This window comes from Ascaphus truei, chromosome 8 (assembly GCF_040206685.1).
Source record: "Ascaphus truei isolate aAscTru1 chromosome 8, aAscTru1.hap1, whole genome shotgun sequence".
NCBI classification, from domain to species: Eukaryota; Metazoa; Chordata; class Amphibia; order Anura; family Ascaphidae; genus Ascaphus; species Ascaphus truei.
This window is the reverse complement of record NC_134490.1, coordinates 7876345-7948433: the sequence shown is the minus strand read 5'-3', so window position 1 is coordinate 7948433 and position 72089 is coordinate 7876345. Positions and strand designations below refer to the sequence as shown.

Here is a 72089-nt window from a genome sequence, read left to right as displayed (position 1 = left end):
TTACCAATGGGAATCATATATTGACATGTGTAAATTAATTTCCAAACATTCACATCACATTTATATATACAAAGGGGCCCCAGCACACAAATAGATACGATAGACAATTGCCAATTTGAATAAGTCAATAAAGGTGTATTTGGCAAAATTTGTGGCAGCTGTACAATATACCCAAACGCAGGGTCTGGAGATCACATCTCGTGAAACAACAACTGCAATAATGTGGAGGGAAAGGAGTGGTTTGGGGTGAAAAAAAGGGAGATGGAGGATAACAACAATGCGACGACAAAAGGAGGGGAAAAAAACCCAGGAAAAACGTATAATACACGTAAAAAATGTAGGGTGAAAAAGTAGGGGGCAACGAACGTTCCGGGGCCTCTGATGCTCCTTCTTACAGGTCCCCCCTGCCTCTGTGCACCAATTTATCTACAGTTTATATTTATACATTTAGTTATTGCTGGAGCGCTAATTTACAAACATACTTTTTGTACTCACATCACATTCATTCACTACAATCATGATTAAATATAAATATATATATATATATACACTTCATGTCTTAAAAATAATCTAATTTTTTCACGTACATATATATACCGAGGAGGTGCAAAACTGTCCAAAAGGCATTCACAAAACTTTATGCAATTTTCCCCCCAATTTGATTCTATGCAAAACGTTTCACCAACCCTCAAAGGGTTAATAATGTTCCCAAATTAGTACGCTTTCAACGACATATCGCCAGGCAGTGATGGTAAGCCAGACATGGTATCAGCAGCACGAGAGACGGGCAAACCGGTCCAAATCCTTTTCCTGGATTTCCCCGCGTTTTCCATTAAAATTCCGTTCCGCGGTGTAAAATCCGCTGACGCATTGTTCCAGTTTCAATCCACGCGAATTCATCCAAAACCGCCATTGGATACACTCTATTGGTGGAAATAACAATCCAGCCTCGAATTCCTCGATCCTCTGAAGGGTTTTTAGAATCAAATCCGTGGATTCAGCAATCTGCGAATCCACGAATCCGCTCGCAGATTGCTGAATCCACGGATTGGATTCTTAAAATCCATCAAAGGATTGCGGCGTCCGAGGATAGATTGTTGGTGTTAAAAATAAAAAATAAAATCTGCAAATGGTGAATCGTCATTTATGAGACTGATCCGTGGAAATTCATGGACCAAAGGAACCGGGTTGCCAACTGCAGTCCTCAAAGGCCACAAACAGGGCAGATTTTCAGGATATCCCTGCTTCAGTACAGGTGGCTCAATCAGTGCCTCAGTCAAACACTGCCTCACCTGTGCTGAAGCAGGGATATCCTGAAAACCTGACCTGTTGGTAGATTTTGAGGACTGGAGTTGGCGCCACCTGGTATAGGGAGCTGCTCTAAAAATGAAATATGTCATACTTTATGCATTTAGTAGCTTTGGTGATCTTAACAATATTGTGGTTTTCTACCGACCCGTGTAAACCAGGATTGTCCCAGGGTAAATCAGGACATTTAATAGCTTTACCTGGATCAGATGCTATTCCAGCATTAAAAATGTAATTCTCTATTGCTTCAGTCAGGGACCAAACCATTAACATTATTACTGTATGTAGTCGCTATTGGTAAAGAGATGGGGAAACAGCCACATACAGTAAAATACATGTATTAACTCTAAGCTACTTAACAGACTTGGCCACATTTTGCAGATGAGTACTGCTATCAATGTAATCTCTAAATTAACCCTATAGCGGTGAGACCAAGGGGATATAAACAGGATTAGTTTATTTGCATTGTTCAAAGGATTTCACATTTCAGCTCATGAATATTTTGTCAATTCAAGCCGATGTTGACAGACTTATCTAAGGTAAATGAAGGATCAAAAGTTAGTTTTAGAAATCCCATCTTTGTCAAATTAGCATTATCCTCAACATGAAGCCTTTTCTCTGCCACCATATGTTTAGGATGCTTATGAACAAATGCTGGCTCAAAAATTAATCAGAGTTTTTACGGTCCAGTGTGCAAAGCAGCCATGGCATCTTTCTGTAGCCTTCTTCACAGACAAAAACATGACACTTTCCAGAGTAGGTCTTAATCTGACACTAATTAGAGCATCTATTTTTCTAGCAGCTGTGAAGAACCGTGTTTGGCAAGAGATGGAAAGGTAGCAGTCATTTGCTATCTACTTCTAAGTAGGCATGGGTCATGTATCAACATTTCTCAGGGGGAAATGCAGTAACCGACTTACTATATTGAAGAAGAATATTCCTCTGAAAGTAATACCAGGTGTTTACTTTGATACTGTATACAGATCTAGCACACGTTATTGCACCCACTGGCACATTCTAGCAGGTGTGATAGCGCGTACAGTATGCACTATGTCCGCAGCAATGCACCTACGAGAGTAATAATGTTTGATACTTATGCGTCATTGTTTTAGGCACCAAGAATACTCTGCTACACTCAAACCTCATAATAGCTGAGGGCACTGCAGTGCATTCAAATTGATGGGAATACAAAATTGTAATTAAAGTCCAAGGTTCAGAAAAATGGAAAGGCCAAATATTGTATTTAGCTTGTGCAGAAGAGCAGGTCCGCTCACATCTCGATCCGGGTCATGTTTTCAGATTCTTAGATTACTAATAGCAGGTACTGTACAGTAGCTGTTCAGCAAGCCCCATGTACCTACTGAGCTCTATTTATCAGCTATTGGTTGGGGTTTTAAAGTATACAAAACACACCTCAACTACACCTCTCATACCCAGGATGATACTTTCAGAGCTAGGGACTGGTGCACATCTATAACATCAAGTGCAAACAGCTATTTTTAGATAAACCATTTTTTGTTATCTGTTTACCTATGGACACGTACAGCATGAGCACCCTTTTTTTTTCCGTTCATATTTTGATGACTAAAAAGTTGAAGACTCTATAGTGGTTAAGTATGAAATTCTTCAAGCTAAAAAACCAAGGCTAAACTGAACAGATTTATCAGTGCAAAAGACTATTGATTTGAATTGCATTGTTTCCTTGATATATCTAGAGCAGTTTCATTACCCTAATTTATCTAAAGTTTTGCTAGCTTGATGGTCAAAGAATGTTCTGAATGTGGCTGGCTGAGATGTGCTAAAGCTGTAACCACCTTAACCACTTAGCCACACTTCTCATCAGATTACTAGGCATACAGTAGATGCCAATAGCTGTGGTTTCTAACCTTCCAGCTCCTTATTCTCAACTATACTATACTCATTGGTTGCCATGGAAAAGAACATTTGTGAAGTGAGAGTATACTGCGTTTATCCCCAATAGTAAACATAAAGCCTTGAAACCAAATGATCCTTGTTAGATCTCTACCTTTTCTAGTCTTATCCACAATTTCATATTTGAAAAGTGATTGAACAGTCCAACTAAAAGCTGATGTCCTGTATATTACATATCATATATGTTCATCCAGAAGAAAAGTGGTTAATTGTGATACTGATGATTTTTTAATTTAACTGATTAGCTTTGATTTTAGTGACTACAGTGGCATTTTGGTCCTACTGCAGGATTAATAACTGCCTGCTAAGTATCCCAAGCACCCGATGGGGATACTTCTTATAAACTTCAAGCAAATTGCGCCTTCAAGTAATTCTAAAACACAGCTGGACACTGTCAGGCCTGATTGGGGAATTCTTAAGTGAGGATGATTGAAACTGTTTTTACATTGATTATGCAGACTATGACATCTGTCCCATTAAAAAATAGGACCTAGATAAGTGCCAGTTTAGCCATTTTGAAGCACAAGTACTGTAACTCCTCGTATTACAATTCTTGCATAAGAAATGAACATGTTAAATACCAATGTAGCAACACCTGGGAGAGTCCTACTTATCTCACAAAGCACCTTTTTGTAAACAACATATCACTGCCATTGCATATTCCTACAACACATTGAAAGAATGAGCGACTCCGTGAGTAAAAGCACGGACTCTGGAAACAATGACAGACTCGGAAACAGGGGAGCAAAGTCACTTTCTCTCCCTGTGCGGCAGGCACCCACATGTAGTAAGTTTTGAGGGGCAAGCATTCCCTGTGCCTGCAAAATTCAATGATGCTGCATACACTGCCAGTGAATAATAGGAAAAACAAATATTACTGTTATTAAGAGGTGGCACGAGCACTCCAATCTGCACTCCAATCTGCACTCCAATCTGCACTCCAATCTGCACTCCAATCTGCACTCTAATCTGGGCTCTAAAACTAGAATTTAAAAATAAAAGTACAGTCAACAGAAAATAAAAAACACCGGTCAAAATCAACAACGTTTCAGGGCTCACATGGCTTTTGATCTGGTCCCAGATTGGAGAACTGTGGCCACTTCTTTCATACGAATAATTCTGGTGGGAGACAACTGGACCATGGGCACCTTGATGCAATAACATTATAGCTGCATTTACAGTGAGTTGTGTTTCTCTCTGAATGTCTCACTGGTTCTCATATCTCCATCCTTGGCTTCATTTTTCTTTACGACATAATCATGCTTATTCACGTCATCCCTTCTGTGGATCAAGCAGGAAAAGTGGAGGACATGTCCCCATGCGGATAGCAGGAGCTCAATGAAGAAACGCCAAACAAGTTTCGGATAACCATGTTTTATTTTAACTGATTGGAAAAATATTACAGAATGTTTTGTAGTTTTTTTCTATTTAGAAGGAGTCAAAAACAACAAGGATAAGCTTATTACTTATTACAATGGCGCTAAAACATGCCATTGACTTGTTAGTGCCACAATAGGAGGAAGGAATCACACCAATCAATGAGAACGACCACTTGCTTCAATAAAAAAACAAATATGTTATGTTTTTCAATAACACAGGTAGATAGTAAATATTTAAATATTTTAGATTAAAACCAAAACACCAGTGAATGTTCTCAATCTCACCATTAGTAGACATTTAGGAACCATTGTTACACGCCAAGGAGCTGATCTGGATTTCGCCCTTTAAAAGCAGAGTCATATTTTGTTAATCAATTTATTAATGGTCATTTTCTCTCAAGAGAAAATCAGGAGTACTTAGTCCAGAAGCACTTAGTCCAGAAGTACTTAGTCCACCGCCCTGGGTGAGTCAAAAATTTATAATCTGAAGATTTCATTGTGTCCTAATGGTGAATTGCCACATACTTTTAGTGGATTGAGTTTTTTTCTTTACACTTAATATACTTGACTTTGGCAGCATCAGTTATTTTGGGTTCACTCCCATATTTTTTAGTGCAACTATTGGTTTTCTGGTAGCTCGTTAGGTATATATATATATCCCTTTTATACATGGATCTATGACTATTCACAATATATATTTTTATCATTTTTCCTTTTTTTGATATATATGACCTTTTTACCCAATCCACTACTCTAAGTCCATTGCTCAGGATTTATCTTTTTTAGGTAAATTTTATCAATTTTATATTGTTCAAACACTATGGAAGAATCCAGTGGAGATGATAACATTATATCTGATGTGGAAAGCACTTCTTATGTTCACACATGTAGCGATAACACAAGAAGATCTAGAAAGGCAGCGCATTTATTTGACGGAATTTCTGACATTGTATGCGATGAACCATCAGACCTAACCCATTATTTTGTCAAATTGGAAAAACTTCTGGTTGAGAATTTAAGACTCTGGTGGGACATTACCTCACTAGAGAATTATATAAGATGCAACAGAATCCCTAGAGGATTAAGAATCAAAAAAGTACCATCATTTGGTTTTCTCAACAAACAATTTGAACAGGACTGGGTTAAAGCCTTGGATATGTGTTCATTCAAATTAATGGATTTAATAATACAGCAAAAAACTGCAGAGAAATCGCTATTAATGTCAGAGATTACCATACTACAGACTAAATTGCAGCCATTTTCTAAGATGGAACAGTTTGTCAAAAATGACAAAACTTTGTTGTCAAACATTGAGACAATTGAAGATGATATTAGCGACAAAAAACATGTCAAGTTTGAAAGAGACCGTGTTGACTATAGTAAAGGGCAAATATATTGTTGGCAGAAACCTGTGGTTATAAAAGAATTTACAGGCTCTAGTACACCTAAGGGCCAACGCCATACAAAAAGATGGACAAAAAATCCTCCAAATAAATCCATTCTAAAAAATCCTAGAACTGAGACCTCTAGTTTTGAATCTGATGTCTCCGATCAAGAATCTAGATCCCATATAGTCTCATTTGACAGGTCTGTAGATTATTCTAGAGAGAACCGCGGGGCCTCAAAATATGATAATCAAGCCTCTACATCATCCTTCCAAAACAAAATGTCTAAATCTTCTGGTCAACCATCATCAGCTTTTTTACAGGCAGGCCCCAAGGGGCGAGGAGAACCAGGAGATCCAAAAGGAAACGAGGGACGAGGCAAGGCCAAGCGGAAGAAATACGAATAAGTGACCCCGGTAATGTTATCAATTTATCCGGCATTGATCTCTCATTAGACCAATTGACACTCCTGAATAAGGGACTTGGGTTTGCACCTACACAAAACTTTCAACTTTTCCAGACGGTGATCGATCTCCAGAAATTTACCAGGAAATTGACGTTAAAGAAACTTTTTGGTTTAAAAACCAGTCCTGATAATTTGGACATGAGCAATAATCCATTATTGCCTTCCACAAATGTTACAGACGTAATGACTTTTCAAGAAAATTGCGCCCTTTCCGATTTAAATACACTACTTGAGTTACAAGATGATCCTTCATTAACATCTACTCAATCATTTTTTGGCCAGGAGGATTCGGGCTATCGCAAAAAATCATTATTTTGCCCAAACTATAACAGAGGGCCCTCCATCACTATGTTTGAACATTTAGTGGAACGGGACTTACGTTTATTAGCTCAAGGATATACTTGTTCAAATGTAAATTCTGGTAATCTGAGTCACACTGAGGTTAGACAGATTGATTGTATTAAAAAGAATAATGACATTGTGCTTAAACACGCTGATAAGGGGGGTGCACTTGTGATTATGTCTTCAACTAATTACAAAAAAGAAGCATTGAGACAATTACAGGATGCTACCTCTTATCGGCGTCTTATGGGCAATCCAACTTTGAAATATCATGGTGAACTATTAGAGTTGTTAGAATTTGGCAGAGTCCTTAATGTCATAAGCCATAAGGAGTTTGAATTCCTTAACTGCCCACATCCCGTGACTCCCATATTTCATCATCTCCCAAAGATCCATAAGACGCTCTTTGACCCTCCTGGTCGACCCATTGTAGCGAGTATTGGATCTTTGGGAGATGGGTTGTCACGGTATGTGGACAAGTTTTTACAACCCCTGGTGGTACAGTTGCCCTCATTTGTCAGAGACACGGCAGATTTGATTGTCAATCTACAGGACTTCACATGGCACAAGGACTACAGGTGGGTCACACTTGATGTGGCCTCCCTGTATTCTATCATAGAACACAAACAGGGACTTGCAGCTATTGAACACTATTTGGAACTTTCCACGCTATCTATATCACACTGCACTTTTCTATTGGAATCCATTTCCTTTCTACTCACGCACAATTATTTTATGTTTGATTCACTTTTTTATTTACAATTATTAGGCACTGCTATGGGCACGAGTTTTGCACCATCATATGCTAATTTATTTTTGGGTTTCTGGGAATCACGTTTTATTTTTCACAGCGACAATCTGTTTCGTCAACATATCGTCTTTTATAGGAGATATATTGACGATCTTATATTAATTTGGAAGGGTGATGAGCACACACTAATTTCGTTTATTGATGGTCTAAATTCAAATAATCTCAACATTAAACTCACTTTTGAACACAATCTCAATTATATACACTATTTAGATTTGGTCCTGTACATTGACAACAATATGCATATACAATCAGATATTTATCGCAAAGAGAACTCCAGGAATACACTTCTGAGTGCAAAGAGCTGCCACCCACGGTCACTCATTAGAAATATTCCTGGAGCTCAATTTATGAGGTTAAAAAGGCTGTGCTCTGACGATGAGGTCTTCTTGTCTCGATCAGAAGAGATGTCCAAAAGATTTCTAGCTAGGGGATACTCTGCCGAAGACATTTCAGTAGCTTTTAATAAAGCGAATGTTACAGATAGAAAAACTCTTATTTGTAAAAACAAAAGATCACTGCCCAGCAGAGGGTTGACCAATGCTTCGTATGAAAGGAAAAGTCCTTATTTTATCACAACATTTAGTCAACAGTCCAGACAGATTAGTAATATCATTCATAAGCATTGGCACACCCTGCTGCTGGATAGAGATATACGCCCAATTGTTGAAAGTGGACCAAGATTCACATATCGCAAAGCCAAAACATTGGCATTCCATCTGTCACCCAGTATGTATAATAGTAGGTCTGGTTTCTCAAATGTTAAAGGTATTCCAAATGGTTTTTTTAAATGTGGTAAATGTGCCATGTGCCAGCACGCGTCTCCAACGAATAGTATTGTGTTTAACAATAATTCAAGTAAATACAAAATTAAGACCTTTCTAAATTGTAACACCAGTTATGTTATATACGTTCTTAATTGCAAGTGCGGATCAAGATATGTAGGTCGCACAATAAGACCATTAAAAACCAGGATGGCAGAGCACGTGCGCCTTATCAGGAAGGGTGATTTACTTCATCCAGTATCAAAACATTTCACACAATGCCTTAAAGGCGGTATTGGAAACTTCGCCTTTTCTGCCATTGAGCAAGTGCCCTGTCACCCCAGGGGTGGCAACAGAGAGAATGCATTAAACAAAAGGGAGATGTACTGGATATACACTCTCAATACCCTCCATCCACACGGTATAAACACCGATTGGGAATTAAAACATTTTCTTTGACCCAGAAAATGGGGGGTAGAGAGAGTGTATGTCCATGCACTCCATTCAAAATGTTGCATAATACTGCCACTCATCTTTGCATCTCCCTATAAGTAGTCAGTATGCAGAGTGATATTTAAATTGTATTGAAGAAGTATATATATATATTCTATATTTAATTGCATCTAGTACCTTGTGATCCTACACATGTGTACCATATGGCTAGTATATATATACACATATGGATCGAGTTATGCAGTGAATTTAATCCTGAAAATTATTTTTCAGAACACTTATTGTTTAAAATATACTTAGCTTCCACTTGTATTTAAATAAATAATTACAATTTAAACTACTGAAGATATAATTTTTACCATATATGTATTTTTTCTTCACTTCCATATATATGTCTCCTTAAATTTATTAATACATGCTTCACACCACATTGTATAACATTGTGTTTTTCTTTTAAATATGTTTGTTGTTATATGTTACTATGTATTTTGTGTTATCAAACTGTATCACACAGACTCAATGAGAGGGTTGTTCCCAATTATGGCTTACCATTAACTTTATTGGATTCAATAGATCTCTGATTAAGACCAACCAATCATATTGGTTTGACACCTACTTAAGGAATCTGTGTGATAAGGGCAGTATACTCTTTGATAAAGTTCTGGAGAAGGACGAAACGCGTCAGAGTGCCCCTTCTGTGATGTACAGCATGTAATATTAAAGCTGATTTTAATTTCACTTGTTCCTGGGCTGGACTTCTTTTGCTGTGACCGCCTTCACCCCTTCTATACCAGAAGCATAAAAAAGTCAAATGTCTGATTTATTGCTAATGTGTTAAGAAGTATAACTCTAGGCCCAGGACATACTTGAAAACGAGAGGTAACTCTCAATGTATTTCTTCCTGGTAAAACATTTTTAAAATTAAAAAAATAAGAAAAGTAAATCAAATTACTTAGGTGTCATAAATTAGCGCCTACGGGCAAACCATTTACAATATGTTTTCTCCAAAATATCTGGCTTAAATAATATTTCACAATTATCTTAATGATGTTTACTTTTGTAGAGGTCACATTTTCGGTTGTGGAGGGTGCCAGCAATATTCCCTATATTACAAAAAAAATCCCTTTGCAGTAGCACTTGACATAAACTTGTTTTAAAAACCCTTGACAACATTAGAAAAATAAGCAATATATGCTGTGGATCTGACCTACCAACATCTCCTGAACTCTTATTTTCCAGGGACTACTCTGTGTAATAATTTGAGAGTTTTTCTGGCTTGGTAATGTCAGTAGCCTTGAAAGAGCCAATTGATGACCAGATATACAAAAGGGGCAAAACGTTAGAATGCTTCAGCTCCCATTCATACACATGTAGGTAAAGATGGGCTTTTGTGGATCTACGCCTTAGTTACTATTATTCGTACAGTCTTATGATAATACGGCTGCAAATTTGAACTGAGAATGTAGCATGTGTCTTTAGTAATTACATTTTTTGTTTGAAGCATTGTTCTCAGGAGAAACCAACCTGAAAATGTGCAGTGTTCCCTTGATTTCTTGTCTTACATTTGTGTATGTATAATCGTGACCAATTTGGGTTGTTATTGAGTGCAATTTCTCCTAACATTAGATTTCCTGCATAGATGTATACTGTAATCACAAAAACATTCCATTAGATATGCAATCTACATTAATATAGTAATGCCTGTACTTGTAGAGTACAAACTACCAGCTTCAACTGCTGTTCTTTTCTTGTCTCCATGAATAGCTCCTCCAAAAGTGCCAACACGATGATAACTGATATACTGTACATTTACCAGTTTGCATTAACTGGAGAGTCATGTTAATACATAATATTGTGCATCAGCATTTTTAGTATAATCTTCATGGTCTTGCCCATGAAAGCCCGAGAGGAGCGGTCAATGTTACATCAAATTCATCACTCAATTCAGTTAACAGTCAAGCAGGAAGTCTCCTATGAAAGGTTGTTGACAGGGTCAGTTGGAAGTGGTTCACAAAGACATTGCTTCGTACAGGGTGCACATTTTATATTTCTTGTGTACAAAGATGCAGGAGTCAAACAAGCCCAAATCAATGCTTCCTCCATCGGGGAAGCCAGGTTCAACTCTTTCACCCAAGAGGGGCATGCATACAAAGCAATGAGACGCGGTCATTTAAATCAACACGGTATGCCCGCCTCCGCCAGTGGGCCAGCAAAGCATGGCAGTGGATAGGTAGAATAAAGAGCTTTTCTCATGCTAAATGTTATTTAAATACAAAATATTCTTTCTATGGGAATTTCTGCTATGCAGATGGCAAAGGCCTGTCAGGGCATGGCCAACTCCTGTCTTCAAGGTCAGATTTTAAGAATAGCCCTGCTTCAGCACAGGTGACTCAATCAGTGGCTCAGTCGAAGACTGCACCACCTGTGCTGAAGCAGGGATAGCCTGAAAAGCTGACCTGTTAGTATCCCTGGGGGACTGGAGTTGGCCACCCCTGGGATATGCTTTCCTGTTCATAATCTTGCAGTTTATACTTGCCTTGAAATGTGCTCTTTTGAATATCTGCAGCTGATCAAGAGTATTAGAGAAGCAGAATTGGAAGACGAGGTCCTGATCGGAAAGTAGTAGAAATGACAAAGATCTTTCTGCTCACTCCTGGAACAGTTGCTGTGACAACCTTCTGAATCTTATTCTAATCCTTTAAGTGCTGAAGCTGCTTGATTATTTGGCCCAAAAAAATAAATACATGTAAACACTGAAATGAACAAAAGACATTACCGGCATTAAACAAGATTACTGACAGTAAGCTAATCTGGTGGGGAAGAATACTTTCATGACAGGGCTTTCTTATACAACATTTATTCAACCAGGGACACAAATTTATTCAGAAAATAAAAGGCTGACGTGACCGTCAGAGAGATAATTGCAGTTTTGTGCCAGAGTGATTCACTTGCAGGTTTAGTAACCATTTGTTTGGAGTATGTGTTTTAAACGTTAAAACGCAGCAGGGAGTGCTTCACCTGGTCCTTTCTGTGCTGCGAGTACTTCATTACACAAGACGGATGAGTTAGTTGCAGTATTTGCAGAGAAGTATATGGAGAGACTGGTTACCACCCAGATGTTTGTCGATTGCTGTAGAAAATGGGATCCTGCAGAATGGTGGGGAGGGGGGAATAATGACAGTGCTCTCTATTCATATTTATCTAGGTTACCATGCATTTAAAGCAGCAAAAAATGTGAAATCTTATAAAGTATGAACTAAAAAAAAAAAAAAAAAAAAAAAAAAAAAGTTTTGTAGTATTACATAATACTTACTGCATTTTTTTTTTAAAATTCAACTCTTATTGCCATTTTTAATGAGTTTTAAAGCATCCTTTGCTTCCTATAGCAGGTTTTAACATACCTCCAAAGCAGTGCAAGATATTTGCAACACTTTCCTGTTTGGGATCATTTGTTGCCAATATTCTGAATAGTTTCAGTTGTAAACTGTAATAATAGATAATGTCACCTTAGTAATATGAGGATACATTGTAGCTGCTGAGTTACACTGACTCAAGCGGCCATTATGTTAGGCACACATTCAGGATTTTTCCAGATTTATAACAGGATCACCAAACGATTGCCAGCTTAGGTAAGAGTGTAGAATTATACATTGTCACACGCTGTACATACTGTACTGTATAAAAATAAGAAAAAAAAGGGGGGGGGTGTAGTATTGCTGCTTAATGTGTCTGAATGTAAAATAGGACAATACTGATGAAATAAGGTTGAACAATTCTTTGTTCCCAATGTTCACAAAATTCATGTTTGAAAAAAAGAAACGGATGCTTTTTTTAAGTACTTGTACTTTAGTTTTGGAATGAGTAATAAATAAGGTAATAAGTAACAGTCCCCCATAGCATCCAGATAGTGAATTATAGCCTCTCCATTATTACATTGGACAGAATGCATGCAGTAAATATTCACATTGAAACATTTACAGCGGTTATTGCACCATACTCACTTGGGAGCTATTTGACAACATTTTTTTACTTTTTCAACAGAAAAAACCTGCAAAAGTGAAACAATCTGGTTTATTTTAAATTCCAGTTGCGTTCTTCCGTGATTGATCAGCAAAGATCTTGCTTTCCTGGGTTCACTTAATGGCCGCCATTCAGTTTCAAATCAATCCTTCAGTCAGTGTAACTCAACAACTACAATGTATCCTTGTAACATTGACTATTGCTACAGTTTACAGCTCAAACTGTGTGGAGTAACTCAAGGTTCGTACGGGAACCGCTGCGTTTTTAACTTATTTTATACTGACCTTTAGGTTGTTATAGAGAGCAAAGTCTCCATCTTTGCTGATGATACTACATTTTTTAAGGTACTAAAATCAGAGGAGGATGTAATTTCTATCCAGAAGTCTTGGATAGACTGGAAACTTGGGCAGGTAAATGGCAGGTGAGGTTTAATACAGATAAGTGTAAGGTTATGCATTTGGGAAACAAGAGTAAACAGTCGATTTACAAATTAAATGGGGATAAATTAGGGGAATCCTTGATGGAAAAGGATTTAGGAGTGCTTGTAGACAGCAGGCTTAGCAATAGTGCCCAATGTCATGTAGTAGCTGCAAAGACAAACAAATTCTTATCTGGCATTAAATGGGGATTGGATTGAACGTAAGTAAACATAATTATGCCCCTCTATAAAGCATTAGAAAGACCACACCTTAAATATAGAATACAGTTTTAGGCACCACTCCATAAAAAAGAGCCACCAAATTAATAAAGGGGATGAAAATCTGATTTATGAGGAGAGGCTCGCTAAATTAGATTTGTTTACATTAGAAAAGAGGCATCTAATAGGGGATATGATAACTACAGTATATAGAAATATATTTGGTAACACTAAAAGGAGCTTTTAAGCGACTATTCCTCCCAAGGGCAGTAGAAACGACACAGGGTCATACCTTAAGGTTAGAGGAAATGAAATTTCACCTGCAACAAAGGAAAGGGTTCTTTACAGCAAGGGCAGTTACACTGTGGAATTCATTACCCATGGAGACTGTGATAACAGATACAATAGATTTCTTCAAAAAAAGGTTGGACATCTTTTAAGAAAGGAAAGGTATACAGAGATATACCAAAAAAGTAAACATTGGAAGGATGTTGATCCAGGGGGTAATCTGAGCCAATATTTGGAGTCTGGAGGGAATTTATTTTTCCCATTATGCGACATCATTAGATGATATTTCACTGGGTTTTTTTTTTGTTTGCCTGCCTCTGGATCAATATACTGTATTGTAAATACAAATATAGGATAAGTATCTGTCGTCTAAAAATAGCATGGGTTGAACTTGATGGACATATGTTTTATTTTTCAATTTCATCTACTATGTAACTATAAAAAAGCTGGGAAAATTTGCAACAAATTATCACAACCTGTAAAGTGTGGCAAACATCCTGCACTTGTACTAAAGCCTGCTAAGACATGAAAGGATGCTCAGTATATTATACCTAATTAAAAATAGCATGAAGTTGAATAATAATAATTTAAAAAACAAATGCAGTAAATAGTATCTATAACTACAGAACTGATTTATTTAAAATAAAGCACACGTATAGAATAGTGCTTGGATTGCTCCTTTAGTTCCACTTACTCTTTCCAAAGAAGAAATCATATGACATGAGCTATCTCCTTTTTCTTCCCCCCCCCCCCCATCCATGCCCCCCCAGTCCATTTTCACATACTGTACTATTTTGAAATGCTAACGTTTTTGTAATGTGGGGAAATTGATGAAAATGCTTGTTAGATTAATTTTGTTCTAGTGTCCTCTACTCTGAAATTTCTTCTTTTATCGTTCCCCAATATGTATTGTATGCTGTGTTATATTTCTGAAAGTTCTTCTTCAGTTTGAAGTCCAAATCTGCTAAATTCCTAAAATTGTTCAACTATGCAACAACTGTGTCACGAACGGCTCATCTGTGAGCACGTGACTTGGCTATGTGACAAGGGCTAATATACACAGCTACCTAGCTAACCCACATTTCACCCGCGCAGGGTGCCTCAAATGAGTAATATGGCCCCTCAATCTGTCACAATATATATCTTAAATCGCTACCACCACCAAGTATACAAAAAAGGTATAACCGCTAGGGTTCTTAGTCCCCGTTTACTAAGCAAAGTATGTAATTAGCACACAAATCTACTGTAGCAAAATGTGTCTAAAAATGCAATTATTCATCAAAGGGTGTAGAGTTCAATAAGAGCCCAAAAGACAATACTTATTACATTTTAGATTTAATATACAAAAATAGTACAGTGCTTACAGTAGGTTACAGAAAAAAAGATGGCAAGAAACATAAAGTACAATAAATGCAAACAGTTCCATCAAAATAATGGGGAAAACAAAGAAAACCTTACATAACATTTATCAGATTCCTCAAAGGGTCTTTAAGTTTAAAATATGTCATTTCATATGTCATAGTATTGACACTCCCTTGGTTTAAAATCTGATTTCATATCTCAATTGTAAGTTTTTTTTTATCATAAAACCCTTTTACATTGAGCACAACATAAGCCCACATTGTTTGCATGTTCTTATCCCCCTCCTCCCAGCATCAAGCTGCAGTGACAACTTTATCACTTTAGGAGGGGAAATGGTTTATTTTGAATTAAAAAGGTGTCTGAATATAGGAAAAACCTCTTAATTCCTGTAATTCCTAGAATATTGTAATGGACAGGGAATAGTTCCGTGGGCGCCTATAAAATTTTACCACTATAAAGGATATACGAAAACCAAGCCTGTTGGTTGTGAAGATTGTTGATCCTCACGGTGGGCTTGAAAACAAAGAGAAAGCACAACACATAGCGTAATACTGTTGAAACATTAAACAAACAACATATAAGACAACATATAACAGCTGAATACTGAAATGGTATTTTTAGGACAATAAAATCATTTAATAACAATTAATATTTACTATAATGCACAATTTGCATGGACATATAGATTTAAGCAATTAAAAATCTGAATAGGTGGTTCAACTGCTCCGTAGCACCAATGTTGATGATAGCAATGCCTACTCACCAGATGGAATAGGTTTGCAGGCAGTGGATATTTTAGAGAGTATCCCCTCTCATCTGTGTGCTGCTCTCTGCTTAGCTGGCGTCTCTGTCGGCTCGTGGGTGCAGCTCATCAGCAGGGACTCCTGCAGCTCCAGGAAGCACGTCTGAGCAGATGGAACTCAGCTGCAGCTGATTCAGCACAATGTCAGCCACGGACCACCGTGAGCTAGTCTATCTGCTGCTCACTGCTAGCTGGCGTCTCTATCCGCTCGTGGACGCAACTTGTCAGCAGGTACTCCTGCAGGGCGCCAAGCAGGGCGCTTGAATAATGGGAAACCGCAACAGCTGGTTCAACTCGTCGGCGGCTATAAGAGATGGTTAGCTGGCAGCTCACGTTGATTCACCGATGTACGGGGGGTACTACACCAATGTGTGCGGGGCTTGAACCTCCACCCTACGCGTTTCAAGAGCGATCTGCTCTCTTCCTCAGGGGTATATGAATAAAAAAGTCCAAAATGTCCTTTAAATACTGACTTCACCATTTGGGTAAATAGTTCCACCTGTAGCTAATTGCACATGTGCTGTGCTTGTAATAAAGTTGCTCTTAGTGTGTTTGCAATCAGACACTGCACAGTGAGAATGTCTTTGAACAAAAAAGCTACTTACTATTTTGTACAGCTGTTATACATAATGACAACATTAAACATAACACAATATACAATGAACATATACTACTAACAACATATATATTTAAAGATGACACAATAAACAATGAACATATACTACTAACAACATATATATTTAAATATGACACAATAAACAATGAACATATACTACTAACAACATATATATATTTATGTATATAAACAAAACAAAAAATGAATAAAAAAAAAAAAAAATGCATAATTTTAAGGTAGGACATAAAAAAAAAAAAAAAAAAAATATTTAATATAATATGCGAATTATAATTAGATAAAATGTATTAAACCAGTGATAGTGTGCTTATTTATGTAGGAGGAACCTACTGCTATAAGCGAATTTAAACACTAATGTATATGACATGTCACCTTATGTGGATGTATTTGGTACTAACCCACCAAAAAGGATTTCAAATCGAATTCTACATTTAAGCCCATTGGGGACAGAGTACATAACTCATAAATCCAATAGGACTCTCTTCTCCCCAATAGGCTCAATGTGTTACCTCCTCTCCAGTGTGGTACAATGCGCTCTATTCCTACGCACCTCAAACCTTTTGGGTCTTTATTGTGCACCTGAAGAAAATGATTAGACACATTGTGTGTGACTAAACCAGTTTTAATATTGTATATATGTTCATACAAACGTCTTTTTATAGCTCGCGTTGTCATACCCACATACTGCAGACCACACGGACATTCAAGTAAATATCATTCGATTTGAAATCCTTTTTGGTGGGTTAGTACCAAATACATCCACATAAGGTGACATGTCATATACATTAGTGTTTAAATTCGCTTATAGCAGTAGGTTCCTCCTACATAAATAAGCACACTATCACTGGTTTAATACATTTTATCTAATCATAATTCGCATATTATATTAAATATTTTTTTTTTTTTTTTTTTATGTCCTACCTTAAAATTATGCATTTTTTTTTTTTTTTATTCATTTTTTTTTTGTTTATATACATAAATATATATATGTTGTTAGTAGTATATGTTCATTGTTTATTGTGTCATATTTAAATATATATGTTGTTAGTAGTATATGTTCATTGTTTATTGTGTCATCTTTAAATATATATGTTGTTAGTAGTATATGTTCATTGTATATTGTGTTATGTTTAATGTTGTCATTATGTATAACAGCTGTACAAAATAGTAAGTAGCTTTTTTGTTCAAAGACATTCTCACTGTGCAGTGTCTGATTGCAAACACACTAAGAGCAACTTTATTACAAGCACAGCACATGTGCAATTAGCTACAGGTGGAACTATTTACCCAAATGGTGAAGTCAGTATTTAAAGGACATTTTGGACTTTTTTATTCATATACCCCTGAGGAAGAGAGCAGATCGCTCTTGAAACGCGTAGGGTGGAGGTTCAAGCCCCGCACACATTGGTGTAGTACCCCCCGTACATCGGTGAATCAACGTGAGCTGCCAGCTAACCATCTCTTATAGCCGCCGACGAGTTGAACCAGCTGTTGCGGTTTCCCATTATTCAAGCGCCCTGCTTGGCGCCCTGCAGGAGTACCTGCTGACAAGTTGCGTCCACGAGCGGATAGAGACGCCAGCTAGCAGTGAGCAGCAGATAGACTAGCTCACGGTGGTCCGTGGCTGACATCGTGCTGAATCAGCTGCAGCTGAGTTCCATCTGCTCAGACGTGCTTCCTGGAGCTGCAGGAGTCCCTGCTGATGAGCTGCACCCACTAGCCGACAGAGACGCCAGCTAAGCAGAGAGCAGCACACAGATGAGAGGGGATACTCTTTAAAATATCCACTGCCTGCAAACCTATTCCATCTGGTGAGTAGGCATTGCTATCATCAACATTGGTGCTATGGAGCAGTTGAACCACCTATTCAGATTTTTAATTGCTTAAATCTATATGTCCATGCAAATTGTGCATTATAGTAAATATTAATTGTTATTAAATGATTTTATTGTCCTAAAAATACCATTTCAGTATTCAGCTGTTATATGTTGTCTTATATGTTGTTTGTTTAATGTTTCAACAGTATTACGCTATGTGTTGTGCTTTCTCTTTGTTTTCAAGCCCACCGTGAGGATCAACAATCTTCAAAACCAACAGGCTTGGTTTTCGTATATCCTTTATAGTGGTAAAATTTTATAGGCGCCCACGGAACTATTCCCTGTCCATACTGTTTTCCTGACCAGGGGGTCAGGCTTTGTGTCCTAGGCAGCCCCTTATGTATACTTTTAATTAATATATAAGGTAATAGTTACTACACCACACACATTGCGGTTAGCGCTACCTGTTTTGTTGTTTACTAGAATATTGTAATGCAACATTTCACGTTAGGGTGAAAATGCTGCATGTAAAGAAACTATTTTTGAGGGGATTCATTTAAGGTGTGAGAGACAAACGGATATCTAACATTTGCATCCTCACATCTTGGATTGTTTGCATAATTTAATTAGTGTGATTGCAAATGTTACAATTATATATTTGTCATTCTTGTGACTGTCAGACCCATGATATTTCATATTTAGTAAATTCACAGTCAGGTGGAATATCTTCCTGGCCACACCCTCTGGCATTTCCATAAAACCAGAGGAAACCCTTTCAAGTCACTTTAAAAATGTTTCTTTTTGCTTGTATCCACTTTTAGAAATGAGTTGTGACTCCCCAATTTCCTAAACCATGTTTTGGCCTCGGATAACCTCACTCCTAGACAAACACAGAAAACCAGATCAGCGCACTGGAATGATCCGCCATAAAAACGACTCCTTGTATTCTGAAGATGCAATTTGCAACTCAAATTAACCTCTGGTGTACCAGATTATTAAAATACTGAATATGTTCTGGCCTTATTATGACAAACCGTTTAAGAGAAGACCTAGTTGAGTGTGTTTCATTTGTTGCAGTTCTAGTGTATGTCAATAAATGGGACTGCAGCTTTAAATGGTGGCTCAATGCATTGTGTTTCGTATCTAGAAATACCATTTAAAACCACTTCTGTAAAACAATGCAAGAGATTGAGATTTGAACATAATTCAAACAGTAGTACATACAAATTGTTTTGAAGACCATAAATGAAGAAAAAGCTGCCCCCTTAAATTTAATTACCTACAGAAAACTGAGCTGGAAGGTTCCATCACATCCATTCCCTGAAGACAACTCTCCTTAATCTCTCTTTGCACAGGAAGTTATATTTGTTCTCTGGTGCCCTGTATCTCCTCTCACGGCTCCGACTCCCAAAAGACCTCAAGGTTCAATTACAGCTGCAGATATAATCAATACTGATTTAACTCTACAAACACAACAATAAATTCAGGAGCTTGTGTTTGCAGCCAGCACACACTTCACGGACCTTCTCAGCTCCATGAAGCTACTGTATATCTCTGATGTAACTGAGTGATACTGCGGCTTTGGTTCAAGTTCTTCAGATTAATGCAGAGAGAAATTGGAGCCGGTACAAAATATGAGATTAAATCTTTCAGGACAACCTCCACACAAAAATAAAATGAAAATAAGATTAAAGCAGAAATGTATGTATGTGTGAGAAAAAAAGATTGGAATATTTTTGCAAATAAATATACTGCACTGTACAATGCTGCTGAGCATCTCTATACATTTCCAGCTGTAAAATGCTTCTCCATAAAAATTTTTATCTATAAGTATCACCAAACTGTAGAACATCAATATGAAATATTGCTTCTATGTATTGCCCAACCCAATGCTGTTTAGGTTATATTACTAAACAACACAAGAGTCTTTCTTGTAACAGTAACAGTAGATATGAGGGAGTGGAAGTAGTTTTATTTAGAAAGGGATATGGCAGCATTGTAGATTAAAATGGAATGACTTTGTAGTGTGGGAGTTCTGCTGCAGTTTAGCGCTGCGGGAGCGTCTCTGGGGGTATCATGTTTGGCTGGTGTGCAATGGTTGAGGTTTCATGGGATAGTAGCAGCAAGTAAAGATTGGCGAATCTGCCCAAATCCATTTCCTGGATTTTCTCGCATTTTCCCCCCAAATCTGTTTCGCGGTGTAAAATCCACAAAGTGATTTGGGAGGTATTAATCCGTGCACATTCATCAAAAACCGCCATTGGATAACAACCCGTCGAATGATTTGTAGAATCCAATCTGTAGATTACAATCTGTAGATTCAGCAATCCGTTGGTGGATTGCTAAAAACACGCCAACAGATTCTACAAATCCGTCAATTAATTGTGGAATCCGCAGAGTGTATTGGCAATAATAATAATAATACAAATCCATAAACCGCAAATCCCTTTTTGAGATTGATCTGCTGAAATTCCACAGCCAAAGGAACTGACCGATCCGATTCGGATTCAACTTGGCCCCAAAAATTCACCTATCTCTAGTAGCAAGTTGTGGCAAGAGCAATCTAGTCAAGGGTACATAGAGGAGTAAACTATTGCTAGGGAGGTGGCCAAGTCAGGGCATTAGAGGGTGGTTAGAGGAGATAGGAGGGTTTACAAGGTAGAAAGCTGAGAAGCATCTACAGTATGTTAAGTAAGCTCAGGTTGGTGCGTGAGATGAGGTTAGGGAGGGGGGAGGCAGAAAGCAGAGTGAGGGAGAAACAGAGGAGGGGATGATCAGGAAAAGAGGGTACAGTGCATTTGAGAAATTAGAGAGGGAGCAGAGATGAGAAAACATAAGGTCAAGTAGGTGACAATCCCGATGTGTAGGAGCACTGGTCCACTGGGAGAGATTAAAAGGAACAGTTTAAGGAGACCAGGTTAAGGAGACCAGATACGAGGCAACTGGAGCATTAGGATTATCTATTGGAATAGTAAAGTCCCCTAGAATGAGAGTGGTGGAGTCACAAGAGTGGGAAGTGTGTAAGAGAGGCAGCAAAATTGTCTATGAGATGGAAGACAAGGGTGTATAGCTTTAAAGCAGAATGCCTACTCCTCCACCCTGTCATGCCTGTTTGACTAAAGGAGACACCACTGTAAAACAGTGCAGCAGGTGAGGAAGTATCAGAAGAGGTGATTACTTACAGTTGGTTGAAAGAGTTAGAGAGGAAAAGGGTCATGAACTGCGCTGTTTATTGCAGACAGAGTGGGGAATCCATAGTGAGCAGGAAATTTGAAGGGTAGAGGAGGGGATGTGAATAAAGTTACGGTGGTTGGCAAGGTATGGATGTGCTTCTGGGGCGGACAATGGAGCATCTAAGGGTAGGTATATGTTTGAGACCTGCGTTTGGTGATACTGTATGTCAACTAAACTGGAGATTTTAGGTTGGTAGGCAGGAGAGGAGAAAGTGGAGTTTAAGGCTGCACACAGAGTAACATTGCAGCTGGAAAGATGACGTGTCACTGGGACGTTTTGGAAGCAGTGGACTGATAGTTATTAGGAAGAATAAGGAGATTGTTAGGGAACGTAGAAAAAGAAGCAGAACAATTAGAGTACCGAGCTGAAGAGAAGAGATAGCCATGATGGGCTTTACATTCCAATTTCACGGGCAGCAACAAACCGCAGATGGCGACCACCCTATGGATGCTCTTTATCTGCTGTTAAGGGCAAGATCAGGGTGTGGTGAGGAGCAGCTGGGTAGAGATTTGTGGCTGGAAGCTGACGAATCCAGGAAGCATCACTTAACATCAGTGCACTCTGCTCTGCTGGTCCCGTGGAGGGGGAAACCCTCTCAAGACAACTTTTTGGGTAAGTTCAGGGTATGAAAAGGAGAGTCTCTTTATGTGGTTGTTTGATCTAGTCCAGGACATTGTCAGGTGCAGTGCAGGAACAGCAGCAAATGACATTTGCCCTGCGGTTGCTGCCTCAGGCAGCTTCATGTTGTCTTGGTTGTCTTGGGAAAGAGAGGCTTGAGATCCAATGAGCTGCAACTGTATAGGAATTTGGCTCTCACACCCAGAAGCAATAAAACTCTTGTCTAGAAGGATGACAATTCCCAGCTGTCTGTGGGGTCAATTCTGGTAGCTCCAAAGTTGTAAGTGCCAAACCACACAGTTTGGCACATACAGAAGGAGAGGCATGAAATGTGCGAAAAAACGGTATTCTCTATTGAAAAAAACGGTATTCTCTTATCTAAAAAAAAAGTAACAAACCGCATGGTTTAACAGCCAAAATGCCCGGATTGTACTTGCTTTAGAAGTGGAATGAGCAGAGGCGCTGCTAACTCCATCCACCGTCTGACTTTTGCTCTCTCCACCAAACCAATATTTTAGGCTCTGAATGTAACTCACAATACTGCAATGTCGTCATCCTTTAGGTGGTGTTAATTTTTTTTTGAGATTTTAGAAGCGGTTTGCATAACAGAGCTACGAGAGTAGGAGTTGGGGGGGGAAAAATGTGAATTGGAGGCTTTCTTGACAAACCGATCAGATTGTCAGAGCAAGAGTGAAACTGCTTCTAAAAATGCAGTTTAGACACGGATTGGATATGCGAGAAGTGCTTACAGAATATTGTATGTTTTTATTTTGTATTGTATGTCTTTATTTATATAGAGCCAAAAGTGTACTCAGCGTTTCACAAAGAACACAGTACAGGGAATTTTAAAAATACAATAAGTGCAGCAAAAACAGACAATGGGAAAGGAAATCCCTGCCCCGAAGAGCTTACAATCTAAGAGGTTTGAGGGGAAACTTACAGAGACAGCAGGTGAGGGAATAAGTGCTGTAGATGGGTGTGCTTGGCCACAATGGGTGGTACAAGTGACTGTGGGACAGTAGCCATGAGTGCAGGCTAATGGGATGCTTGATTTGTGGGGCACGTTTTAAGGTTAGTCAGTGCTAAATGAAAAGGCTAACACCATTTACAGGAGAAGAGATGGCAGAGGGGCATGGGTGAGAACAGGTGTGTATGTCTGGCTTCAGGCTTAGGGGAGATCCCCAGCAGCAGGAAGGAGTAGATAGAGGGTGTGAATAGATGATTTGTGTGGCTGTTTTTTATTGAGGGTTGTTGGGAGAGAGGTGTATAAATAATGGTGCAGTGGGGAGTGTGGAAGTTGGAGAGAACAGGGACATTCACCAAGGAGTGAGGAAACAGTAAACAGAAAAAGCAATAAGGAGGGCATAGTGAGATACAAGAGGAGAGACTTCCCAGTTATTGGAGGATAGCAAGAGTACAAATAATCACAGCTTTTAGAAAGTAAAGTTCTCACAGTTGTAAAGTTGTTGTTCAGAGTCCAGATCTTCCTCCAATCTTCACCTCCAATTTCAACTCCAAGATTAACTCTGCCACACACTTAAATGTTACACAGCCAAGGTATCCTGCCTTAAGTATTCTAAAACACAGCCTCATTGACTAAAAATTAAGGGAGGGGTCTGTCTAATCAACTCAGACACACCAAATTGTTAATTACATTTTAGGATCTTGCAAATTGATAGTAGAATCCAGCTCACACATACCAATATTAAAACATTTTAGAATAGCAAAGCATGCCAATCAGCTTGTAAAGTGCACCTTAGAAGCGGTTTGTCACACTTCAGAGCTACTAGAATATACATCCTGTGTGTCTTGGATGAACCTTTAACCCTTTTCACGCTGGTCCTACACAGAGAGGGTGCAGATCTTCTCCCAGGGTTTTAGGCAGCTCCACTCTGTAGTATGGTGGAAGTTTCTCCTGCAGTGAAAATAATAAAAGAGAATAACTGTTTCATATGCACTCATCATTGAACGTTTGCACTGTAATTGTCTATTTATGCTGTTTATGAATTAGATAACTGCCTTTCACGGAGAATACATTCAGTGCTTTTACATTTACAAAAAAACTCACCGTTCGGCAGAATTACACAGATTTCCAAGAACGTTTAGGTCGTGAATCTTTCAATGTCCATCGGATTTCTTAAAGCAGAACGACAAAATGCATTATACAGTAAGTCATTCAGAAGGCACTGTAAGACAAACAAGAATATCAACATGGCTCCATCAAGGTGTGACGTCAAATGCCTCAAGACCAGTAGCCTTTCCTCCACAATAACTTGTGTTCCCTTTGGCCTCCTGTTTTTTTTTTATGGTAAGTTATTTGTAACAGGTTTTTTTTTAACCTATTTTACCATGCAAACATGTAATTATTTTTTAAAAAATTGTTACGTTATTTTATCTTTTTAACCCATATTTCTATGCTGAAGAACATGCTGTTAACTTATAAATGATAATGCTTATTATAATCATAAACACAGTAGTAATCGTTTGTTCAATAATATTTATGTGGTATAGCAGAGGCTTGTTGTAACTTGAAAAAAGGACAGATACTGCATTATTTGTACAATATATAAAGACCATTGTATACTGTACCTTTCCAGGTTAAACCTTTGCCAAAGGTTACACAGCCTTTCTGTACAGTGTATATATATATATATATATATATATATATATATATATATATAGCAAATGGAAATATTACTGTATGCTCATTTGCATGTCAAGACAGGTCTGCAACCCCAACAAAAATAATACAAACCGGCGCCTAAAAAATGTCCAAAATCAGTCTGATAAAAGTCCAAGTGGTGAAAAACTTCAAAGTTATGCTTAAACATCTGTGCTTCCAAAATTGGATGAATCCACAGTCAATTGACTCGTGATATGTGAAATAAGAGAAAAATATATAATAGTGTAATACTGTTGATCAAACAAACATGTAACACAAACACAGGACAAACAACCACTTACAAAAATAAACAGTGAAAAGCAAGGCTGAAAAAGAAGAGCTAATTTATTACAAATAAAAGATGAATGACAAATATAAACAATAAGCAGGCAACTGGTCCAGTTTGTGTAAAACTGGAATCCTACTCACAAGAAGCTGTGAGTAAAATCACAGTGTACCTCAGTCTTAGGAACAGCTTGTCCTCTGTGGTGTCTGGCTGCTTTTCTGCAACTCTCAAACACTCCCACGCTCTCCTGGATCCTGAGGTCCTTTGCTGGAGGTGTGCCGGGGTCTTGTTCCTGCTTCTACCACACACTGCGCACTACTACGTCGCCTGCGACTGCTAATGATGACGAACTCTTGCACTCTGACCCTACGTGTTTCGTGCGCATGTGCATTTCATCAGGGAAACAATGATCACTGATCAATTCATCAACAATTTGTCATTTATCTTTTATTTGTAATAAATTAGCTCTTCTTTTTCAGCCTTGCTTTTCACTGTTTATTGTTGTAAGTGGTTGTTTGTCCTGTGTTTGTGTTACATGTTTGTTTGATCAACAGTATTACACTATTATATATTTTTCTCTTATTTCACATATCACGAGTCAATTGGCTGTGGATTCATCCAAATTTGGAAGCACAGAAGTTTAAGCATAACTTTGAAGTTTTTCACCACTTGGACTTTTATCAGACTGATTTTGGACATTTTTTAGGCGCCGGTTTGTATTGTTTTTGTTGTATTTCCTTTTGACTTTGTTTTGGATCATTTATTCCTGGCAGCCTTGCCTAGTAAGTGCTGGGTATATTTAAGTGTTTATTACCAGTTTGCACTTCACATATATTGTTTAGCTTGTAACGCTATTTGCACCATTATTTTTTTCCAAGGTCTGCAACCCGCCTTTCGCCATTATCACCCAGCACACAGCACTTCAACTGCAGCAAGGGATTCTGGGAAATGACAAGCAAATGAGCACACAGTGTCACCCTTTGCTACAAAACCATTTTAAACATGGTTCCCTATTGGCTTAAGCTTATATATATATATATATACATAGTTAAGTTATAGTGGGTAAACAAAGTGACAAAAATCCTCCACAGCAAAGCATATAGCAAATGGAAATATTCCTGTATGCTCATTTGCATGTCTTAGACAGGTCTGCAACCCCGCCTTTCACCATTATCACCCAGCACACAGCACTTCCACTGCAGCAAGGGATTCTGGGAAATGACATGCAAATGGGCACAGTATCACCTTTTGCTTCAAAACCATTTTTAACATGTTTCCCTATAGGCTTAAGCTTGCTGCATGGTCACAGCTTTAAGCACAGCCAGGGTTAAGATGTATAGCCCGAAAACCCACCCACAGATAGCTGTTTCGACCTTAATGGGTCTCATCAGTGCGGGGTTGGTTAACTGGCTATGTAATGAAGCATATATAGTATATATATAACTTTATTTATATAGCACACTTAATGTACATAGTGCATCACAGCAGTAATACACATGACAATCATAGGAATAACAAATAATACAAATACCACATAATGGGAATAAGTGCTTCAGACATAAAAGTAACATTTAGGAAAAGGAGTCCTTGCCCTGAATAGCTTACAATCTAATTGTAATTGTATTTCTGTAGTAATGGAAGAATGTTCTTGATAATTTTTACTTGATGGGAGCAATCTTGTCATTTTTATCTTGACCTTGTCATTTAGTCTGTGCCACTGTCCGGTGTCAAATGATCCAATGATGTATGTTAAAGTTTCATGGATCGACTGCTTCTCCATAGCTGTGAAAAATTACATAACAGAATAGCTTTGCATAATCCAATGCACCTGAACTTCAATTAAATATAAACTGAATGCATGTATATTCAAAGGTGTCTGTGCGCATGTGATTGGGAACACATCTTGGCTGTGTTTTTCATATTGCTTAAATAAATGAACACTTGATGCGGATACATAATTTCCCTTAAGAAGTTGCAACAAAATTATAAAAATAATAATAAAACTGAAGTGATAGAGCAGGGGTGGCCAACTCTTGTCCTCAAAGGCCACCAACCGATCAGGTATTCAGGATATCCCTGCTTCAGCACAATTGGCTCAGTCTTTGACTGAAGGAGAAAGAAGGCATCCAGGCACACAATCTAGAAAAAAAAATTGATTTAATGGCAATACCATAATGGTATTGCCATGAAATCAATTGTTTTGCAAGACTGTGTGACTGGATGCTTTCCTTTTGCTTTGGGATCTCTCTGGGGTAGTACAGCATGTTCCCCATCTCCAAGAGCACCGGCAATTTATTTATATTGCTGCCATTACAGTGTGCCTGTAACCCTCTTTGTGTTCTCAGTCTTTGACTGAGCAACTGATTGAGCCACCTGTGCTGAAGCAGGGATAGCCTTAAATCCTGATCTGTTGGTAGCTCTTGAGGACTGTTGGCCACCCCTGTGATAGAAGACAGGAGGCTTTTGAATTGTAGCTGCACTAAAATGCTGCTGCTTGCGATGACCATGTGAGCCCACAATGCTAATTACTAGTAGTTGTGAGATGTAATTAATTATTCAGAGAATGTGAGCTAGAAACTCCTTGAGGATGAGACCTAATCAAGTTAAGTACACTGACAGGTACAGTGAGACTTCTTCGCCAGGCTTAGCATTCTCTCAGTCTTTAAAGGAGCAGCAACCCTATATGGTTATTTTTTTACATTTTTTTTTTTTTTTATAACAATTTTTTTATTGGGCACATTCAGATATTGCAGTACATACAGGGGTGTCATGAGCCCATGACAGTGATGCTTATTACAATCTGTAAGTGACCAAATAACAGTTTCCATTTCCTTAGGTAGGGAGGGATAGAGGGAGGGGGGAGAGAGGGAGGGGGGTGGAAGACAAACAGGGGGAAAGGAGGGGATGGAGGGTCATGGGGGGGAGGGAGGGGCGTCCAGGTGACCCCCCTCCACCCTCCCCCTCCTGAGAACTGGGGGGGGGGGGGGGGCGCGCGTCCGCCACCGCAGCCCAGCTCGAATGGATCTATTTTGCTATCCAGGGATCCCAGGTATTCAGGAACTGGGGCATTTTCTTTTGGAGCATGGCAGTCAATTTCTCCATAGTCATAACTTCATTAATTCGCCTAGTAACGGTCGTTCTCAAGGGGGCTTTAACCTGCTTCCATGCGGCTGCTATAGAGCATCTGGCCGCCATCAATATGGCTGTTATTAGTCTGGACATTGGGGGGGGCAGGTCCTCGATTGGTTTGCTCAGCACCAGGGTCAGCGGATCCATGGGTAGAGATAGTCCCGAGACTTCATGTACAAGCTTCTGGATCATGGTCCAGTACCTCTGAATCTCCGGACATGACCACCAAATGTGGGCCATGTCCCCCTTTTGACCACATCCCCGCCAGCACAGGTCAACTGTGCCGGGGTAGATCTGGCTCAGTCTAGCGGGAGTCAGGTACCACTGAAATAGGATTTTATATATGTTTTCTTTTATTGTTGTGCAAATTGATGTTTTAGGGGCCAGCTCCCAGATCTCCTCCCAGTCTTCCAGGTCTATTGGTAGGCCTAGTTCCTCAGACCATTTTTGCATGTATCGATGGTTCGGTGGTGTGGAAGGAGACTCCAATCCTTTGTATATTTCGGAGATCAGTCCTTTTTGGTAAGTGCTTTTGGCACACAGAGTTTCGAATCTAGTTAGTTGGGGGAATTTGGAGGTTGGGGAAAAGGACAAAAGGAAGTGCCGAACTTGCAAGTACTTGAACAGGTGGAAGCCCTGGATCTCGAATTTGTCTCTAAGCGCCTGGTAAGTAGCGATCTCATCTTTTTGCAGCAGATCGGCCACCATCCTAATATTGTGACTCTGAAATTGACTTGGGGAACACCCTGGTGGGAATTTGGGGTTCCCGAAGATGGGGGTGAGCTGTGAGGGGGATGCTACCAGACCATACTTCCCTTTGCATTTAAGCCATACTTCCCACGTGCATCTCATTGCTCCCAGGGCAAACCTTGGCGGCTTGGCCCCGCTGCTGCCAGTAGACCACATTGCCACCTGGAAGGAGAGGGGGCGGGCGTAGTGAGACTCTATCTCTAGCCAAGAAGCTAAGGCCGGGTCGCAATTCCAAACTACAGCCTGCTTCAGCTGTGCTGCGATGTAGTATTTTGCTAGGTCGGGGACCCCCACACCTCCTCTCGCTCTAGACGAGAGCATCACCGACCGAGGGACTCTGGGCCTTTTATCGTTCCATATAAATTGGAGAATTAGTGACTGCATGTTTTTAAGCGATGTTTGTGGGACCGGGATTGGGAGGGTTTGAAAATTATACAACCGTCTTGGGAGGACGTTCATTTTTACTGCCGTCATTCTCCCAAACCATGAAATTTGGTGGTTTTTCCAAATTTCTATTTTTTAATCTGACTAAATAAGGGGGGGGGGGGGGTAGTTGTATTGGTATAGGGTATTGTAAGAATTAGAGATTTTGACCCCTAGGTATTTAATATGGGAGGAACTCCACCGGTATTTATAGTTGGCTTGAATGAGTTTCCAGTCCTGGGGTGGGAGGGATAAATTTAGGGCCTCAGACTTGTCCATGTTTACTTTGTAGTCAGATACTAGACCGAATTGGGACAGGTGCCATTGGAGGTTGGGGAGGGACGTGTGGGGGTCAGCGAGAGTCAAAATTACATCCTCAGCAAACAGTGAGATTTTTTGTTCTCTATCCCCAATTTGGATACCCTTTATATTGGGTTCTTCTCTGATCGTAGCTGCTAGAGGCTCTATGGTTAGGGCAAATAGTAGGGGGGAGAGTGGGCAGCCTTGTCTGGTCCCGTTCCTAATTTTTATTGGGTCTAAGAAACCAAGGTAAGGATAGAAAAATGGTGCTCAAAGTGCTGTGTGTGTTTCTGAAGGAAGGGCTGCGTCCCTCAATTTTATGCCTTGCTAAATAAAGATAGTTTTTGCCAGACCTGCTCTCGTTTGGATGCTGTGCGCTGCACATCTACACTACTGGGTCTGAAAAACCACCTGATAATTTGACATATGCTGTTGGGTTTTGATAGAGGGCTCTCACCCCTTCTAAAAATGGGCCAGAGAATCCAAACCTCAGCATGGTCTAGTCTAGGAAAGCCCACTTGATTCTGTCGAACGCCTTTTCAGCGTCTAGGCTCAGAATCATTGCCCTGGACTCAGAGAGATGCACATGGTCGATTATATCCACTATTTTGCGGGTGTTTTCGGAGGCCTGTCTTCCAGACACAAATCCTACTTGATCTACATGTATGAGTCTAGGGAGAATTGGATTTAGCCTGTTTGCCAGGATCTTGCTGTAGATTTTGAGATCGGTATTTAGCAGGGAGATGGGCCTATAATTTCCACAAAGGAGTGGGTCTCTGCACTCTTTGTGAATGATCGCTAGATTTGCTGCGGTGATGGAGGCGGGTATCGGTTCTCCCTGTAGGAAGGAGTTATACATTTCCAGAAGATAGGGGGAGAAAATTGGCATGAACATCTTGTAATAGATGTTCGAAAAGCCGTCTGGGCCCGGTGTTTTTGCTGTTTTAAGGGATTTTATAGCTTGGGAAAGTTCCTCTTGGGTTATAGGTTTATTCAAACTCTCTGTCTCTTCCGGGGCAAGGGTGGGAAGGTTGCATTGCTCTAGGTATTGGGTCATTTTATTAATGCTAACTGGGTCCTGATCTGGGGGGTGGAGGTTGTAAAGATCTGAATAAAACTTTGCAAATTCATGTGCTATCTCCCTCTCTAAGTATGTGACCTGTCCTTTAGCAGTCTGGATTTTGGCTATCTGGGACTTTACTCTGGCGCCTCTTAGTTTCGATGCCAGGAGCTTGTCAGCTTTGTTGCCCTTGTCAAAGTATTTTTGTTTTGACCATCGGAGGGCTTTTTCGACTTCTTCAAGCTGGGTATGTTTAAGGGCAGCTCTGGCTAAGGTTAATTGCTTCAGCGTCTTTTTAGACGCCGAGGTTTTATGTTGGTGTTCTAGCTGGGAGATCTTACATTTCTTTTTAAAGAAGTCTTCACAATACTGTACAGTAAGATGTCTGTTTTCACATCTCTATTTTTTGTCCTTGGCTTCTAAATAGTGTATTTTACAATTTGAAAATGAGCCCCATACCTAAATTATTATGGTTGCTAATCCCCTCTCCCGTAATGTTATTAGTAGGCTTCAAAGAACCTTTCCTGAGAAGAATAAAGCAGCATGAACTGTTTTTGTAAAGGGACGATGGCTAATCCCAGGACTGGAGAAGCCCGGTTCCCAAGATATTTACCTTTTTAAGTACAAGTGAAAGGAAAGTAAAATCAAAGATGGCTGCCAGGGTTGTCCAATAATCCCTAGTACTATTGACCTGCGGGGAAAGAGCTTGGATAGTAGGCTGGCAGCCATATTGAAATCCCAAAAGTGACCAGAAACACTGGCACATAAAAGGTAAAAATCCCAGAGACTGGGACTGACACACACACACACACACACACACACACACACACACACACACACACACACACACACACACACACACACACACACACACACACACACACACACACACACACACACACACACACACCAGCAAACCGCTAGGTTCAACTTTTGTTTTTCTTTTTAAGTAGGAAGGATTGCTGCTTTAGGTTAATACATTGGGGACCATGTTTAAAGACTTGTTTTTTTTTTAAAAATGAAGGAGTGCATTTGAAATTAATTTACTGTACTTAGCTCAAATCGTTAGCAACATATGTTGGCATGTCATTATTCATATCAATTGAAAATGACAAATTCGGAGTATATTGAGTTTTTTTCCTTCTTACCATTATCCTCTTAACTTACCAGTATTCAAATGCACAGTTGATTTATTACATAAATTGTTTACAGATGAAACTCAACAGAGCGACTGTGTGTTCATACATATGGATTAAATGTTTGTTGCTTATGCAATATGTGATAATTTTAATGCATATATGACTGTTCTGTCCCAGGCTCACTGTGGCTAATGATGTGAGACAGGCCGTTTACTCAATTCCTGTTCCTATACAAAATTGAGTCTTCTTAAATTCTGTATTTATTGTAATATACAAATAGAAATAAAAAGGGGAAAACTTTTTGGAGATGTATAAAAATAAGATATGGTTAAGAAACAAAGCTCTCTCACAGGGACAGCAGGTGGGAGAAACATTAGCAGGGGCAGCAATCTCTAAAAAGAAAGAACTGCAACACGGAGAAAGGAGCAGACAAAAACAGGAAGAGAACTAGACAGGAGACAAAACAATGACACTAAGGTTTGGATGACCAGACGTCCCAGTTTAGCCGGGACAGTCCCAGATTTTTTATGTTTGTCTCGGGTCATGACTTTTTAAAAATATTGTCCCGGTTTTTAATCGCTTGCTGGCCACGCATGCACCAATTGGCACTTGGCGGCAGCATATTTGCATACTCGGCCGGCAAGCGCCTATGGCACATGCGTATGAGCGGCTAGCCACTTGTGCGATGGGCACTTGCCATTCACGCATGCACAATTGATGCTTAAAGTTCACGCATGCGCGGTCGGTGATCCCCATTCACACATGTGCAAAATTTGTCCCGGTTTGTCCCAGGAAAAATATAGTCACCCAAACTAAAGTGTTGCATGCTTGTGGTTTAATATTACATATCATTTACATATGTACGCAGCAGACTTTATCCACACTCCGTTGCTAACTTCTCCCGCTAGGGCCATTTATTTGGGAAAATTATATTGACACACACACCGCACAACACACAGATGTTGCAGGTGTTACTATCCCCACACGCACACCGCACAACACACAGACGTTGCAGGCGTTACTGCTTCCCCCACACACACACACCGCACAACACAGAGACATTGCAGGTGCTACTGCTCCCATACACACACCGCACAACACACAGATGTTGCAGGTACTACTGCTTCCACACACCCGCGACACAACACACAGGCATTACTGCTCCCACAAACAAACACACCGCACAACACACAGACGTTGCAGGTGTTACTGCTGTCCCCCCACACACACACCGCACAACACACAGACGTTGCAGGTGTTACTGTTGTCCCCCCACACACACCGCACAACACAGATATTGCAGGCATTATTGCCCAACCCCCCCCCCCCCCCACACACACACACACACAAGCCACACAACACACGGACATTGCAGGCATTACTGCTCCCAAACACACACCACAAAACACACACTGTGCTAACACAGTGTTAACAGCAGTAATAACGCTTGCTACATGTGCAAGACAAATTTTATACATTGACACACGGCTACGCACAAGCTTGCTATTCTTCTGTGTGTCTTTTTTACAGTACAATCACTTCTAGCATAATGTTATAGACAGATACTATTGTTTCTGATAGGGACATGTGTAGTCTTTATGGAAAACAGCGTTGTTCTGCCTGGTAGAGTGGAGAATGTGAGAATAAACAGTAGGAATTGCCATGTGAACAATACACTGTGAGCGTGGTGTCTTTTTAAATAAAGAAAAAGGAAAAAATATAGGGTGCTCCACCCATTACAACTTCATCCAATTGAACCAATCTTGGTATAAAATAATTCCAATGGGAGTTTTAAGGAGTGGGTGTATACCAAATAGACCTGTGAGTCACTATGAACAATAAAAGCATCAAAGTACTCAGCTATGGTGGTCAGAAATAATGTCTCTTACCCACTCCTGCAGTCTCCAGGGAAAGGAGTAATGGCGTGCCAACCATGAAGGAGAATCCAGTACCAGCAGCAAACAACAGCAAATAGCGCACAGCCAGGGAGCCAGGTGGAATAAAAAGTTCTTTATTTCAGTACATGACTGATATCAGAACCCCCATGGGGACACAAACGCACCTCCTACGCGTTTCGGACCGGTAGGTCCTTTATCTTTTTAAATAAAACCTAAAATACAGTCAAAAACACCCAGTAAAACAAACATCGAAATAAGGTTAGGTAATCTGCTTTATAAGGCTTTACGTGGATCTTTCAAAATGCTCTAAATTATATGTGGGGACCTGAACCTTTAATTAGATATGAGCAGTTATTACAAAACTTCCCCTATATGGTAACTGGTGTGTCTATTTATAATGGTTAGGCTCATTACAAATAACACAATCAAAAATAGTGTAGCACATGTACCCCCACCCTCAAGGAGATACGTGTTGCGGCTACAGATGTTTGTGGTGCGCATACCTGTGAGGGTCAGGAGGGCTGAGTCGTCTGCGATGGTGAGGAGACAGGACCGGCTTTGGTGTCATATTAGGTTCGTTCTCTAGTGATCAGTGCCTCCAGCTTCATTAGGCTCTAGGGTGTCCTAGAGGCAGTCCCATCTGAAGCACATATCATACATCCCGGCCCACTGACTCAAATCAAGGCAGGTGTAAAAAGTAATAAGGGACTCTTTATTAAGCATTCTCTGTAGATCTTTCAATACAATGGTGCATTGGTCTCAGAGCATTCCATGTCTCTGGATGGTGCTTGCTGGTTGCTCTGGAGCATTCAGATCTTATATGGCCAGCCAGGAGGTCTGACTGGCCTCTCTCACTCCTAGCGGGGAGGAGAGGCTCTAACTCCAACTCATTAGGAAGGAGGGGAATAGACTGACTAACTTTTGGCACTGCCTCTCTGAGGAACCAGAAGGGGAGGGCACAAGGTCTGTACCTAGACCAGATAGGCTATACACAGGCCGTGAGTCACCACCACACTTCTGTCACTCAGAGAGGAGCATGGGGGGGTCGAAACCCCACAGGATGGCCTGTCACAGACTTGACTTCTTAGGGCTTATGTGAGAGGAGGAAGAGACAGACAGAGTAGACTAACTATGTTACAATAGTGTCACAGACAGTAAAGAGATCTGTGTATGGTATAGTCTGAGAACAAATAATGGCTATATCGCATGCTATCCAAAATCAATGTAGAAATAACGAGGAACAAATCTCAAACACTGTTGCTCCAACGATAGCAGACGACAGAGAAGCCCAATGCTACATCCAACATGTCTTTCTCCCTCCTAATAGAGGTAAATGAGAATTTTAATCCTAATAGAGGTATATTAGTATTTTATCTGGTAGTGTTAGGACTTGCGAACAGGTGTCTGCCTTGTCGTGGCTCGCAAGCTTACAACGCTTTGGCCAAAGGGTTAAGCTAAATGACTCTATTTCAAGAGAATATATAAGTATTTTACTGTGTATTTCTGTCATGTTGGATGTAGCATTGGGCTTCTCTGTCATCTGTTGTATATATATGCCACGCTCAATAGCACTTCATTTTGACACATATACATATATATATTTTGTGGGGGCTCAGGGGTTCCCAAAAAGAGCTTGCTGGGGTTCTGTGTTCTGTTAATCCAACGATAGCAGTAGAAAAGTAGAATCATTCTTATCTTCTTGGTTCGATTAGATTCAAACAACGTGTATATGGGCTACATAACCTGATTAGGCTTTTTACATTCCTAGTGTGTGAATGGAATCACTCAGGATGGGGGGATTACACGCAATGAGCGAGACCGAGGTACCGAAGAACACGCCGTAAAGCGTGTCACATGGTAAATCGCTTAGCCCCGCAACTGCTGCCCTCACTAACACCCTGTTTCCCACACTTTGAAAATCAGCTGGCAAGTACTCGCAACTCAATCCTGATGCCTGCCGAGGGATGCTAATAAAGATGAGCCGAATACCTGGGTACAACGATGAAACGGCGTGCTCCAGCCGGTGTGTTGGATAGAAAAATGCTGTTGCAAAGGCGGTCACTGCCCTCCGAACATTAGAACAAACCAAGCGCAATTAGTAAAAAATAAAAGGTAATTTATTGATCAAAAATAGACATACACAGAGCAGAAATACTCTGACGCGTTTCGTCCTGGAAAAGGGACTTTATCAAGGAGTACTTTTTAGTCCTTGATAAACTCCTTTTTCCAGGACCAAGTTCACAAAACAAATCCCAGTTCTAGAAATATGATGGCATGTCTGTTTGCTCTGAAATGTTTGAGTGCAGATAACACCCTCCATTGAAAAGCATTTCACCTTCTATACTGAAAAACAAACGTAGATATTACGAAAAATCAAAAGTAAATTGACCCTTTTTCATGCTCAAAGGGCTTGTTTTTTCTGGGTAGAAGGCGATCTAACAAGTGAGGAAATGGAGAAGGAAGATCCCTTTCCTCCAAAATGGCTGCCATGTCACGTGACGATTGTTGTAAGTGCTCACATGTCCGCACTGTGCCGGAGGTTCAGTGTCACTCAGGTACCGTGAACCCTCAGGCACTCAAAGGGTTAAATGCAGAAACATTGATCAAATGTCAGAATTGAAAAAAAAACACGGTCAGTTGGCAGCAGTGCCAGAAAGTCTAATAAAATGTTTAACTAATGCCATATTTTTCCGTGCTTGTTTTTTCCAACCGTTATTCTGTAAAAAGTCCTCCCCGCATTGGATGACCAGAGAGTACGTGTGGTGGCTGTTTGGTGAATTTGATCTGTAATACTAAAGTCACAACCTATTAATACTTTCCAGTCCCCAGCGCTTAGTGATAGGCAGAACGTATAAAAGGCACATTAATGGCTTAAGGTATTAATTTAAAAATGATATACTGATATCTTCCATGCCAGAGTACTGGAGCAAAGCTGAGGAATATTATCTTTCCCATGGCCCTAATGGGACTAAAATAGACAATAACACTAGAAGCTCCACTGCCTGCATTCTTCTGTTTCATAATACAACTAATGTAATACCACTTAGTAATATTTGTGGTCCTGTATGGCTGTTCTGTTGGTGGTGTTTCTTGTATCATATTGTTCTTTTTAATGGTATGCGAGTCTGGCTTTCACATGAATGGACTCCATACAGTTCTAGGCGTATGTAATGAATTGGTGAATTCATTCTCCTGCAGTGCAGTAATAGATTTTGTTTTTTGTTTTAATCATCCATAGGTAAATAAGATACCTAAGGGGTTAACAACCCATTTGTGAACACAAAAACTGGGTGTTTGTAGATCAAAGCTAAGGGCCACTAAACATGCTGTATATTGGATCCTGTCAGCACCCTTACTTGAAGTTATTTGAGTTATAATTTGTTGCCCTCTACTGGATGGCAGGGAATAATATTACTAATGGATGTGTTATACTGTACAACAGTTCAGGTGTAGTAATAGCAGTCATTGTCTTACAGCTGATCTTGTGGATAGTTGTTTACTATAATAGGAATATAACATTATGAATAATGTGCAGTCTTTATATTGAAAGCAGAAGATGCAAAAAGTAGTAGAGCACAGCCAAAACAGGAGCGAGGAGAGGATCCAATAGTACAAAAATCTTTAATGGAGTATCCAGAACATAAGGAAAAACCTCGTTATGTTCTGGATACTCCATTAAAGATTTTTGTACTATTGGATCCTCTCCTCACTCCTGTTTTGGCTGTGCTCTACTTCTTTTTGCATCTTCTGGATTTCGTCAGCAGTAGCACGTCTACCCTAACAAGGAGTGATCGCGATTGAGAGTGGTGGGTTATCCCATTCACCCCCAGTTTTATAGAGCACTATTCATGTAAGGCTATTTGGATACACTCACTGGCAAATGATACATTTTGATTCACCTACCTATGTCTTGGGACTCATTACTACATTGTGAATAGCCCGGTACTTGAGCACACTGGCCACGTTTCTTACCAGTATATTTTATATTGAAAGCATTAGGGATCCTATGGACGGCCAGGAAAGGATGCTACGATCAACTTTATTTTTATTAAGCTTGACACATACACTATCCCAGGTCAGATATGGCAGAAAAAGAAACCAATAATTGCCTCAGGGTGTTGGATACATTGTTGGCTTTGGTTGATTGTGGCAAATTAGATTAACACTAAAGAGTGAAACGGGCATTGCATGTAAAAATAATCTAAAAATATAAAATAGCGAACCGTGATTTTTTTTGAACTTCAGAAAAGTTTGATCGAAACCTCGGAAAGTTCGCCCAGCTCTGCTCCCAGTGTCACTTAAATGGGTTAACATAGCACAGAATGTATTTATCTAATACAGGAGTCACTAACTCCAGTCCTCAAGGGCCACCAACAGGTAGGTTTTCATGATATCCCTGCGTCAGCACAGATGGATCAATCAGTGGCTCAGACAAAGACTGAACCACCTGTGCTGAAGCAGAGATATCCTTAAAACAAGACCTGTTGGTGGCCCTTGAGGACTGGAGTTGGCCGCTCCTGGTATATTACATGTAAAAAGTTGACGCTTAAAATGATCTACTGATAATTACTTAAAGGTGCATTGCAAGTTGAATGCATACATTTTTTTTTACATGGTGGGGTGTGGGGGGGCTCTGGGGCTGAACCTCTTTGATTTCAGCTCCGGTGACTCCCTAGTTCCTGAGACTCTTACCGGAGAAGGTGCTGCTGGTAATTCCAAGTTGTTTCAAATCTTCCTCCCTCTCCCCTCTTTCTGGGCCTGAATTTCTCCTGGGGAACAAAGGCCAAACTCATTAAATTCAATAACTCAATGAAAACGTTTCGTGTCCTATAATTTTTGTGCACACGTTCCCTCTCCGTCGTTGTGGTGTCACCGATAATATATACTGTAATGACGCATATTCCATTGATCTCCTGTTATGATCACAGTGGTCGTCGCCCCAGGGAAGAGTAGATTAAATGTTTCATAGAACTGATCAGAACAAGCTGTAAATAAAATTATGATCTCAATCTCCCAAATGTGGTTTGTTATTTAAATTTCATAACGAAGCTACAGAGGCTTCGCGCGGCCCCCCGGCATATAATTTAAATGCCTTGGGGGAGAGCGCGGGACCTCTGTAACCACCACGCCCCCCCTGGAAAATCTCCCCCCAGTTTGCGCACCCCTGCTCTAGACCAAAGGTGGCCATTTCACGTTAACAAGATCCCCCCCTCCGCCCCCCAACAGGTCAGGTTTTAAGAATATCCCAGCTTCAGCACAGGTGCTCAATCAGAGCCTCAGTCGAAGACTGAACACCTGTGCTTAATTAAGCACAGATTGAGCCACCTATGCTGAAGCAGGCATATCCTTAAAACCTAAAGTGTTGTTGGCCTGTAAATCCTGGGGTTGAGCACCCTTGCTCTAGACTACAACGATAAGGATTCATGGCTTGCTATCAGTGCAGTCTGTAATGAGAAGACTACAAAAAGCAAACATCCAGTAACAAAGTACAAAAGACGCCCATACTCAACTAAAATCCCCAGCTGGGCAGCATGGCCAACTTTATAGAGAGCTCAGTCGCTGCTTAATCATGTTACAGTTCCAATGAATATACAATAAATGTAGATTTAATGAGGAGTGATGAGGATGAATAATCTTTTTAAAGTACACAGTTCCAAGGTGAACCACTTTCCTACAAATACGTGGATGCTTTTTGGTTTTCATCCAGACTTAATTATCTGACTGCTTCCTTATTCAGTCTACGGCCCATTACTGTCTCTTTCGTACAAGGCATAAGAAGCCGTTTATTTTGTAACGTAGGCTTTGCAAGGCTAATAGAACATTGCTTTGACACAAAGATAAAGCACACTCCTGTTGGTGAGCTTTTATTCCTTCTGCTGGTTGCATTAGAATTCAATGTGACCGGTGACAAAAGGGTGTTGGACTTCCTTAACACCTTCACTGCTGGAGATTAATATCGGATCCCATTCTACAATTAGGCGGACGGATTTTAACCTCCTTGAATTATGGTCCACATTGACTAAGCAGTGCTATGCCACACAACACTTTGCAGCATCAGTGAACTTATATAACACGTACCCTCTTTTGTGCTATCAGATCGGGGGTGGGCAACTCCAGTCCTCAAGGGCCACCAAAAGGTCAGGATTTCAGGATATCCCAGCTTCAGCACAGATGGATCAGTCAATGACCGGAGACATTAAGGTATGTGAGGGTCTGATCCCAGGTCGCGTCCGTGGCTACAGCGACCATACACAGCCCTTGTTGTAGTTTCTCATGCGCATGTCTTAGCGACCCTTGTGGGTGGCATTTTTATTTTGTTCACCATTAAACCTTTTTTATAGATTTACTCTATGGAGCCCGCACTTTCTATTTTTGTTATATATATATATATACACACAAACACACACACACACACACACACACACACACACAAAACAACAAGTTCAGGACACTAAAAAAGTTATATCAAAAAGAATAAGTTACTTATCTTTGCAGTCAGGGTGCTTGCAGAGCAGCTGGGATCACCATCCAGCAGTGGAAATAGCACAAAAATCAAAGAATTCTGTAGCACTCTCTCTTAGATATAAATCAGGTTTGCATCAGGCAAGCATAAGGGGTCAGTACAAGAAAGAGGGAGCAATATTTCGGACCTCCCGGTCCTTTATCTAGCTCAATATAGGACTGGAAGGTCCGAAACGGCACTCCCTCTTCCTTGTACTGACCTCTATGCTTGCCGGATGCATTAAAACTAGATTTATATCTAATAGAGAGTGCTACAGAATTTGTAGATTTTTGTGCTCTATATATATATATATATATACTGTATATATATATATATATATATATATATATATATATATCTTATACTATATAATTGAAAGCACTGTATGCCTGCCTGCCTGGATGTCCGGTGTCCCTAGGGGAAATCTCATTGGTCCCTTGGCCCGCCCCCGCACACCTCTCATTGGCCTGAGGCGGAGTGACGGGCCAAAGGACACACAGGGACACACACACACAGGGACATACACACACGGACACGGACGGGGACACACACACACAATCCCCTCCCGGTGCCCCTCACTCTCCCCCGTCAGCTGGACCGCACCTCAACTTCCACACCCCCCCCACCCTCCCTGTGCCCGAACTTACCCGGAGTCCTGTGTACACACACACACACACACACACATTCCCACCCCCCCCAAGCTCACACACACCTCACCCCCCCCCAAGCTCACCCCCCCCCCCCAAGCTCACACCCCCCCACCCCCCGAAGCTCACACCCCGGCGCCGCTACAGTCAGCGGGGGAGCGGACCGAGCGCCCGGGACACACGCGGGGGAGCGGCCACAACACGCGGCCTCCCGCCTCACATCCACGTGGGAGCGGCCGGATGAGTGAGGCAGCGGCCGGATGAGTGAGGCAGCGGCAGGACGGGTGAGCTCCCCCCCCCCCCTCCACATGCTACGTGCTGCTCTCCCCCCTCCACATGCCCCGTGCTGCTCTCCCTGCAGCTTCCCCCCCCTCCACATGCCCTCTGTCCGGCTCTGGTCTGATCCCAGCCCCTCCGTACCAGATGACTGCAGGGTCCGTCTCCCGGCCTGCACGAGGAAGATGCTGCCGACTGCAAGGTAAGCAGCTCCCCCCCCCCACACACACACACACACATACAATGTATACACACAAACATGTATACACACACACAAACATGTATACACACGTGTATACACACATGTGTATACACACATGTGTATACACACACACATGTATACACACACACACATGTATACACACACACAATGTAGACACACACACAATGTCTACACACACATGTGTATACACACATGTGTATACACGTGTATACACACACAAGTGTATACAAACACATGTGTATACACACATGTGTATACATACACATGTATACACACACATGTATACACACACACGTACACATGTATACACACACACACATACAATGTATACACACAAACGTATACACACACACACAAACATGTATACACACACACACGTGTATACACACACACACGTGTATACACACACGTGTATACACACACATGTGTATACACACACACACACACGTATCCCCAGCACCACCACATCAGCACACCGGTATCCCATGCCCCCCCAGCACACTGGCATTCTCGGCTCCCCGCCATTCCGAGCCCCCATCAACACCATCAGCACCCACACATCGGCACCTTTGCACCTCCCCCATCGGCACACCCACATCCGCACCCCCACATCAGCACCAAACCCTCCCAAATCAGCACCCCGATACAATCACCATCAGTACAGCCACAGCAGCACTACCACTGCACATGGGCCGCGTGGACCACTCCTCACCCAAATGCCACACCCACACCACAAACATCCCGGGCAACGCCGGGGCTCTCAGCTAGTAGTGAATAAATGAGAACAAAGGCACTCCGTCAGGTAAACAATGGTGGGTGCAAATCCTGTATGAACAAAATAGGCAATACGATACCGTGTGAACGAATATCAGAGGCAGCACTCCAGAAAGTAGTCAAAAAGAATTGTATTAGTGAGACATCATATCCAACGTTTCGGTCCTACAAGCGGGACCTTTCTCAAGGTGATGTGAATACAGAGTGCAATAGAACACATATAAATACCCTAACAAACCATAACAAACAGGTGCAACACATAATTAAATTCAAACAAAATCTTACATGCTAAATACGGGACACTGTAGTGCTAGAAAAGAGTGATAAAACAGGCGCTACTTCGTGAATGAAATTAGTGAAAATTAATTAAGAAAGGTGGTACAGATAGGATTAATAATCCAACCCCTTGCTCAAATACGGGACACTCCCATTGCTGTTAGACCGCCAAGTGTTATCTGAAACGCAGTGATACACCCGTCTTGTGAAACGCACTCACTGCGCATGCGCGGGAAAAGGGTTATAGGCAATAAGTCAAATAACCTCCGTTGCGTGTCTCGGGGCCAGAGGGGGCGGCTATAGTCAATGGAACGCATGTTGAACTGACAGGATGCCGTCTGCGCATGTGCGAACCGCGAGAAATAAATAAATAATAACCGCAACTGCAGGGGAGCTAGTCCTACACGATCTCTGTGTGTCTGCGCGTATGTGGTAATACTGATGTGCACTCTATGTTGAAATAGCCTGTGGCAAGTGAACAAGCTGTATGAAGCAGCTAGCCCCGTGAAGGAGCATAAAGTCAATGGAACGCATATGAAGCTGACAGGATGCCCTCTGCGCATGCGCAAACCGCGACAAATAAATAATGAGCGCAACTGAAGGGGAGCTAGTCCTTCACGAACTTAGTGTATCTGCATATGTGTATTGACACTGATGGGCGCTACATGGTGAGATAGCCCATTGGGAGTTGACAAGCTATATGAAGCAACTAGCCTAATTGAAGGACAATAAAAGGGGCGATACGCCTAAACAGGCTTAACAGAGGCATGTAAATATGCCTGATGATATCTATATTGGTCAAGTATAGTGTCAGTACCAACAACAGTGGCTAATAGCATCATAGGCTGGTCCTAGCAATTTAAAGATCATCAATCATAAGCATGAAAAAATGTGGCACTAACAGAAACACCCATGATAAAGTGCAGTACAGTGAAAAAAATACTAAAAATGTGAACATACAGGCATACCCCGCTTTAAGGACACTCACTTTAAGTACACTCGCGAGTAAGTACATTTTGCTCAATAGGCAAACAGCAGGTCACGCATGCGCCTGTCAGCACGTCCTGAACAGCAATACTGGCTCCCTACCTGTACCGAAGCTGTGCACAAGCGGGGAGACTATAGAGCCTGTTACACATGCATTATTTACATCAGTTATGCACGTATATGACAATTGCAGTACAGTACATGCATCGATAAGTGGGGAAAAGGTAGTGCTTCACTTTAAGTACATTTTCACTTTACATACATGCTCCGGTCCCATTGCGTACGTTAATGCGGGGTATGCCTGTATATACTGAGATGTTCTGGCATGATTGAAAAATATATCAATTATAAATTGATACTAATGACCTGACTGGTGTGGCCTCATTACTCAAGAGCCAGACCACGTATAACAGAGATGACACACATTGCAGATTGGTCGCTGTATAAAACTGAATTGACATATAACATAATTAATTGTGCCTTGGCGCAATTAGAACTGATAATAAATACATCAGATAAAGCTAAAGTGTGTCAGTCCAAACTAATTGCAGTGGTTCCATGTACCATGCTATACAAAGCAACACAAGATGTAATAATCCAAAGCAGATATCAAAATAGTAATTAACTTAATTGATCCATATTATGTAATAGTACATTGAAGAATAACTGCAAAAATCAAAGATCAAACGTCAAATGCAGTTGCTGAAAACATAGCACAACCGGTCATGAGTGCCTGCGAAGAAAGTATGTAATAACCATGCTGATTATATGAACATAATTATATTAACGTCACGAGGTGCAAAGGCAACATGTAAACCAGTGGTGATAAGAGTGCAGGGCATCTATACATGCAAGACAGGTGAGCAACAATACATGAAGAAATCCAGTCCATAATGTCTTTCCTGTGCTGGAGACAAAAAGAATCCTATGATGTACAGGAAAAACGTATAAAAGGACGTTGTACAAAGTATAATCCCGTCCATTTGTCTCAAATCTTGGGGACGAAAAGTCACCTAATATAGATGAGTCGTTGACTGGATGAATCGATCAAAGGAAGCAGCTCTTCCGTCCATTTGACTCAAATCCTGGGGACAAAAAGTCACCTGATGTTGATGAGTCACTGTCTTGATGAGTTGGTCAAAGGAAGCAGCTCAATGCCAGGTCTTCGTTTAGCCCACGTGGACTTAATGTGTCCAACTTGTAGATGGTTCTTGCCTCCAATTGAAGTAGAGCCTTGTTACGATCTCCTCCCCTGGGGGATAACAGGACCTGCGCAATTGGCATACACCGAAGGGTAGCAAGACTGTGCTGCTTTTCTTTAAAGTGACGAGCCACCGGTTGTTGAGTAAAATCTTCTTTATTGTCTGTATCCGCCAAAGCCTTTTTGATGGCAGACCGATGAAGAATGAGTCGTTCCTTCAGCATCCTGATGGTCTTGCCAATATAGTAGAGCCCACAAGGGCACCTGATGAAATAGATCACATATTTAGAGTCGCAGTTCAAAAATTCTTTGATTTTAATGCGATGCCCATGATGAGGGTGTGGGTAGCTTTTGACAAGCACCATGTATTGGCAATTGACACATCCCCAGCATTTGTGAACTCCCGCTGGTCTGGTCAGCCAGGACTGCTTTTTACCATATTTGGAACTTGGATCCGCCTGTGTAAGGAAGTCTCCCAAATTGCGACCTCTGCGATAGCAAAAACGAGGTGGATCCTTAAAAAATTGTCCAATTTGTTTATATATACCATACGATACCGGTTGCAACACGGCATAAAGGGACAGCATTTTCTATATTTGATAGAAGACACAAAAACGACGTTTTGGTCCCCCAGTGGGACCTTTCTCAAGGCCCACCTTGAGAAAGGTCCCACCGGGGGACCGAAACGTCGTTTTTTGTGTCTTCTATGTCTTTTATGATTTACTTACCTGCGTGCTGTCCCTTGATGTCGTGTTGCAACCGGTATCGTATGGTCTGTTATTGCTTTATGGGATAAGCACCAAAACTTATTTACTTGCAAATGGTGTGCCGGTTGTGCATTGGATTATATATATATATATATATTGGACATAGTCCCAGGATAGTGGGCAGCTTTCGGTCTGATTATAGAAGAAAGTGCAGTCATAGTGTAGATGTGATCCGCCCCACATATTCACAGTCACTAAGGTTGGTGGATAGGAAATCCATACCAGAATTTACAAGGGTACTGATTTCCCTCACGACTCTCCTAATTGAGGAACAGGAATATAGTGCAGTTAGTTTGGCTGCTTCAGTCTCCCTCTTAGAGCCTGGAGGCTGGGAGAAAACTGCTGCTCCCTAGTCGGGTTAGATGCCCCCCTCACTCCACGGAAACAGCCTTCACTAAAATAACTGACGACCTCCATGCTGCCAAAGACAGAGGTCATTACACTCTGCTCATATTACTCGACCTCTCTGCAGCATTTGACACCATTGACCACCCTCTTCTCCTTCACATTCTCCATACTCTTGGTATTCGGAACAAAGCTCTATCCTGGATCTCATCCTACCTCTCCCATCGTACTTTCAGTGTCTCTTCTTCTAACACCTCCTCCTCCTCTATTGATCTCTCTGTGGGGGTACCCCAGGGCTCTGTCCTGGGACCTCTTCTCTTTTCTCAGTACACACTCTCTCTAGGTGACCTAATAACATCTTTTGGGTTTAATTATCACCTCTATGCTGACGACACACAAATATACTTTTCAACACCCGACCTTACACCTGCTGTAAAAACCAAAGTTTCTGAATGTCTCTCTGCTATATCATCCTGGATGGCCCTCTGTCGCCTTAAAATCAACATGGCTAAAACAGAGCTCCTCATACTTCCTCCCAAACTTGGCCCTACTGCCTCCTTCCACATTACTGTTGGAACTACGATCCTTCACCCATTAGCCCAAGCACGCTGCCTAGGGGTCACACTCGAATCCTCTCTCACATTCGGCCCTCACATTCAAAACATTTCTAAAACCTGAAGCTTTTTCCTCCGCAATATAACAAAGATACTCCCTTTCCTCTGTTGCTCGACTGCTAAAACTTTGACTCAGGTCCTCATTCTCTCCCGTCTTGACTACTGTAACCTCCTGCTTTCCGGACTTCCTGCCTCTCACCTGTCTCCCCTACAATCTATCCTAAACGCTGCTGCCAGAGTCACGCTACTCTTTCCTAGATCTGTCTCAGCATCTCCCCTCATGAAATCCCTCTCCTGGCTTCCGATCAAATCCCGCATCTCACACTCAATTCTTCTCCTCACTTTTAAAGCTTTACATTCTTCTGCCCCTCCTTACATCTCAGCCCTAATTTCTCATTATGCACCATCCAGACTCTTGCGTTCTTCTCCCCTTTGTATCTAAAGCCCTCTCCCGCCTTAAACCTTTTTCATCGACTGCCCCACACCTCTGGAATGCCCTTCCCATCAGTACCCGACTAGCACCCTCTCTATCCACCTTTAAGACCCAACTTAAGACACACTTGCTTAAAGAAGCATATGAATAGCACTGTGGATATTCTGAACACATGATACATAAAGCTTGGCCCCCTACCGACGCACTTACCAGAACTCCCTCCTACTGTCTCTGTACGTTCTCCCTACCTACCAATTAGACTGTAAGCTCCTCGGGGCAGGGACTCCTCTTCCTTAATGTTACTTTTATGTCTAAAGCACTTATTCCCATGATCTGTTATTTATATTATCTGTTATTTATTTGATTACCATGTGTATGTATTACTACTGTGAAGCGCTATGTACATTAATGGCGCTATATAAATAAAGACATACAATACAATACAATGTGTTGCAGCATCTGAGGATCTATTGGGATGCTTTCCCCATCTGACAGTTAAGGACTCAATATTATCTCTGTGTGTTATTTAAAGTTGGTAAATGGCTTACCCAACCAACATTGCAGATAGAGATATGCATGTGAGTTAGACTCCTGACAGGAGTAGATATTTCTTTTTATGATTTATTTTGTTTGTCAGTTTAACAGTGTTTAAAATGTTCAGTGTCCCAAATAGAAAAATAAACCGCTGAAGGTTGAGGGCTGAGTGCCCCTTGTGTGTATATATGTGTTTGTCCCCCTTTTCTACAAATTAAACACTTGAAGACTGTGTCGCGAAGAACCTGGCAAATGGCAATCCTACATAAAGGGAGCCGTTTGCCACAATAAATATATATATATTACCTTCATGATCATGTTTCTATTGTTGAGTGAAACTGTTACCCAACATGCTCCACATTGCACCTGTTTCAAATAAATACATGGTATAGTACTGTTTTATTCACACCAGATTATCAAATATCACCTTACAATTCCTAAATCTGTGGCTTTCTAGTTCACAAGCTGTTATGTTGGAAAGGGATCTATGGCTACCCATCAAACTAGCAAAGTAAATGCTGAATTGTTTCATTGTCTCTCCAGTTCAGATCACATATAATAATACACTTTAAAGTAAATGAATTGCATTTACAAATTACAGTATGTGCATCTCCGGGAGTCAAAAAAACATGTGCCAAACCACTGAATTCTGCTTTTACAAGAATGGTTTCTCTTAAATGCCCGAAAGTTGACATTTTATTGAAAAATATTGCAACGGGAGAGAAAACTGAAAGTATAATGACAAACTTCATAGATAGAAAAGAGCCGCTGGGAAAATGGTATTTAATATTATTTTACTTTTGCCTTGTGAGTACAGAATTTTTTTCTTATAGAAGTATGTTTTGAAGTTTAAATGGGATGGCATGTTATAGAGCTGTCCCACTACCTGTATCCAGGGCTCTGGCAACTCACTGGGAGTAGAGATGAGTGAAGTTCAAATGTGCTGCGAAAATGGTTTTGAAGAGAGATATTTTTTCTTTTCTCAGGTGTGCTTTTTTGGGGGCTCAGGTGTTTTTCCACAAGTTGTATGAAGATGTGTTTGGGGTGGTATAAATGCTACTTGGGACTCTAGTACATTGTCTCTCTCCTCATAAAGTTTGTAGACACAAAAGGTGTTCTTGCATGGTTTTAGGATAGAATGCAAGGAGCACAGATAAAATGTATGAAGAATGCTAGATAAAATATAGATCAGTCGAAATAGATAGAACAATGAAACAAATTCAGATAAGAAGGAACATCAGATTGAGTTTAAGCAAAATGTGCTATATGCAACAATGTGTATGTAGCGCTGTTTCCCCCACCCTATGGGAAATGTGGTGGCTACTGAGTTTGTGGTGCTTTACCTGTGGCTCACAGGAGGCCTGAACCTCCGCTGCTGGGAGCCTGGGGTGTAACTGGTCAGTCTGGTGACAGCGCTTTCACCTGGGAGGGATCTTGACAGAGCCGGATAACCCCTTCACAGGACCCAATGCAATAAGATCACACACGTGTATTTAATAACAGTTTACTGAACACAAACCACAGAGGGGGATGCAACTACAAGACCAGCAGTCGAGTATTGAAACTTGTGTTGCCAGCTATTTGTAGAAGAGAACCTTGGGGTGCTCAAACGAGGACTCCTGTAACAGCATTCTATGGTTTTGGGTGACGTGCTTTTCAAGTATTTTCTTATTTTCATTTTAGAGCTGTTGTTGTGAAGGAGAGACTTGAGTGACGCGGCCGGAGTTATTGGTGAACGGAAGGAGCACGCATCCACTGGACCCACCCCCTAGCGATCGAACATCCGCCCAGAACAAGCAGGGAACTGCAGGACGTTTTATCGAGTGGCATGGTGCAAAGAACCGACAAGAGGAATCCTGCCGTTGTATCAAATGCTGATTAACGTTTTGAATCTTGTGAGTGGGGCTCTGATTTTACTGTATCCAGACCTGGTTCACTCATAGTCATCCTTCTACATTCATTTATGTTGTTTTAATAAATTAGCTTTTATTTATCTAGTTTAGCCTTGCCATTGTTTGTTCAGTTAGTTTATTTGTCTGTAGTGTTTTGTCTAGGTCGTTTGTGATTGTTCTACTAAGTTCATGTGTGAATGTATAATTGTCATTGACATACTGCACCATAATTTCTTTGTGTTTATTTCACATATTCACCTGTCTACGGAGGGAGTATCATCATTTGGCATCACTTGATTGACTTTTGGACACTACCCTTCAACCATAGGACTAAACAGTCATCGTTTGGACTTGTAAGGCGCCGGTTTCCACTTTTTTTCTTAGTTTACTGAACACAGGTACAACTAGATATAACATTAACCCACATACAATATAGGCCTTGCACAGCCATAGCCCCACCATGCACTCCAACCGTATTGTTCACCCCTGATGGGATTTCCCAAGGTACAGAGGTGCCCCTGGGCACCCGACCTCCCTGGTGTCCAAAAGAGCCAACCCACCCAATGTGTGAGACAGTGCTGCGCACAGTAACTGAAAGTGTTATACTTGGTGCACGTTGTGAGGTACCTGCCCAGGTGCTCCAGCACCCGGGTATGGGCGACAAGCAAAAGGGATCCACTGATCCAGCAACGTCGATGTCAGCGAAGCCTCCGTCTCTGCGTGGGGTGAATTCCGGTAGGAGGGTCTCACCTTTCATAGTCTATGATAGTGTGGTGGTGGTCTTGCCCCAGACCACAGTCCGCAAATCGCTGTGCGGCGTATTCAAATGGCACAATACACCAACGGTATAGAGCTACAGGGGAAATGTCCCTAGCTATGTGTTTCCCTGTAGCAGCCACAATCTGATTAAGTGAGTGTGGCCTATCTTGGACCTTAAGGGTTAATCTGGCCTAGTCTGGATGCTACTGACACCCAGACCCTACCTACCCTTTCTCTATCTTGGCTCCAACTGTCAGAATAAGCGTAACAGTGCACTCACATATTGGGATGAGCTGCAATGGCAACAGTAACAGCTCCAACCACTGCGGCGCAGTGAAATTCCCACTTCCGCATCCGACTCGTGAGGCTGGGTCCATGCTGATCTGGAGGGCTACGGTGGCCATATCCTCACCACTGTCCTCCTCTCCATAGCTAAAGAGGATATGAATGACCGCATCCTCAGTTCTTCGTTTTGCATGTACCACTGTTTACCTGACTAGCCTTCTTTGAATTTAAGCCCTGTGTTCACATAGTACAATTGGGGGATGGGATGTTGTCATCTGATGAATTTGCAAAGACCCTCTTCCAGCTAAAATCACTGCTCCGTATTGAAGGGGTAGAGACAGAGCGCTCAGCTGATCATAAAGTGGATCTTGAAATCTAATCTGCGGGAGATAACCTCATCTTCTCTCAGCTATGCCTTCATTACATGTCCTGCTTCTCCAACTCTATCTTATGAATCACATTGCAATGACATCTTTGTACATGTCACTGCCCTTACTTTCTCCTCTCTCATCCTTTTCATCACATACTTCACTGGGAAACGATCCAGAAGTTTTCATTTTGGAAGAAGTATTAATACAAAACATTGTTCATTGTTAAACACTGCTTTATAACGGAGAGCTGCTGCTCAGTAGGGTTTTCCCTACTGCATTATCACCTCACTTAGGCCCAAATACACAGAGGTTCGTTAAGTCCAGGCTTATAATGTCCGGTTATCAAATCAGTAACATACGTTATGCTCCCTGAGCTTAACGCCAATCCACACAGCTAACTTTATTCAAAAACAATGGCCATTATTGATCTCATTAGCATAGGCTTAACAGCATGTTAAGTTAACATGACTCACTGTTGTGACGATCAGACACAGGCACCGCCCCCGTCAAGCTCCAGTCGGCTGGTTGGCTCCTGCCTATTCCTGCCTGCTGAACAATCCTGCGCCTGATTTTCCGGCCCTGCTATTTAGTTTCAGTCTTTTCCACCAGGAAGTTGGCCAAGCATAGATCTTTGAGACGTGTGCTGGTCACTCTGCCTTGCCTTGCTTATCCTTGACTACTCCGCACTCTCCAATCCCCCTACCTGGCTAAAAAAAGCCTCTACGATCTGTACCACTCCATCACTCGACCTCGGCTTACCTACGGCTATTCTGCCTTCTCCTAACCTCAACCCGGCTAACCATGACTACGTGTCTCATATCCGGACGCGGCTTCGCGGCTTCATGTCGATGTTTATATATCCCCACATCAGCCTCACGATCTAGTCCTGTTTGTGGCGAACAACCATTACAACTGTACCCCCCTCCAGATCCTGAAATATGGGGAGAGAGATAACAGATAACAACCCCTTTAGGTACGACCTAAGTAACACATCATTAAATCTCTGCGTTAACGAGAAACGGGGCTCTGTGGGATGGCGTGGTTACAGGGAACATCTCTTTTGTATATCATTAGCACTAATGTCTTTTATAGAAACACAGGGACCCATTATTTAACACTGCATTAGCAGACTTTGAAGATTAGCACAATGCGTTAACTTAATTTAAGGTCTCGTTAAGTAAATGAAAGAGCTTTGTGGATCTTGACCTAAGATTTAAATATTTGGGGGGACAGACATCAGGACAAAGAATGGCAAAAAAAAATAGAAAAAAATATGTAGTGTAGTAATTTTGTGGAATGTGAAAAGACCAAAAAATTGTGTAAATTGCACTCACGTGATCAGTGAAATTTATCTAAATACACCAGCTTTTTGCATGACTGACCCATCCCTCGAGATGGACCCCTCTCCCATTACCAATAATCACACCATACAACTTCTTGGGGGGAAAAACGATCACAACCAACAAGATAAATATAGCATTTATCCCAACTAGAGACCCAGCGAGATTGCTCCGCCAACATTAATCCAGTGCACGAGGGATACTCTCAGCTCGTGCTTATTAAGCCATAAAGCACCTTAGGCCAAATGACACAGAGCCCCCATATGGAAGGTCACCACCACATCTGCCGCCTAAGGCGAGAATGGTACTGCCTTCACCCAAAATACCATAGAGAAGGTCACCACCACTCATGCAGCCTAAGCCTAAAATTGTGCCACCTTTGCCAACTATCCATTTACACGGTCTGAAATCTACCTCCTGGAGCCAATAACGACTGAGTCCCCACCTCCAGAGTAAACATTACTCCCACCAAAACATTTACATGCTGCGACATATACTGACTGTACTGAGCAGTATCCCAACCCTCTTTCAAAAGCTGCCAATCCTTCATGCCTGATGACAGGGCGGGTTGGTGGGAACCCAGCTCCAGTTGACCCTTGAAGAAAGGAGGAAGGATCCCTCCCCCTACCTTAAGAACTCTTCCTTAACCCCGCCTATGGTCTGACTTCATATTTCCTTAGGGGAGGGGCCACTAACCTTCCCTTACAGGTCCAGGGCTTTCCATCTTCTCACGCTGTCAATACAATTTATACACTTGGAATGTTTCAAAAGAGAAATCAACTTGATACTCTAGCTTAGCGTCTACCGCATCTATCAGACCTCCTCGGTGGCTGTCTGAGTAGCGCAACATCACTTACATTTCACGGCTTCCAGTCTCAGGACTTCAAGCACTATTGAAGTATTTGTACTTTATACTTATTACCATATATGTTTTGTCAATTGGATGCAGCATTGGACACCCCTGTCTTTTGTTGTATATTTAATCCTTTAGACGCCTACAATAGATGTGCATTGAAAAAACAGTCTCATTCATAATAAACCTATGTAAAAACATACCATTTAAACAAATAATATCAATTGTAAAACATTGATACAACGAATGACTCAAAAAGTTAGAATACAAATGAAACAATTAAATCATAAATTATTATTAATTATATAGATATACGAGTCAATGTCTAGAAGTTCAATGTGATGCAAATATTAAAGTGTATAAATATACTACTGAAACTTCGTACACATTGAACGTGTACATAAGAAGGGGGGTCATACCAGCTCTACCTAAGTGTTCACTAATATATGGGGTGGCGGTGCATGGGAAGTGGGGATATATATTTTCAAAATGATCCAGAGGTGATCATAAAAGACATCCCGGTATTGCACTCAGCCTAATTTAACTTAAATCACAATATAAGCCACAAAAACATGTAGCACTCACATCAGGGAGAAAGGTAGTACATGGGATGAAAAAACAATAAAATTTTATTTAAACTCTTCTATAAAAAAGTTAAAAAAGTAGAGCAGTGATCTGCATGGTAGGTAGGACTTCAATATGCTTTGCCCATATGTGGCAGGAGGTGTATAAGGTAAGTATCACCTATCAGATTAGACCTCTTGTATATTTATGTCAGGTCCCAAAATCCAATTAATTATGGGAAGGTCTAGAGTAAATTCCTATGCAATAGGCTGTGATGGCATATATCAGTCCAGTGATCTTAACGGTTATATTTTTTAATTTATTGTTTTTTCATCCCATGTACTACCTTTCTCCCTGATGTGAGTGCTACATGTTTTTGTGGCTTATATTGTGATTTAAGTTATATTAGGCTGAGTGCAATACCGGGATGTCTTTTATGATCACCTTTGGATCATTTTGAAAATACATTGAACGTGTATACTTTAACACAAGCAAAATCTTTAATATATATATATATAATTAATTAATTAAAAACTAGATGACTTGAGGGCTTAAAGCAACAGGGAAAAAAAACAGAAAGATCTAATTAATCATCATGCAAAAAAAAAAGATAAAACAGAATAAGAAAAAATTAAAAACAAAACGACATGAAGCAGGAAATGGAGAATACTGTATACTGTATGTGATATTATTATGAATATTATCCTTTCATTTGCATTCAATAAACATGTTATGTTAGTGAATATGAATTTCCCAGGCTGATTTTGTAAGGGCTAATTCTTTTTATGGGACTGATTTTTTTTTTTTTTTTTTTAAACAAGCTAATTTTCTAAAACATGGAATTATAGTAAACAAAACTACCCTAGATCAATTTCCATGTAAGCCTTGTGGCGTCAGTCTTCAGCCTGGACTACATATCCACATTGTTTCTCTTTGAGAGAGTTTTTGTACTCCATTGCCTCCTATCCAATGTACAGAGATCCTAACTACAGTATCACACACCATTATAAAGAGGCAATCCAGGCGGCACGTAAAATATATCTTTTTTTAGATCTTTTTTGTTTTATATATATGCGGCCTTTGATTACCTTTATTGAAAACGAATTACCTAAACTACCGATTAATTCGTTCTCCTGTACTCGATCAGCAAAGATCCTGCTTCCCAGGGTTCACTTAATGGCTGCCTTTCATTTTCAATCAATCGTTCAATCAGTGTAACTCAGCAGCTACTCTGTATTCTTATATTACTCAAGTAACGTTATCTATTGTTACAGTTTGTAGCTCAAATTGCTGGGAATATTGGCAACAAATTATCCCAAACAGAAAAGTGTTGCAAAGATCTTGCACTGCTGGGGACTTGTGCTAAGACTTGCTATAGAAATCAAAGGATGCTCCTTATATAAAAACTCATTAAAATGGCATTAAGAGTTGAAATTAAAAAAAAATGTAGTAAGTGTTATCTAATACGACATAACTGATTTATTTAAAATAACACATGCAGGATATTGCTTGGATTGCTTTTTTAAACCATTGGTATCTTGTTTATGTTTTACTTTCTATTAGAGAGAAACACTGTGGGTTTGCAGTCCCAATTTTAATGTTCCTAATATGTTCTCTTAATCTTTCTTTTACTGGACTACTTGTCCTCCTTAAATATCGTAGCCCACGGAGGCACTCTAGGAGGTATATTACAAAGGCTGGCTTAAAGTGTATTTTATTTTTTAATGATACCGTATTTCTCTCCTGTTACATTCGAATAAAACTCTTTCGTCCTTTGTCCTAACATAGAGCCACAGATACATGTCACATGGAAAAAGACTTTTGATTCACTTTTTTACCCACTGTTTTTTTTTTTTTCATCTGCTAACTGCAGATTAGACAATTTGGTGCTAACATTTGTTTAAAGTTGTCTGCTTTGGGTTTGGAATTACAATTAGAAAAAGTGTTAAACTGTTTGTTTATTAACTGTTAATCTTACGTTATCAAGCAACAGTTGAAGTGGTGGAGGTGAAGGCAATGAATACAGTAGCTGCATGCTTTCACATTGTATACATTGCATATTAGCCCTGCACCTTTAACACCTTTGCTACCAGTGCAGGCTTCCCTTGCACCCAAGGGGATATGTCACATAATCTTGTACAGTATATTTGCAGATCCATTTATTAAACTTTACATACAACAACATCCCCTGGTTTACATCTTCCGTCTGATTTTCGTTAATAGCCATTTGAGTCCAAGCAAAGTGTGATACAGTACTTTCCTTAGCAACCTTTAAAAACGTATATATTGCAAGATGCCCATACCTGTATAAGGTATTTGTTTATTTCTTTATTTCATTGAGTTTATTCCTACTGACATTGGGTTTGAAAATATATAAGTGATAAGCAGCTTTCTGGGGATGTGTGCCTGAAATATACAGAAGGGCTTTCTGTCTTATCTATGAGAACCGAGGGAGCTAATGCTTCAGAGACCAGAGATTTCAATTAGTACTAATGAACCGGCTCACACTTATCTATGCAGTAGTGGATCTCCTTAAAACCTTGGATTACTGGAGTCCAAATTGTGAAAATCTCACCGGGGCTGAAACACTGTCCTGTGATTTAGCTATAATCTTATCTGCATTGTAAAGCAGTGCCTAATCTAGTTCATTATACACATCTTTATTTGGCGTGGTCAAGGTACTGAACACCACAAAAAGTGTATTTTCTGAAGGTGTGCATGGAAACTTTGGAAAATGTCCATACATAGAACATGTATGAGATGCGCAGGTAATGCCAGTGTTGGCGCGAAACGCGTTAGTGTATCTCTTCGCGGTGTATATATGCCAATAAAGTTTTTGTGCATCCGGCACCAGCAGTCCAGATCTGTTTTCATTTCGATGTGGATCTCCATAACCCGCTCGTCTCTTGTGATCTACCTCGGCACGAGCACGCCAACTTCACGTCGTGGACCGGGATCAGAGTAAGTCACCTCTTCTCATTTTTGTCATGATGACGCACATTTCAAAGGATAGGCATGGATTCATAAGCCGCGGGTTTCGCTCTTACTGTGATTTATAATCGGAAGGGTTCACCTTCATTTGGGACCAGACGATGTGACTGATTTTGTATTCCAGCTGATCATGGCTGCCCTCATAGACTATACACGCACAAATTTTGAGAATATCACTACCGTGGTCTCGACCTCAGCCACCCTGCTGGACATAATTCCTTCTGTAAACGGACACTGAGTGGGCCACATTAGTCTTCTATTTTTATACAGTCACTATCAATGATTCAACATGTCAAAGGTATATGCAGACCATTTTCGTAGAAGCATTGCTATGGAGGATACACCAACATTTCTATAGAACATGTATATTGCACATGAGAGCTCAGAGGCTTTCTGTTTTAGATACTACTGTACAGTAAGTTGCATTAGCAGCACCATGGTGTGTGAATCAAATGTGACATAAATCCATGTCATTTGTTTTATCTCCATCTCAAAGGAAGAACATACCTTGTAACTATGCATCTCAATATCATTTTGTGTTTGAGCAAACAATTCAATTCCTTACCTGGTATCTAAATCAAGGGTAGCCAAATACAGTCCTCAAGGGCCACTAACACGTCAGGTTTTAAGGATATCCCTGCTTCAGCTCGTGGCTCAATCAGTGGCTCAGTCGAACCTGACCTGTTGGTGGCTCTATATCCTTTTCATTTATTAGGAGCAAACAAGAGGAAAATATCTTCAGATGCAGCTTCTCCTATGGTATCCTTTGATGAAGTGACTGGTAATCACGAAACACGTAGGACACCTGCACTTAGCTCTCTATTCGGAGACTCGTTGATAGGACTGAACGGAGGTCCCCTTGCACCACTCGACGAGCTTGAGATGTCAGTGGATTGGCGCAGAGCTTTGTGAACCTACACGAGTCTTTGGCATTTCCATGGGAGTTCCATTCATACCGTGAGGCTCTGAGTTGTCGGAGCAGCAGGACTTCACATGCGGTTGATACAGCCGGCGCAGCACTCACACCTGAATCTCACCTTTACCATCAGTTATGGTATTACGGAGCACCAGGGTGAGCCCTATAGGATCTGGCATCCATAGAGCCCTAACGTTTCCTCACATTCACAGGCACGTTGACATATTGAACCATGCTTAGTCCTTAAGACATATGATGTATTTAGTATAGGTTCCTACTAAACTGAAGTTTACCTTGACAGGGTTAGAAGGCTTGAATATTTTTTTGATCAAAAAATGCAACTGATTGACTCTTTTTTTTTTATAAGACTTAGAATCAAAATGTATCATCTCAGTGATAAATTGCAAGCCAATTTCAGGGAGAGATGGGGGTTTGTATTTGTTTTGCATAAATGTGTGGCCAATGCTTTCTCTAGCAGCATTAAGGTATTGAAAAAGCTATAAAGTTTTACTGATATATTCTGTTATAGGGGTAGGTTTCAGCTCACCCTAATTCTGTTCTGCAAAATAATTAGGTACTCTGAGTTTGCAGAGCTGAGTATTCTGATTGGTTAATAATCAGTGGCCTGCAATCCTCCTGATTACTAATGTATTCCACTGGGGGACTGAATAGGCTTCCTTAAATTATAGAAGCACTTATGCTTTCTATCTATATAAGACAAAAAGATAATGAAAAGAGTAAGAGAAATAATAGACTTTACTGCTGCCTTATTCTTGTAATGAAGATTATAACAAGAATACACAAGGGCACTACCGGAATTAATTCTTTATGGAAACAGGAATCTCTTCAAGAACTTAATCCATCTAGTTACCATTTTAAGGCAGTAATCTCTTGTTTCTATTCAGATGCCATAGTTGGTAGCTAGAAATGCAGTTCAGAGACAAAATTGTAAAGTGATTTTTAAAGCCAGAGTCCTTAAGATGATTTAAACAGTATTTCATTCAATCCCATGCAGCAGGGGACATTTGCATGTGACCGCAAGGCACGGCTAGCTCTGTGATATAGGCACTGGTAATTATAGCACAGTGATTGTACATAGGAAAGAGTACTCCGATGTTTCCCAGAAATGCTCTGTAAAATAGTCTACCCACCACAACATACCATGGTCATTTATCCATAGCTGTGGAATGCTAGATGTGTAGCCTCCATTATGTCTCTTGTTAATCCACATGTGCCTGTGGTTATCGCCGTAGGCTGAGTGGTCCTGAGTATGCATCCCAATTCAACACAGTCTTATGTGTACATTTTCACCACCGTTTCCTTTCCTGTGCCCATCACCACTGGTATCTCGCTGGTATTGGAAAGTCCACTGCATGTACTGTAGAGCCACCAGCTGATCTCCCTGGGCATTCAACTCCAACACTCACTTTTTCATGCATTTGGTAGTTAGCGGTCAGCGATTTCCCCATCACCAATCTCCCGATGTTCTCTACTTTATCCGTACACTTTCTGAGGGGCCTACTGTACTTGAACCATCAACAGACAGTTGATTCTTCTCCCAGGACTACAGAGCTCGGATGAACATTCTTGCATCTCACCAACTCACAATTTCCTCTTGTAGTTGTCTGTTGACTTTATATGGGCAGAAGGCAGTACTGCACGTCGACTATACACGAGTGCTTCTTCCGTGCTATCCCCCATTTTATTGAGTACTCTAAGCTGGAAGTAGCAAAGCAAAATATTACAACAACTATATGCTATGTATCCACTCACAACTAACTGAATAACTATACCTAACAATTCAAAATAAATATAACACCAATATAGCAAATAATGGGGACAAATTAGTCGTCACTCACCAAAAACTTTCATATGTTATATATTCACTTAACCCTAACAGAGTAAGACTACCCAATAAATAAATCCATCTCACCTCTCTATGCAGCAGTACCCTATCCAGGTCCTTTTTTCTGAAGCCTACATGGACTTTTCCCAGACCCGTGCATCTCAATTCTGTCCTCGTTCCTTTCTGCCGATAACAGACTCAAGCTCATTTCATTCAATAATTATTTCTTGCAGGTTCAAACCTTTTCAGAAACATAGGTAAAGCAAATTAACATTCATTGATTTGATATCCATACATTTGTTGCTATATTTACCTTTAATATGTTTATTGTATGGCTACATTTAATTATATATTTAATAAGTTAAATAATCCGTGTTTTATTGTGCACTGAAAATCATATCATCGTGATTCTGATCATTATTTAACATTTCATAATCATGCAGTTTCCCAAATGTACAAAAAATATATATTAACACCCAAATATGTTCATAGTTCTACCGCATAATAGAAAAGAAAGGATCACTGCAGATAGTATAAAATGTAATGTTTTGGTCCTATGTTGCTAAAAATCATCTTTTGCTTTCTTGTGATAAATAAAAGTGATCTTCTTTTAGCATGTAAGTTGTGAAGTATCTCGTTAACATGCACGCTTTCCAATTATCCCAATCGATAAATTGCCCAGAATAATCCCGCACTTCGTCAGCTCCCACAGAATCTCTGTATCACACACATAATATTTGCTTTTAGAAAAGCTTTCAGAGAAAGATCAAAAGCCGTTTTTTTTTTCTCCTTCCTGTGGAGCAAATGTGCTCACGTACAGTATGTCTCAGATATATAAAGCTAGAGGCCTAAATGATTTGTAATAAAAGGTACTGGCAGGAAAGTCGAAAACATTTAGTTCTGCTGGACTTGCTACAACGTGACAAATGATTGAGTAGTGTCAGCCACAGATATCCCTGTGCATTCTGAGATGGAGTTGTTTTCCAGTCCGGTAGCCTGTTTGGTAAGGCCTAACACATGCTAGTTGTGAAATGATAGCACACCCGCTGCACAGTAACAATACATTATCAGAATATGACAGCAGGCTGTTCAGCCCCAGAAGAATGGCTGATGCACAGTCATCTATAGCCGAATGGATGGATCAATCACTTTTATATAAATGTTTTGCTCCTTGCCAGGAAGTTCTTGCAGGGTCGTGTACATGAGTTTTCTTGGGTATTTGTATATGCAATAAATTTATTGAAGGAATTTGCATCCACTATGCCAGTGTTGCTCAACTCTAGGCCTCAAGCCCCTCTTTTCTCCCCTCCTCCCCCCCACAGGTCAGGTTTTCAGGATATCCCTGCTTCAGAACAGATGGCTCAATCAGTCCCTGCTTCAGCACAGGGAGCTCAATAAGTGAGCCACCTGTGCTGAAGCTGGGATATCCTGAAACCTGACCTGTTTGGAGGGGGGCGGGCTTGAGGAATGAAGTTGAGCGCCCCTTTTCTTAACCTAGCAGAGAAGAGAACCTTTATTTATAACAACATTTATATAGCGCCCTAAGCCATTAGTTAGTAAAACAATGGTGGGGTTACATCTGGAACATGTCATGTGATGGGGGCATAGAGTCATTGTAAATAAATAAAATACATGCAGAATACTTATAGGTTTCAGCTTTGGGTAAGAAAGTCAATCAATCACCCAGATGACGCCCCTTAGACATGCCACTGGAATTAGTTCACCTTGGTCGTAGGAAGGATTACCTCTTTAAAGGGGCCCTGCCTCCTAGTACCAGAGATGCAAATGGCAGAGATGTTTCATGGGTTAAGTATATGGTTATTTATTTACAGCCCTAATTGCAAACTGCTTTTTATACATCTGAATCTAGTGAGTAGGCTGAACACTCGAGCCAAGATTACAGCATAAGCCATATTGCTTGCATCCTATACATCTGCACTTAAATTTGTGTATTCTCTTTCCTTTTTATCCCATACATGCTCCTCCTGGATTGTTTGAAATATCTCTAACGTCTTGGAACCCGTGACACAGGTCCCACCAGAGGGTTGAGCAGGGTTATTTAAGTATCACATATCCACTATTTTATCTCATTATCCTATATCACTTTAATTAATATTTTATTTAATCACAATTTTGTTTATATCACTTTAAGTTGTTTAGCGCCTAAGATCACTTAATTCACAAATATTTATTTATAACAACATTTATATAGCGCCCTTATCCAGGGCACTGTGAATTATTTAGTAAAACAATGGTGGGGTAAAATATGGAACATTTCATGTGATGGGCGTAGAGTAATTAATAAGACGTCTTTGTGGAGGGCAGTGGCGGGAACATTATGGTCGGGCTATGGGTCAGGTGCATTGTGAGCGTGCTTGGCTGGTGGACAAGGGTTGGGGTCAGATCTCTGGATTTAGTCTTGTCGGTGGCATGGTGATGGTCTGACACTTTTAGTTAAGGAAGATGTATCTGGTTACCATATTACGTATCCAGTAAAATGATTACACATTAGTAAAATGAAATAACACCGGATAATGATAACCGCCAGCAAAGTTAGATTGCAAGTTGCCTATGGATGTCTGTTCTATCATTCCCAAGTCTTGTATGCTGATTACAATTACTGTTTTGATCTACCATACAGTGAAAATGAAATACTCTACAAAGCTCAGTAAGGTTTTTTTTTCTGTTAATGTTACTGCCATCATAAAATAATATGAACATTGGGCATCGACATTACTCCGTGTAAGAATCAGCCTTACTTCATATCCATATATACTGTGTTATCATTGAGTCAGATGTTATATTATTAAATAATCTAAGCAAATAGAATTTGGGAGACAGAAGACGCATTATTGAGCTTGGATATGTTGTCACTTAGCATGAGTAATGTACGCCAGAAGTTACAGAAATCGTGTTACAGAAAACCTGCACGGCGGGTGCTGGTGTCATAAGACGAACATAGTCCAGGGGTGGGAAACTCTGTTTCTCCGTTTCAGGAAATCCCACTTCAGCACAAGTGGCTCAATCAGTGGCTCAGTCGAAGACTGTGTTCAAGCAGAGACTGATTCAGACACCTGTGCTGAAGCAAGGATATCCTAAAAACCTGACCTGTTGGCGGCCCTTGAGGACTGATTTTGAGACCCCTGACTTAGACCATCATTCTCTTGAATTTGTAATCCTCTGCTCTCCAGGAAGTTATTTTCCCGCATATCTACAGCGAGGCCCCCACATTTTTGCAGGACATATACAGTATTGAACAGACACACCTAGAGATGACATGAGTTGGGACCTTCCACATGAAAGAAATATAGCTAGACAAACTCATTTATGACTCTCTCTCTCTCTCTCTCTCTCTCTCTCTCTCTCTCTCTCTCTCTCTCTCTCTCTCTCTCTCTCTCTCTCTCTCTCTCTCTCTCTCTCTCTCTCTCTCTCTCTCTCTCTCTCTCTCTCATACTAGCTGATATACCCGGCGTTGCCCGGGCGTGGAAGGGCAGGGGGCATGGAGTGGAAGGGGGGGGGGCAAAGGGCAGAGGGGGGGCAAAGGGCAGGGAGAGGGGGGGGGGCAAAGGGCAGGGAGGGGGGGGGGCAAAGGGCAGGGAGGGGGGGACTCAATCCCCCCCCCACACACACACACACAATCCCCCCCCACACAATCCCCCCACACACACACAATCACACAATCCCCACACTCAATCCCCCCCCCCACACACACACACACACTCAATCCCCCCCACTCCTCCCACACACACACTCAATCCCCCCCCCCACACACACACTCAATCCCCCCCACTCCCCCACACACACACACACTCAATCACTCCACCCCCCCCCACCACCACCACCACCAACACACACACACACTTAATCAGTCCACAATTTCACCTGGGCGGGCGACATGCTCCGATCCCCCAACCCCCGATGCTGCTGAAAACGGGAAGCAGACAGGAAGAGAAGGAGGGCTTGTCTGTGTGCAGAAAGAAGCCCCGCCCCCCCTCTGCAGGCCCCACCCCCTCTGCAAGACACAGACATAGAAGCAGCAGCACGGATCTTCTGGCCCCCGCCCCCTCTGCAAGACACAGACATAGAAGCAGCAGCACGGATCTTCTGGCCCCGCCCCCTCTGCAAGACACAGACATAGAAGCAGCAGCACGGAGTGCCCGTTCCCAGCTCTGGCCGCCCCCAGGTTTCCCTGCAAGCTGCTCGCGCCCCCCCTACATAATCGTGTATAATACATAATACAACTGTATGCTCATCTGCATGTCTTAGGCAGGTCTGCAACCCCACCTTTCCCCATTATCACCCAGCACACAGCACTTCCACTGCAGCAAGGGATTCTGGGAAATGACATGCAAATGAGCACCCAGTGCCACTTTTTGCTTCAAAAACCATTTTTAACATGGTTCCCTATAGGCTTAAGCTTGCTGCATGGCCACAGCTTTGAGCACAGCCAGGGTTAAGGTGCATACCCAGAAAACCACCCACAGACAGCTTTTTTTTTTTTTTTTTTTTCCTCCCGAGAGAGTACACCCTCTCGCTCATCGGATCCCAGTCCACTTCAGTGGATAGGGAGCTTGCCCTTGGACTGTCCAACCGAAGTCAGACCCGCCCTCAGTGCCCAGTTTCCCTGGAGGTTTCAGCCCGAAAGCCTAGGTCTCCAGGGACATTGATGCCTTCCTCCGTTAGGATTCAGGACATCCGTCTCTTCCTCCCTCTGGCCCGAGGCCCGCAAGGGAGTTCGCATCATCTCCCCTCTTTCAAGGGTTATGCGGGTGCACCCCAGCCCCGAAGGGCTGGTTGTTCGAATGCCATCCCCCCTTAGCCCGAAGGCTCAGGGGTTCTGTGGTCTGGGGTCTGGACACCACCTCTCAACGAGCTAGAGGGCCAAATGCTTGCCACAGACCTTTCCTACTGGAGCCCCATGTAGGATAGTACTGCATTTGGTCATAGCTGTGCAGGTCGAGAGGAGTACTCATATCGCCTTGATCTTCGACCTTAATGGGTCTCATCAGTGTGGGGTTGATTTTAACTGGGTATGCAAAGAGGCTATGGGATAGGCTATACCATAATACTGAGTTAAGTTATGGTGAGTAAAAAAAGTGACAAAAACCCTCCACAGGAAAGCAAATATGCAAATACAACTGTATGCTCATCTGCATGTCTTAGGCAGGTCTGCAATCCCGCCTTTCCCCATTATCACCCAGCATACAGCACTTCCACTGCAGCAAGGGATTCTGGGAAATGACATGCAAATGAGCACACAGTGTCACTTTTTGCCTCAAAAACCATTTTTAACATGGTTCCCTATAGGCTTAAGCTTGCTGCATGGTCACAGCTTTGAGCACAGCCAGGGTTAAGGTGCATACCCAGAAAACCACCCACAGACAGCTGTTTCGATCTTAATGGGTCTCATCAGTGTATAAAGAAACTAATATATATATATATATATATATATATATATATATATATATATATATATATACATACATATACAAGCTACAGTGCCTGCAGTTAAAAACGCCTACATGAAGAATTGTTTTCTACCCCACATCTATAATAGACTTGTTAGCCCAAGCACAGTCCAATGTCCTTTTATTATTTCTAACAGACAGCTGCTATGACAGTAATTTTGCATTCCTATCCATCTTTTTCAAGCCATTGGCCTAAATAGTGATTACATCAAAAGAATAATTTTCAGGATCCTCTCTACTCACAGAAGCCTTTGAATCGTATTATACTGTATCAGTAAGATTAATTCGCTCCTATTGATCTCTTAAAAACTGTTGTAATGAGGCGAGGCTGACAAGTTAAATACTACTGGAAAGTAGAAAAGAGATCATTATCTTCCTTGAAGGGGTGATGATAGAGAGGGAGATGTGGGCCAGAGCTACTTGAATTGAGACTAACCATCAATGAGCGAATACATTTTTTTTCCTTGTGCTTTCATGATAAAGCATTTTAATTATAGATGTAGAGTTGAAAGAAGAAACTTATAAGGATAATTAAAGGATTCCAATCAAGGGAAAGATGAAAAAACGGCCCTTTTCTGTATTATTATTTTTTTTACTGATGGTAGTCTTAGTTTCTGCCGTCTTCTAAAGCTTGAATAGATACAATAATACAGATGTTGCCCTAGGAAATAAGAAATGTTGTGGTTCTGAAATAAAGATGACTTATTTATGTTGAGGCATTAAAGTCAATAGTACAATAGGACTAATAAAAGTGTACAACAGCTTAGTAGTAACTGGAGAAGCAGCATTGAATATCACTTACTTGTAAAAAATTGGTCGTGTGATATGGGGTGTTAGCTAATGAAGGAAGAGAGGATACATTTACTGTACCTCTGAACAAGGCAGTAAATTAACATAGGACTGCGCTTCTCTGAACACCTACTGTAGCTCAGGAGTGGCCAACTCCAGTCCTCACAGCCACCAACAGGTCAGATTTTAAGGATATCCCTGCTTCAGCACAAGTGGCACAGTCATTGACTGAGCCACTGATTAAGCCACCTGTGCTGAAACAGGGATATCCTGAAACCCTGACCTGTTGGGGGCTCTTGAGTACTGGAGTTGGTCACCCCTGACCTAGTTTATATGTGGGCATAGGGTAAATAAAGGGATTCATGGAAATAATCGGTTAGATAAGTGGAGGAGACCTCCAACAATCTAACAATGGCAGCTCAATGGCCAACACCACATCTCCTTCTGATTCACTTAAATTAAATCGTGTAATTAATCAACGTTCCTAATCTTTTGTTAATTCATAGGTTACCATTAAAGATCAGTTGTAGTTACACTGTTAAGATTAAAAGACACAATGTAAAATAACTCAATATACTGTACGGGAGGGAGGTACATTTAGGTCCTATCCCCATTTTTCTTTCTTTCCCAGTTTATACAGCCATATCAACAAAGTTTAATATCAATCGTGACTCTTCCCATTTCTTTTGAATATATGCTAACTGTTACAGTAAGAAAAGTCCCACCAAATATGTTTTGAGTTTAAACACAAAAAATCTAAGTACTTAATTGTGCTTTGTTCACTAAATCCCCCATTGTATACCAGACATTTATTTACATAAACTGTAAAACCAGCTCTGACAGAAATTGATAGCAATGTGTAAGAGGCTTTTTAAAGACAACATCTCTGAAGTCAGAAATACAACATGATCTAAAGAAAGGCAAAATAACATTACTAAAGGAACATAAAATATTTGTGGAAATGGACTCGCCGGGACAAAGCTTTAAATTGATGATTTCTGAAAAAAAGACCACATTTCTCATTGAGTATTGCCGTGCAAGTCATGTTACTTAAAGGGTAGGTTATACAACGTTAAATAATGAAACAGGAGATGTTCCTCAGAGACAAAGGTCGGAATTAATGAATGCCGCCAAGATTTGGCATGATATCAATCTAACTCGGGGGTGGGCAACTGCAGTCCTCAAGGGCCACCAACAGGTCAGGTTTTCAGGATATCCCTGCTTAAGCACAGGTGGCTCAATCAGTGGCTCAGTCTTTGACAAAGAGTGAGCCACTGATTGAGCCACTTGGCTGAAGCAAGGATATCCTGAAAACCTGACCTGTTGGTGGCCCTTGAGGACTGGAGTTGCCCACCCCTGATCTAAGTGTTACCAGGGGCTGGTCAGCTGAACTGTCAATATCATATTTAAATTGTTCTCAGTGACAGACAGAGGGGCCTATGCACTAAGCGTTCATAAGTCACTTATCGAGCACTTATCGCCAAAAGGCCTGCAGCGATTCTGTAATCGGCGATAAGTGGGCGATAAAAGACTGAATCGCCCCCAAAAATTTGATTACATTTTTTTCCGAAGAGTGAGCTGCGATAAGCCACTTATCGCCGCTTTTTGCAGGTTCATAAACTCGTGTAATTCTAGTAGCATCGATTAGGTTATCGACACCTATCGCGGTTTTTAGAATGGTGAATTTCTGTCAAAATCATCACGCCGGCAAAATTTGGCGTAAAGGTGTTGGAAGCTTGCTTAGAAGCGGCGAGAAGGGACTTAAAAAAAATGCTTTTTTCCTGCATCAGTTTGATGCCGGGGTTAATACCGCTATAATAATTAAGGGGTTAACCCCTCCCCCGCTACCCAAACGGGAGGCCTAACCACCCACCCCGTAACCCACTATTCCCACCCTGTACCCATTGGATGGCATAGTAGTACATCATACCCATATAATATGGACATGATAAGCTACTATAGCAGTCAATGGTCACCCTAATACAAAAGCATGAATGTCCAAAATACACAATAATCAAACATATACAACAAGGACCTAAACTCCGACAATCAAAATGAAAAGCACTAGCCAACCAAGCAATTACCTAAATAAAACCACTAGCCAATTAATTACCTAAATAAAACAATAAAACCACTAGACATTCAATTAAAGAAATCACACCCACTAGCCAAACAATACATTTAATACATAAAAGTAGTAACCAACACAACAATTAATTAATACAACCACTAGGAAACACATCAATTAAACCAGTAGCCAACAAATTACATCATTAAATAAAAACGCTCAACAATCATAAAAAAAATATTTAAAACAAGCCATCACAATTCAAAACAATTTAATCTAAACAATAAATTGAAATAGAGAATATAACAGTCAATAGAAGAAATTCATTTGCAAAAAATGCATTGGCTACCACTGTATTCATCTGTTCCCTAAACAGACACAGATTAAAACATTAGCAGTCAATGGGCAATGAAAAACATTAAAAAAGAAAAAATCAAATCAATTAACCTGTAAAAATAAAATTTGAAAAAAAAAACAATTGGGTAGTTTTGCACATTTAGTTATTCTCCCCTATTCTTATTTTTTTTACTTTGTTTCAATGTTTACCATGCCTGGTCCATCTGTCATGTTTTAGTCTGGATCATTTCTCCAGAAAGTTTATGCCTGCAGTGTGTGACTGCAGCTTCTGCACAGGGAAACAGGGAGATGAGGCAAGACAGGGTACAGATCCAACTCTGCACAACGGGGGACTGGCAGCTTGTCATCAGGGGATGTGTACATTTCATAAATGGAGCACTGAGCATCTTAGTAACATACGTTAATGACATTGTCTAGCTCTTTTTTTTGCTTTTCCTTGACAGTACTTCAGGAAATGTCAACACAAATGTCCTTTATACGATGCAGAGAAAAAAAAAACTCTCAACATACTGTATCTGTACTGAAATAGGTGGAAGCCTATCATATACCAGTAAAAACATTGTTTATTTAGACATTACAAAATGATTAATGATGATACTTCAGAAATATTCTTGCAGCCCCCTCTGGGTTGAAATTCTGGCAGCACATGTCTGGTGTTGTGACTTGCAGGCGTTAAAGTCGAATGAGTTAAAAATGAATCCGGACACCCATGGAAAGGCTGCCATGAGCAGTGGCCCGAGCATCCCCGAATGGATGGTTGGAGCTTGTAAGGGGTTGAGTTGGCAAGTAAGGGAAGGAAAGGGTGGTGTGGTGAAATGAAGAGACATTTACAGGAGCTGCAAGCTGTTACCATCTTCCTCATTGTGGACAGAAGAAGGTAGGGTGGCTTCTAAGAAGTGGTCCTGTAGGTTCACATTGGCAACCAGGCATTCAGAGTATATGTAGAGGAGAGCTTGATGCTATGGGCGTGTTAGATGCTAGAGTCTCTGTGTTGAGCCAGGAAAGGCTGCTGATGGTGACAGTTTTGTTGAGGCGCTGGCATGTGGCATGGTTAAGGAAGTCTTGCATAGGCTAGGGACGGAGACCTGGAGGTGATTGATAATTGGCTTGAAGCATTTGATATTTTAGCCAGTGCATTGAGTGAGAAGGCCCAGGAGAATTGTTCTGAGTTATTTAAGTATCAGGACTGGGGTTACCACCTGGTGAAGATATGATGAGGACTTCAAGCAAAAGATGGCAGTTCAGAAATACGGGTAGAGGTATTTAAAAGACATGGATTTGTGAATGTGCCCAAGACTCTTTAGCATCCCTCCCCCTTTCAGGACTTGGCCATGAGGGGCATACAGATCACTCAGTCACTTTTAAGCATGGGGTGTGCTGGATAAATGTCCCCCTTGATCTTTTGCAAGACACGTTGGGGAATTCAGCTCTGCACATTAGAGATGGGCGATTTTGTTTTGCGGATTTGGATCCGCCTCGGATTTGCAATGAGGGTGTAGCTATGTGGCATGGAGAATGGGAAGTTGAAGGTGGAGATGTATATCATGATGATGATGTGCATGTCTAAGAAATAGTCCTGAGCACCTGCATTATGGGTCTACAGGATGGTTTGGAGAAGTCTTCAAGGTTGGTGGGGATTGTGAAGCAAGTTTGAGGTGTCAAATGGCCTCAGCTGTGGTTGTATGCAGACTGGTCAGGTTTGTTCTGGTTGATAGGTTTGGCTAGATGATACTGGTGGCTTGTGGGAGTTTGTCTCATGCCTGTGCCAAGCACAGCAGGCCTGAGTATGTTCTCCTAGAAGGGGTACAAGTTTGAACCCTATGGTTCTCACTGAGTCAGGGGTGGTAGTGAGTGATAACAAATGGAAGGGTTGTTAACAATTGTGGCCATTGTGTTCTTCAGGTCCACGTAATATAATGTTGTACGGTTGTAATAGTCAATTTAAACTGGTGCCATTTGAACCCATTCCAGTGGTTTGTGGTCCTATTTGATGTTGGATGTTTTGGAAAGGAATGACAAGGTTGAGGGTCCATGGGTCAAGAACAATCATTATTACTGAATGACAAGTCTTTAACTCTGCCCAAGATCACAAAGAGTATAAATTGTCGAGGTTGGAATTGAACCCACCTGGTTGTGTATTGACCATCCCATACTTCCAGCTCCTGATTAGCCATCCATTCATGTCATTTTATCTCCCTATAACTCATGAATTATAGGATGGGATTTTAAACTCTTAGGTATAATAATTCCCGGTATTTGCTATTTTATTGGTTGCTTTATACTATTTATTTAGTATATCATGGAATGGAGCACTGTGTTGCAACAGGACAACTTCTCAATCATGATCAGCTAATAAAAATGAGGTAGTGTGGTAAGTTTCAGTGATACTTTAATGTACTGGAGATTGTTCATCATCATAATTTCTCAATAATGAGTAATCAATATTACATTGCTTAGTTCATTATCCATCAAGTACTGAGCAGCAAAAACAATTGCAGCAGCGTGTGAGACATTTGTATTGTATGCAGGCTTAACTGATCTGTTATTCATTTTAAATTCAATAAAATATACATTACTAGCTGAGAGACCCGGCGTTGCCCGGGATGTAAATGCGTAATAGGTAGTATTATTTATAAATTGTGGAACAATAGGTGAGTATTTGTTGTAAAGGTTGGATAATAATATTGAAAAGAAAGATGGAAGAAAATGTAATACGATGTTGTATAAAAATGGTTTATTGTAACCACACCACAGTACAATGTATATTTTGGTGCCATAAGTGATGTAAAAATGTGAGGCGTGTGTCCTGCTAGGGTGTGAGGCGGCGGGTGGCGCGTGGGTTGTGAGTGCTGTCTGCGAGTGGGGGTCCTGCTAGGGTGTGAGGCGGCGGGTGGTGCGTGGGTTGTGAGTGCTGTCTGTGAGTGTGGGTCCTGCTAGGGTGTGAGGCGGCGGGTGGCGCGTGGGTTGTGAGTGCTGTCTGTGAGTGGGGGTCCTGCTAGGGTGTGAGGCGGCGGGTGGCGCGTGGGTTGTGAGTGCTGTCTGTGGGTGGGGGTCCTGCTAGGGTGTGAGGCGGCGGGTGGCGCGTGGGTTGTGAGTGCTGTCTGCGAGTGGGGGTCCTGCTAGGGTGTGAGGCGGCGGGTGGTGCGTGGGTTGTGAGTGCTGTCTGTGAGTGTGGGTCCTGCTAGGGTGTGAGGCGGCGGGTGGCGCGTGGGTTGTGAGTGCTGTCTGTGAGTGGGGGTCCTGCTAGGGTGTGAGGCGGCGGGTGGCGCGTGGGTTGTGAGTGCTGTCTGTGGGTGGGGGTCCTGCTAGGGTGTGAGGCGGCGGGTGGCGCGTGGGTTGTGAGTGCTGTCTGTGCGTGGGGGTCCTGCTAGGGTGTGAGGCGGTGGGACAGTGATGTCGGTGCGTAGGGGCGGGAGGCAGCAGGTGTGTGTGGCGGCAGGTATGTGTCGAGTGTGGCGGGTGTCTGTTGAGTGCGTGCAGCGGCTGTGAGGCGGTGGGTGAAAGGCAGAGGCGGCCGGAGTAAGGGCGGGTGAAAGGCAGAGGCGGGGGTGGCGAGGCGGTAAGGCGGGCAGGAAGGCGAAGGGCGGCGGGAAGGGGAGGAGGGGGTGGTGGAGGGGGGCAAGGGGTGGAGGAGGGGGGCAAGGGGTGGAGGAGGGGGGCAAGGGGTGGAGGAGGGGGGCAAGGGGTGGAGGAGGGGGGAAGGGTTAGAGGAGGGGGGAAGGGTTAGAGGAGCGGGGGGGGGGAAGGGTTAGAGGAGCGGGGGGGGGAGGGTTAGAGGAGCGGGGGGGGGAGGGTTAGAGGAGCGGGGGGGGAGGGTTAGAGGAGGGGGGGGAAGGGGTGGGAGGGGGTGGGAGGGGGGTGGAGGGGAGGGGGGTGCAGGGGTGGAGGGGAGGGGAGGGGGGGGTGGAGGGGAGCGAGGGGGGGGTGGAGGGGAGCGGAGGGGGGGGAAAGGGGAGCGGAGGGGGGGGAAAGGGGAGCGGAGGGGGGGGAAAGGGGAGCGGAGGGGGGGAAAGGGGAGCGGAGGGGGGGAAAGGGGAGCGGAGGGGGGGAAAGGGGAGCGTAGGGGGGAAAGGGGAGCGGAGGGGGGGGGAAAGGGGAGCGGAGGGGGGGGA

General features: G+C 41.5%; 1 long non-coding RNA gene across 1 annotated transcript; it reads right to left on the bottom strand.

Annotated features, from left to right (window-relative positions):
* Positions 1-58422: 58422 nt before the first annotated feature.
* On the bottom strand, positions 58423-63262 carry LOC142500867 (uncharacterized). The gene is made up of 3 exons (XR_012803322.1): positions 63178-63262; positions 59383-59536; positions 58423-59168 (listed from the first exon to the last, which is right to left on the bottom strand). It is a non-coding gene; the product is annotated as an uncharacterized LOC142500867 (long non-coding RNA).
* Between the last annotated feature and the right edge of the window lie 8827 nt (positions 63263-72089).